This window comes from Solanum dulcamara, chromosome 7, assembly GCF_947179165.1.
Source record: "Solanum dulcamara chromosome 7, daSolDulc1.2, whole genome shotgun sequence".
Lineage (NCBI taxonomy): Eukaryota > Viridiplantae > Streptophyta > Magnoliopsida > Solanales > Solanaceae > Solanum > Solanum dulcamara.
Window position 1 is genome coordinate 34614031 of NC_077243.1, and position 72089 is coordinate 34686119.

Here is a 72089-nt window from a genome sequence, read left to right on the forward strand (position 1 = left end):
ATGGTGAGACACTCAGACTAATGAATCCCTTATCTAGCAAGTCCTTCAACTGCTCCTTCAACTCTTTCAACTCGGCTGGAGCCATTCTATATAGAGAAATTGAGATAGGCTGGGTATCAGGAAGAACATCAATCCCGAAGTCGATCTCCCTATCAAGAGGGACTTCAGGCAGATCTTCAGGAAAGACATCCGGAAACTCATTGACGATCGGAACCGACTCGAGGGATGGAGACTCAGTATTGCCATCTTTCACTCGGATAATGTGATAGATACACCCTTTTGAGATTAGATTCCTGGTCCTAAGGTAAGAAATAAACTTACCCTTAGGCATAATAGGACTACCCCTCCAATCTATGATAGCTTCGTTCGGGAATTTGAACTTGACAATCTGAGTTCTACAATCAATAGAGGCATAATAGACATAAAGCCAGTCCATGCCAAGGATCACATCAAAATCAACCATTTCCAACTCAACTAAGTCGGCCAAGGTATCCCTGTGATGAATTGACATAGTGCAATCTCTATAGACTCTCTCAGCTAAGATAGAATCACCGACAGGAGTAGCTACACTGAAAGGCTCAAGAAGACATTTAGGAATTTTATTGAATTTACTAGCCACGTAAGGAGTCACAAAAGATAAGGTGGAACCCGGATCCATCAAAACATAACAATCAAGAGAAGAGACTCGTATCATACCCGTCATGATGTTTGGAGAGTCCTCTTGAACTTGACGACTACCCATGGCATATAGGCGATTTATACCTCTACCCGTACCTGAAGTAGTGCCCCTCTGATTACCCCTAGCCAGTGGTATGGTGGCAGAATGCTGGACTCTATTTCCCCTGTTGGGCACTCCCTCTGAAAATGGTCCATTTGGTCACATTTATAATAACCAACTCTTCCCGCTCTGCATTCTCCCAAGTAGAGCCTACCACACTTGTCGTATGGTGGCTTCCCCCTCGAACCTTGACTTACACTGGCCTGGGATTGAGAACCCTGGAGTCTGAAATTCTGGCGACTCTGTACTTGTCGGTCATACCTGTTCTACGGCATAGGTGCACTTGCGGTAGATGAGGCATAATTGGGAGGCCTCTTCTGGTCATACCTGTTGCCCTTGTTTTGCCTCTGTTCATTCTCATGGCCCGCTGATTTTGCCTTCTTGCTCAGATGCTCCTTTCGGTATTTTCTCTTCTCATCCTCCACCTGTTGAGCATACACCATTAGTCTCGAAATATCCATGTCTGAGATCAACAATGCTGCTTTGCACTCCTTCTTCACATGCCTCCCTAATCCGGAGACGAACTTCCTCATCTTTGACCTTATATATGGGATCATTTCTGGAGCATACCTGGACAGCTGGATGAATTTCAGGCCATACTCCTTAACCGTCATACCCTTCTATTTTAGATTCACAAATTCCTCCACTTTCGCTTCTCTCAACTCTCGGGGAAAGAAGTGGTCAAAAAAGGCTCTCTCAAATTTATCCCACACAGAAGGTTCAGCATCCTCACCTCTACCTTGCTCCCATTGGTTATACCAAATGTTTGCCACATCCTTGAGTTGATAAGACACCAACTCCACCCCCTCAATTTCTATAGCATGCATAGCTTTCAGAATTTTCCACATCTCGTCAATAAAGTTTTGAGGGTCTTCATCAAACTTAGAACCCGTGAATGCCGACGGATCCATTCTCAGAAAGTCTCGAATTCTGGCGGCAGCAGATGGCTCTTGGGAACTAGATCTAAGAGTCAGCGAACTCTGGTTACCATTTCGGGCAGCCATTAATTGAGTGAGCATTGCAATTGCCCCTCTAAATTCTGCTTCTGACGTGGGTGCAGGCGGAGTAGCAGGCACTTGGGGCGCCTCTACATACCTCGTAGGTCGGCTTTTAGCCCTTGCCGAGCGTACCTCAGACTGGGGCATCTCTGCATTATCGGCATTCCTCTGGCTAGCAGTATATTTTGGTGGCATTATCTGTAACATATAAACGCACGAATTAGAAGGGAAGTTTCATAGAGTTTAACTCCATCGCATGAATTCAGAGTATGAAAGAGAGGAAATAATTCCTAATGTCCTATAGCCTCGTGCTTATAAGTATGGTGCACAACACACCCATAAGCAAGACTCAACTAGACACGGCTTCATACTCCTCCCATGACTCCATGCTCATAAGACTCCCTCCAATCATCTTAAACAAGACCTCACGGCTAGTTTCATGTGGGACATTGTTAACTCATCAACTCTATCCTCATTTTAACTCAATTAAGTCATAATGGCAAGTTCTATTTAGGACCTTGTCCACTCATCAATTCTATCCTCCAATTAACTCAATTAGGCCTCATTTAGGTAAGCATTTATGACATCTCCTCAAGACTCATCACAACTCTTTGACTTTAGCTCAACAATCCAAGTAGAATGACACATTCAAGGAAAATGACTTAAGCAACATAATCACATGGTTAAAGAGACCAACAAAACATAATAATAAGTCATCTCCATCAACTCACACTTACATGAAGGTTTTAGGAACTTCTTAGCTCAACAACATCAACACATATAGCATTAAATAAATAGGGGATAAAACTCATTCAAACATAAACCCTACCAAGAAACTCCATTTTCATGGACATCTAGCCTCAAAGTAAGAGTAGGGCACATGGGTGGACTCAACCCATGTAGCCTTACATACCTTAGTGAAGACTTGAATAAAACCTTGATGTTTGGTCTTTAATGGAGAACTCAAATCTTGAAGCTCTTGGAACTCTTCTTGTTGGAAATGGGGAAGAAGAAGAAGAGAGAGAGAGAGAAGCTCCTAGGGCTTTTAGAGAGAGAGTGAGGCTGTAAAATGTGTTCCCAAAAGACCAAGGGTAATACATATATAATTTGGGTAAGTTCCCAAATTGCCCCTCCTCAAAAGTTCTGAAAATAGGCTAAAATGCTCCTGGCGCGATAGTGGCGCATTGCGCCATTGCAGCGCCAGGCTGATTTTGCCTAAAATCCTACACACCTCGTAGTGGCGCACCGTGCCAGAGCCCAAACTACTGAGGCATGTTTCTGGCGCGATAGTGGCGCATAAAAAACCATAAAAATCGGTTTTATCAACCAAAAAAATAACGAAGTCCAGAACCATAAAAAACATTATCTAGAGTTATTCGAACACCATTACGATTAAAAAAAATCAAAACCAACATCTAAAAGTACAGAAACAGATACTAAGTTTTGTCGAATCTCTAGAGCATATAGGACATCATGAAACATTAAAGATCGGCCACCACCCAAGTCCACTTTGCAATTGCCTATCCATTTAACTTATAGTCTAGCATTATTTCCTGTAGAGATCCATCTTGATCCAGGTGAAAATCGACGAAACTCCACAAACGCTTTCCGATCTCGACTCCCGTGATCGGTGGATCCTGAGTCTACAATCTACATAAGATTCAGTTAGTAAAGAAGTGCTAGAAACATATGTAGCACTCAGAGATGCATTTAGAGATTCTACATTTATTGGCTTGGTACAATCACGAGCAAAATGACTTAGAACTTGGCAATTCTAGCACTTCATTTTGCTTTTGTCTCTCTTCTTGAAAAAACATTTTTCCTTTTTGAAATTTGGCTTCTTTCTTTTGCTAGAGGGTCCTTCTCCAGTCTCTTTATTCTTTCCATTTTTCTTTCAATTTTTCTTGCGCTTGAAGCCTGAAGACTTTGTACCACTTGACTCTGCCATAAAGGCATTAGAAGTAGTTTTAGCAGCACCAAGCTGCTCATCTTCAAGTTCAACATGGCGAGCAACATCAAAGAAGGTTTTGGTACATTCACGAGCAAAATGACTTAGAACTTGACAATTCTAGCACTTCATTTTGCTCTTGTCTCTCTTCTTGAAAAAATGTTTTCCCTTTTTGAAATTTGGCTTATTTCTTTTACTAGAGGGTCCTTCTCCAGTCTCTTTATTCTTTCCATTTTTCTTTCAATTTTTCTTGCGCTTGAAGCCTGAAGACTTTGTACCACTTGACTCTGCCATAAAGGCATTAGAAGCAGTTTTAGCAGCACCAAGCTGCTCATATTCAAGTTCAACATGGCGGGCAACATCAAAGAAGGTTTTAATACTATCATTATGGGTCAAGTTAACCTTCACATGTTCCTATTTATTAGGAAGAGACTGGATCACTCTTGAACATGTTTCTCATCTAAAAGAACATGACCAGCACTTTTGAGTTGGGCTATCATGTTTGACATCACCCTAAGGTTTTGTTTGACATTTTGATCATGACGCTTCTTGTAAGTGTCAAATTTGATAATCAGCTGTCAGAGGTGGGTCATAGATGTACCCCCATATGTTTTTCACAGATGTGCCCACATAGCATAAGCAGTTGGGAATTCTCCACATTCATGTATGAGGTCATCAACAACAGAACTAACTATTATTTCACGTGTAGTGAAATTAGTCTTTTTTCAAGCTTTATAAGCTTCAAGGTCTTTTCTGTGTTGTGCAGTGTTGCCTTCTTCTAGTTGATTCAAAACATGGTTTATACCTTTGAGAGAATTTTTCTCTTCTAATAGATACCATATTTTACGACTCCAAATGTCATAATTATCACCATTCAGATTTTTATTTTTTTTTCAAGTCAGCAATTATACTTTTTGATGCCATGTATGTAATTAAGATACAATCACGCAAGTATTTTTAATCAATTTTGCATGTGACATACACATTTAAGCAAATCAATTCTCATGAAGGTTTCATATTTAGTGTAGAATTGAAAGGACGCTTAAGAATCTGATCATTATCTACGAACTAAACATTTGACCAAAATTAGAAATTAATTTCTTAATGTGTATTAGAATGATAGCTTTAAATTAAATCGTTGTAAACTCAAATAAATGAATAAAATTCATATAAAAGGAGAGAAACAACTTCATATATATAAAGTTAATAAACATCTTCAAATTACAAGTCAATTTAAAGATGAAAAACATTCCACAAATATTCAAGACGACTTATGTACACCCAAAAGGCTCGCTAGGCCAAATCTCGTGGTAAACATTAATTAATCTCTCACCCCAAAGATCACAGAGAGAATTTTCTAAAATAGCTAAAGCTTTTCAATCCGAGATTTTTAAATAGTTTTCTTGTTCTACACATTTTAATTCAAACAAATGAATAAAATTTGCAACAGTAGTACTTGGGGACATCTTAAAAGACTTGAACTCTATTAGTTTCTTTTGTCTTTCCCTTTGTATATCCCTTTCATTTCATAACATACTTTGTATCGCCCTGGTGACACCATTTCGTATGATCTCACGACCTCGAAAACATGCCCTTCGACGACGTGCTGTTCCACTTTGTTTCTTTGCTCGACATCCAGAACTTCCACTTTGAGTGATTCGAGTTTGTTCCCGTTCAGCCATTTCTGAAATAGGAACCAAGAAACAATAAGAATGGTTTAACACTCAATGTGACATTTTATGTCACAATTTATTGTAGAAGGCAAAATCCATTATAAAATATTTAGGGACTTATTAAGACAAAAAAATATCAAGTTATAATTATTCGATTATGAAATTTATAAACATGTCACAAAATTGGTCGAATTTATTTTAAAACAAAGACTTTTCTGTATATATTTATACAAAAAATATGATTTTAATTAATACACATTTTAGATATTAAAATATCTAAAATAATAGCAAAAGACATAATCATACTTACGTACCATAGATTTTTTGAAAGAAACAAAAGTACTAGATAATTGAAAAAAATTTACATCAAACATTTTTTTTAAAGTGTGTAGTACAATATTTAATAATGTAGCACAAATACTACTTTACACATTTTTCACTGTCCTCTTCAAGAAAAGCTTTCATTAAACTTCTTCTTTTCAAAAACAAATCTCTGTTTATTTCCTCCATTAGAATAGGAACAAAGAAATAACAACTTTATTCATTCAGTCTTATATGTTCCATACAAAAAAAATATACGGAGTATTAGGAACAATTATCTCATTTAGTATTTTCTTCTTCATATTTTTTATTTAAACGCAGATACAAATCTGACTAAATTTATTTTATTTTCAGCAAATTGAAATCAATAGCAAGATCTATAATAAAATTCACAGCATAATGTGTTCACCATTTCGATTACATTCGGTTATGTCCATTTTCTATCAGGTAATTACGTACACCATATTTCAAGAATTTTTCACACTTAAACTCGAGATATCACATGAAAATATAGGGCAATGAACCTCGGCTCTGATACCATTGTAATGAACTATTGAGCAAAAATCAGTATGTACCTTGATACGTTACAACTGGAGGTGTTGATTTTGCTATCGAAAGAATTGCCCCAAGTCCACTTCATCTCTCTTGAAAACAGAGTATTATTTCATAAACTAAATATCTCTTTTCGGTGTTTATATCTTGAAATGTGTTTTAATACTCAAGAGATTCTTTTTTTTTTTTTTTCATCTCTTATCTGAAGAAGAAGAAGTAATATGTATAGGAGAATTTGGGCAGATAAACAGTTATTGAGTAACTGTTCCCCCCTCTTTTTTCAAATTTGTAGGTTACATTCTTCTTATCTTTTTTCAGATAATCAAAAAGAAAAACTGAATCGGGTTGGGTCGGTCTACATGGATGACACATGACCTGTAATCCAACATAATATTTATGAAAAATGTCGGTTTAACAAATATTTATAAATAATAAAAATTTAGAAAGTGTTTGTGAATGCTGAAATTCTATTCAATGATTATAAAAATCCTTATAATAAAAAATAAGAAAAAGAAAGTGTGATTGCACTTAAGTATATAATCCTATGTGTTATAAAACAAACTAAACTTTGCAAATTAATAAGAAGGAGAGACAGTAAAAGAAAGAGAGAGCTATGTATTATTTATTCTTCGGTGTCTTCATTCTCTAATTTCCAAGTCTATTTATAGCCAAGAAAATGAGAGGATAAGTAATAGAGAAATGACAATATGTCATTTAGTGGGTTCCACTAATTAAAGTGGAACATCTACTGTATTTTATTCTTTCATAACACTCCCCCTTAGATGTCCACGTGTAATGTGTCTCATTAAAAATTTTATCAGGAAAAATCTAGTGGAAAAAAGCCTAATGAATAAAAAAGAGTACACACATCTAGTAATACGCCTTGAGTGTTGCCTCATTAAAAATCTTACTAGGAAAATCCAGTGAGACAAAACCTTGATTAAGGGAAAAAGAGTACATCGCGTATTTTACTCTCCCTGATGAAAACTTCATTTGATATTTTGGAGATGATGCATTCCAATCTTATACCTTAGCTTCTCAAAAGTTGATGTTGGTAATGTCTTTGTGAATAAATTTGCAAGATTATCACTCAAACGAACTTGTTGTACATCAATATCTCCATTCTTCTGGAGATCGTGTGTGAAGAATAATTTTGGTCAAATATGTTTCATTTTTTCTCCTTTTATGAATTCACCTTTCAATTGAGCTATGCACGTAGCATTGTCTTTGAATATAACTGTGGGTACTTTGACATTATTTTTCAGGCCGCACCTTTCTTTAATGAATTGTATCATCGATCTCAACCACACACATTCTCTACTTGCTTCATTAATTGCTATTATTTTAGCATGATTTGAAGAAGTAGAAATAATAGACTGCTTTGTAAATCTCCATGATATAGCAGTTCCTCCGTATATAAATAGATAGCCTGTCTGATATCGAGCTTTATATGGGTCTAATAAATAACCTACATCTGCATAACCAATAAGGTCTGCACAACCTTTGTTAGTATAAAACAAACTCATATCAATGATATCCTTTAGGTATCGCAAAATATTTTTAATACCGTTCTAATATCTTTGTGTTGGGGATAAATTATACCTTTCCAGCAAATTAATAAAAAAATACTATATCAGGACTAGTTGTGTTAGCAAGATACATAAGTGCACCAATAGCACTGAGATATGGTACTTCAGGACCAAGAATTATTTATTCTCTTTTGGAGGTCGAAATAAATTTTTATCCACTTCTAGTGATCAAACAACCATTGGAATAGTTAATAGATGTGTTTTGTCCATGTAAAATCAATGTAAGATTTTCTCAGTATAGGCAGATTGGTGGACAAAAACTCCGTCTGATAAAAGTTCAATTTGCAGACCCAGATAAAGTTTTGTATTTCCAAGATATTTCATCTCAAATTCTTTCTTTAGATATTCAATTGCCTTTTGGACCTCTTCAGGGGTTCCAATGAGATTTATGTCGTCAACATAAATGGTGAATATAACAAACTCTGATTCTATTTTTTTAATAAAAACACATGGACAAATGACATCATTTATATAACCTTCTTTTATCAAGTACTCACTAAGGAGATTATACCACATATGCCATGATTATTTCAGACCATGTAATGATATTTGCAATTTGATTGAGTACACTTTCCGAGACTTAGTACATGCTTCAGGCAAGTTTAATCCTTCTAGGATTTTTATGTAAATTTCATTATCAAGTGAACCATAAAAGTAAGCTTTAACTACATTCACTAGATGTATTTCAAGATTTTTATGTACAACTAAACTGAAGAGATATCGAAAAATTATTTCATCCATAACAGGTGAATATGTTTCTTCATAGTTGACCCCGGGTCTTTGAGAGAATCCTTGTGCAACAAGGCGTGCCTTGTATCTTACAATTTTATTTCTCTCATTTCGTTTTCGCACAAAAACCCATTTATAGCCAACTGGCTTTACACCTTTAGAGGTTTGGACTATAGGTCCAAAAACTTCACGTTTAGCAAGTGATCTAATTCTGATTGAATTTCCTTTTCACATTCTGGTCAATCATAACTACGTCGACATTCTTCGACAGATTTAGGCTCAAGACTTTCACTATCTTGCATGAGGTTAAGTGCAACATTATATGCAAAAATATTATCTATCATGATTTTCGATCGATCTAAATTTATCTCATCATCAGTAGAACTTATTTGAAAGTTCTTCATTCACTTGGGTCTCGAGTTCACTGATTTCTTCAGGAATATCAAGATTACTCAAATCTTGACCTTCTTCATGAGGTTCTTTTGTAGTATCATCTTTATTATTTCTCACACTTCTCTTTCTAGGACTTTTATCCTTTGAACCCAATGGTCTACCATGCTTCAGGCATGTTTGGAATTCCTAAACTATGATACTAGTAGATGGTCTTTTGGGGACATCAATCTACATAGGCAAATTCACTACAGGGATATGTGACTTAGTTATCCATTTCAAATCAATAAATACATCTGGCATTTGATTTGCTATTTTCTATAATTGGATGATCTTTTGAAACTCTTGCTCACATGTGTCGGTACGTGGATCAAAATGAGATAGTGATGAAACTTTCCACGCAATTTCTCTTTCGAGTTCCTTTTTTTCTCCCCCTAATTGCGGGAAAGTTATTTTATCAGACCGACAATCTGCAAATCGAGCAGTAAATAAGTCTCCTATCATTGGTTTAAGGTAGCGAATTATAGAGAATGAGTCAAACCCAACATATATGTCCAACCTTCGTTGAGGGCCCATCTTTGTACGTTGTGGTGGTGCTACAGGCATGTACACCGCACAACCAAAAATTCATAGATGAACTATATTTGGCTTATGACCAAATACTAATTGGGACAGAGAGTATTTATTATAGTTTGTCGGTTTGAGACGTACAAGTGCTACTGCATGTAAGATAGCATGACCCCAAACAGTAATCGACAATTGTGTTTTCATTAGTAGAGGTCTTGCTATCAATTGTAGACGCTTAATAAATGACTTTGCAAGGCCATTTTGAGTATTAACATGAGCAACAAGATGTTCAATTTTTATCCCAATTGATAAGCAATAATCATCAAAAGCTTGGAATGTAAATTCTTCAACATTATCAAGGCAACTAGCTTTAATTAGATAAATGAATTGTGCCCTTAATCTTATTATTTGTGCTAATAACTTCGCAAACGTCATGTTGCGAGATGATAAGAGGCACACATGAGACCATTTAGATGATGCATCTATTAGGACCATAAAATATCTAAACAATCCACTAGGTGGATGAATAGGTCCACATATATCCACATGTATACGCTCTAAAAAGCTAGGAGATTTGATGCCAACCTTCAAGGTTGATGGTCTGACAATTAATTTACTTTGATAACAAGCAGCACATGAAAATTCATCATTCGTAAGAATCTTGAGGTTTTTTAACGGATGTCCAGTTGAATTTTTAAGAATTCGTGTCATCATTATTTATCCAAGATGACCTATTTGATCATGCCATAACACAAATGTACTTAGATCAGTAAACTTCTGGTTTACGATCAAATGTGCTTTAATTGTACTAATTTTTGCATAATATAGGCTAGACGACAAAGTTGGAAATTTTTTCAAAATATATTTCTGGCCTGAGACACTCTTGGTTATACCAATATATTCAGTATTTATTTCATTTAGTGTCTCAACATGATATCTATTTCTGTGGATATCTTTAAAACTTAACAAGTTTCTTGGAGATTTAGAATATAATAGTGCATCTTCTATAACAATCTTTGTCCCTTTAGGCAGAAACATAGTAGCTCTTCCAGAGCCTTCAATAATTTTTGAATTATCAGAAATTGTAGTAACATTTGTTTTTCTTCTAAGCAAGTAGGAAAAATATTTCTCGTCTTTAAAAACGACATGAGTCGTTCCACTATCAATTACACAAATATCCCCGTGATTAATAATTGATTCAAACAAAATTTGAGGCATATTCATAATTTTCTTCAAAAAGAAATAAAGTAAACATTATAATTAAAACATGGCTCATTATACAAATTTTATTTATTTACATGAATTAAAAAAATATAAACATATTATTTAGTACAGACAAATAAAAAGAAAATTATTTAAATATTATCAGGCTTATCAATATTCATATTTTCTTTCAGAAAATTGAAGAAATCAGCTATATCCAGAAGCATAGGCTCAATATTATCTTCAAAAATAAAGTTTGTCTTTGAATTATTTTATGCTTTCTTCAAAGATGCCTGATATAGCCGAATCAGAAGTTTTGATAATTGGTAGGTCCGTGACTAGTGTCCCGTACCTCCACGTATTGAGAATTATGTCAAAATACACCAAGACTTGGGCCCAAGTTCTCTTTCTTCAAGAAAGGGTAGGTTTAAACAAAACAACCTGGTTCCAAACACACCAAACAAGCAAGCGACTGACATATACTTTCTGATTTTTTTTTGATATATCTTATTGCTTTTCACTCTTCTTTTTATATTACTGATTATTTCTTGGTGCCAACCGAGCATCATGATTATAATTTCTTCTTCGATCACGATTGGGGGCCATGACCTTTTTCTCGTTGGTTATAGTTTGTTTAATTCACTTCAGGGAGTGGCAAAAAACCAACTGGCCGACTATCATGATTTTTCATTAACAGTTCGTTGTGGCGTTCAGTAATAAGAAGGTGAGAAAGTAATTCAGAATATTTTTTTAAAACCCTTTTTCGCTATATTGCTGCTGCAAGAGCATATTCGCGGGTGGAAATGTGAAATATTTTTTTCAAGTTTGTCTTGCTCTTTGATTTCTTCTTCGCATAAATTTAACTGTGCTATAATTCTAAACAAGGCAGAATTATATTTAGTTATATTTTTAAAATTCATTAATCTCAGATTGAGTCAATCATAACGTGTCTGTGGAAAGATGACCAACTTCAAGTGGTCATATCTTTCTTTTAGATTCTTCCACAGTTTAAGGGAATCTTTTAATGTGAGGTACTGTAATTTTAACCCATCGTCAAGATGATGGCGAAGAAATATCATGGCTTTAGCACGGTCTTCACTAAGTTCCATATTGTCATCTTTGATAGTGTCTGCCAGATCCATCAATTTTAGGTGTATTTCGACATCTAGTATCCATGATGAATAGCCTTTTCCAGACATATCAAGAGCAACAAATTCAAGTTTAGAGATATTCGACATTTCTTACTCTTTTATAACCTTTTTAAAATAGCTCAAAGTGATGAAGACTCGTGCTGATAACGTGTTATAAAACAAACTAAACTTTGCAAATTAATAAAAAGGAGAGACAATAAAAGAAAGAGAGAATTATGTATTATTTCTTCTTCGGTGTCTTCACTCTCTGATTTCCAAAGCTATCTATAGCCAAAAAAACAAGAGGATAAGTAAGAGAGAAATGACAATATGTTGTTTAGTGAGTCCGACTAATGAAAGTGGAACATGCACTATATTTTCTTCTTTCATAACACTATGGACTTTAAAATACTACTCTAGTTGTTTGGCCAACAAGGCAGAGTACACGTCAACCTCATGATTACCCTGTGATTAGAAGCAAAGCCAATCACCATTCTCTATATTGCCAACTCATATATTTAACACATATTTTTAAGTAAATGAGAAAATAATTTTAATTTATTTGACCTATTTTAATTTTAATTTTAATTCGTTTAAAAGAAAAATATTTTTTTTCCTTTTTATTATATAATTTTTCATATAAAATATTTAAGATCATAAAATTAAAAAAACATATTAAGATATTTGATACATCTTTAATTTAAAATGATAAAATATAAAAATATTTTTTAAATATTATGTTAAATGGAATAAATTTTAATTTTGTGTGTATATATGGCCATCCATCAGAATTAGCTTTTTTCTACTCCACCGATTGATGTTGTAACACCCACCCACCCACACAAACAAACTCCCTAAAGACCCTCCGATCCCCCTTCCCTTCCCTTCCCTTCCCTTCCCTTGTTGTTTGTTTGGGTCTCTCTGACTTGAGTCCACTCCTTGTTCAATTCAGTCTTTGGATTTTCTCGATCTACAATTCTATAAGGTGAATTTCTTATCCATCTCAATTTCCATCTCTCTTTTGGATAATGTCGTTGCAATTTGATGTGTCGGTTTCTTCATTAATTGTATGGAAATTGACTAACTTTAATTGGATCTGATGTTTATATCCCATTTCTGAGGAAAACAAAGTGACCGACCAATATAGTCGTATTGATGGATCAGCTTTATCTGGCAAATTTTTTGTCATATGAATTTCTTTTGGTTGAAGATGCTTGTATAAAACTTTGGTCAATGGTGTTTCTCTTTTAATCCATAGCACAAGTTGTGTACTATTTGGCTTGGAGAGCATCTTTCTTCTCTAATATCTTAATTATGAGCAGGAACTTTGATATCTCAACATGAAGGCACTTATCCTTGTTGGAGGGTTCGGTACTCGGCTCAGGCCACTAACCCTCAGCGTCCCAAAGCCACTCGTAGAATTTGCCAACAAACCAATGATTCTGCATCAGGTAGCTAGCCTTGTTCAGCCTACATATTCATGAATGCTTTGATATACAAGCTTGTTTCTATGTCAATCGTACTCTACCAAATATTTTACTAATCATGTGTTTTTTTGCGAAATATAACTGGTTGTTGGATTGTGATTACTTCCAACTCGTTATTCTGGTTTGCACTTGGTATCAGTTAAGATAAATTGGTGTTGTAGATATCATCAACAGTTTCAAATTTCCAGTGTTAAACATCTCATTCTATATATCCTGTCATTGCTAGAAAATCCTCAAATGTGTGTTATGTTCTGAATTTCTTGTATTCAGGCTCCCCCTACTCCTATGCTTATCATCATCCAAATATAGGCGGATGAATTAAAAAAACAAGCAAAGCATATCGACTTGTGCTATTTATTTATTTATTGTACTCGTTCTTTTCTCAAATATTTTGTGGTTAAACATTCGTGTTAAGTAAAGCTTTGTCTTCAGATTGAGGCTCTCAAGGCTGTCGGAGTAACCGAAGTGGTACTGGCTATTAACTACCAACCTGAGGTCAATTTCTTACCCATTACAGAATTTGCAACTATTGGAGATTCTAGTACAGCTAGTTACTTGTAAATTAACATAACACAAGCGTCTTTTGGTACAGGTGATGCTGAACTTCTTGAAAGAATTTGAGGCAAGCCTTGGAATCAAGATCACCTGTTCTCAAGAAACTGAACCACTTGGCACTGCAGGTCCCCTTGCTTTGGCTAGAGACAAGCTGATAGATGACTCCAATGAACCATTTTTTGTTCTTAACAGTGATGTTATCAGTGAATATCCATTTAAGGAGATGATTCAATTCCACAAATCCCATGGTGGTGAAGCTTCTTTGATGGTTACCAAGGTAAATTCCTAGCTATTATTCTGTTGGAATTGAACTTCTTTTGGGATATTTCAACATTTCTGAGGCAATATTGAATACCAAAGGTAAATATTCACTGGTTGATGTAGGTGGATGAGCCTTCTAAATATGGTGTTGTCGTCATGGAAGAATCCACAGGGCAAGTAGAGAGATTTGTAGAGAAGCCAAAGTTATTTGTTGGCAACAAGATCAATGCTGGATTTTACCTGCTGAACCCTTCTGTCCTAGACAGAATTCAATTACGGCCAACATCAATTGAGAAAGAGGTTTTTCCAAAAATTGCAGCAGAGAAGAAACTGTATGCTATGGTGCTACCTGGATTTTGGATGGACGTTGGCCAGCCAAGAGATTACATTACTGGCCTCAGACTCTATCTGGATTCTTTAAAGAAACACTCTTCACCTAAATTGGCTTCAGGATCACACATTGTCGGAAATGTCATTGTGGATGAATCTGCCAAGATTGGAGAGGGTTGTTTGATAGGACCAGATGTTGCAATTGGTTCTGGTTGTGTGATTGAGTCTGGAGTTAGACTCTCCCGTTGCACTGTGATGCGAGGAGTCCGCATTAAGAAACATGCATGCATCTCAGGTAGCATCATTGGCTGGCACTCTACTGTTGGACAATGGGCTCGTGTCGAGAACATGACCATTCTCGGAGAAGATGTCCATGTTTGTGATGAAATTTACAGCAATGGAGGTGTAGTTTTGCCCCACAAGGAGATCAAATCCAGCATATTGAAACCTGAAATCGTGATGTGAGGAATATGTTTGTTAGCAGTAGGAAAAATATAAGTTAATGTATTCAGTTTTTTTATGATGTCTTTTTCCTTACCTATTCCTGTTTTGGTTGGTTTCCAGTTCTCCTCTTCTTCAAGTGTTAAAAGTCAGTCGTGAGAATTTGAGTGATGTAAACTTTTCTGCTGAATTGTTGTTATGTTGTGAAAGGTATGAAATATTGTAGAGACTGGGAAATGTGTAGTTTTTGTTATGTAAAGATAAATAAAAGTTCTCCTAATGGTTTTCCTTATTTGTTTGGACAAATCATGTAATGATTATATTATTTCCAGTTCTTTTATTCTTCTCTATTTCTAGGTCTCCAAGTCACAAATCAAAGGGGAACTAGAAGGGAAAGGCGCAGAAGAGGAGCCCATTCCATAAATCTGATGGGCAGGAGATGCTATTTTCTTCTTTTTCCAGTTGGTGGAACAGCAAAGTCGATCTGTCAATAGGGCCCTCCTTCATTTACTTTTATCTTACCTACACCTTATCTTGTCCTAATTCAGAGATCACCGACACATGCTACATTAGATACGAACCTGACTAATTACATCACCACCAACAACATATCAAATGAATACCATAAATGGGGTCTAGAGAGGGTAAAGTGTATACAGATATTATCACTATTTCATGAAGATATCGAGGCTGATGCTGAAACACCTTCGGCTTAAAAGTACCTGTCCCAAAAAAGAGAGAGCAACAATATATATATATATATATATATATCATATTGGCTAAAACAAGAAGCGCTACAAATTCGACAAGACAAGAACAAATGATCAATACTAATACCTGACTAATTACATCATTTGAGATTAATAAAGTCAGTCTAATTTGCTTGAAATTAAGAAGTTGTTATTATTATATACTCCTATTGGCTATTGCCTTCGAGTAGAGGATGGAATACAGCACACCTTAATAATTGATAGATGGCTCAGATTATCTTCTTCCGAACACATCCCTGCGGAGCAAAAAATCAGTACTTAAAAGTATTGAAAGAGGCTCAAATATATCATTGAATTTTGATAAAAAATTTATTAATGTCATTTATTAATACTTTGGCTTATTTATGCCATTTTCATTTGAGAAAAGACTTATTCATGTCATTATTTGTTAACTGAAACAATTCCGATTTTGCAAAATTACTTTTTACACGTAGTCAATTATGATTCGACCACATCATTAATTTAATTATATTTTTAAATGAAAAAAGGCTCAAATATGTCATTAAATTTTGAGAAAAAGTTCATCTATGTCATCCGTTAAAAGTTTGGCTTATCTATGCCATTCAGTTAACAAATGAGCTTTTTCTCAAACACAAATGACATAAATGAGCCAAGCTTTTAACGAATGACATAAATGAGCCTTTTCTCAAAGTTCAATGACATATTTGAACATTTTCCCGAAAAATATTATAAAATCAAAGTAAATTAAACAAGAATACTAAGGGCTAACACCCTCTTCAAGTTGGTGCCTGAAGATCCTGAATTCCTAACTTATGCATGAGGTGATCATATTGTGATTTTCCTACTGCCTGCCTAAGAATATTTGCCACATGCTATCTGTATGTTGTTTGTTGGTTGTATCCTGAAATCCATTGAATCTTTCTCCCCACATTCAATTTGACATACAAATCGTATAACTTCATGCCGCCTATACTTCGTATGTTAAGACCTTTATTTTCTTCCTTTTTATATACAGTGGACATATGAACTATATGTTACAAATGCAGCCCGTAAGTGGCCTTCAGTATCCCTTTTCAATAGCTCAAATTCTGAATACACTTTGAACTCCAACATACCGTACAACATGTGGATCGTAAGTCACTAATATGGTCCTTATGTGGGTTTTGCATCTACGCAACTGAAACACCAAATCTCACCCTTAAACAGTGACATTTACTATACGACTGACTTGACTTGTATCGGAGAATATATCAAGACATTGTATCTCATAATTGTTTCACATTACCTTTATATCTTGCTCCTTTGGGCCACCGGAAAAGAAACAAGTAGTATACATGTGAACTCATGAAATGGAAAGCCAATGAAAAGGAAAAAAAATGGAAACACTTCAGATAGAGGAGATAAGAAATCATACATGAAGATAAGAATGTCCTCTAGTCACAAAATACCATAATATATATAGAAGTCATGTATCATGTTCACTATGCATATCATATCATCTTGCTCCAAGCATACATAGAAGTCATAAATTAGTTAGACAATTGGTCTCCGACTTTTATCCATAACATGACACAAATATCCACATAAGTTCTTGTTATCTCACTTATACGGGTCTGATTATCCATTCACACAATCAAACAACATAGTAACACTTTGAAAAGAGACAAAGAAAGTCTCAACTTGCCTTAATCGAGGTCCAATAAGTTATATTATGAGTTTGCCCTTCCTTAAAGTCTTTGAATGATGCCAATTTATTCAAATACACAATTAAGATGAGTAAATGAGTTCGTATACATCTATATTGATATAAAAGGATAGGCTCGAATATCAAGTCAAAAAGTCAATCCGGAACCCCCACTGTCGAATCGTGAACTTTTTTCAAAATCGAATTACTCGCAACTTGAAGAACTCATACGACGAAAATCAGCTAAATTGAGCTGCTAATTGACCCCTAAATCAAAGAAACCCTTTCTCCAAGACTTCAGGCAAAAAGCTCCATTCCCTACTCAGTCACTAATTTAAAGATAAATTATAGAGGAAAACATAAATTCCAAGATTAAAAACTTACCCCACAAAAAAATATCAAAACCCTTTTGAGTTTTGCTCAACCCGTTCTCCCAAGATTCCAAAATCATGATTTAAAATAAAAAAATCAAGAAAGAAAGAAAACAATGACTTGTTACGGCATTTTCGCAAAAGCATAAAAATGGTCGAAACCACGATGCCGCAGGAGCTGAAAAATATCACAACCACAAAATCCATTTAACACGCAGAACTCTGCCGAAGCGGACCTTGCCATGCAGGTGCTGTTAGTAAACTGTATTGAAAACAAATAATGAAACAACAACAATAAATTCTGAAATAAAAGACAGAACTATAAAAGAAAATAAGAACAGTGTTTGAAAAAATTATGTAAGAACAATAAACCGAGCCCACTGAATGCACAGTGTGTCCTTAAAGAAATTATTCCCTTCAATGTACCCAAGGTTTTGGAATGTTTCCTCCCAGGATAGAACAATTTACTCACCAGAATAGCGGTACAGCAAATTATGGTGACTTCAAACCACTCGAAAGTAGTATATCACACGAGTTTTTAAGAAGTGCAAAAAAGAAGAAGAAGAAGATGTCTATCAAAAAAATTTCGTAAGGAACAATTCTGAGGATTAACCGATATATATAGCATGTTTGCATCTTTTTTGAAAAGATATCTGTTGGAAAAAGGTTTGCAATTTTTCAGACAAGGTTGCAATTTTTCAGAAAAAATTCGTTGAAAAAACGAAGGGAAATATTTTAAATTAATTCGGAAAAGAAAGAAATGGGTCGGGTCACGGTTCAGAATTTTTAATTAATTAATTAAATAAATAAATAATATTAATTAATTAAAAAATTAAAAGGAATTTGGTCCAAAAAGATTATCAATCAATCCGTAGCAGTAGTCATAGCCGTAGTCGAAGCCGAGCCGAGTGACAACGACGACGGCGCGAGGGGATACCCTCTTCTTGACCTTTTAGCAACATGAAGGAGTGCTTCTACTTTTAAGTAGGAGACTTTTTCTTTCCACCACCTATGTGGGACAAATGCTTATTTCACCAAGCAAGAGAGAACAAATCATTTTTCCCTCCACTTTTTTTCCCTCCATTTCTCATTCAACCTATTAATTGAACCCAATAATCCCCCACATGAATGGAAAATGGCTATAAGATAAAGGAATGTACAGATAAGTGTGTGATATACAAGCGAAGATTAATTACATCTGGATAAGTAGATTTTCCTTTGAACTTTCCATAGTGAACTTATATAGGATATACTCGATCAATCGGTAGATGCAATATTTTTGAACCGTTGAACTTTGTTGTATAACTAGACAACATAAGTCACACAATTAACCATCAACCATCTATGGTTCTCACGGTTGTGTTCGTTTCAGTCATGAACACCGCCTGGTTTCGTGAATGCATAGAGAATGGGCCTTTATCGTTATTTCCCTTGAAGTGGCTTATACTTCACATTCACATAGGTGATTTCTAAAATTGTAGTCCTATAGATACACTATCTAGTCATTTTCTGCCAGACTTAGATATTCATTAAAAAACTTTAATGCTTTATTAACTCATTAAAAAGCCTTAAGATTTTATCCTTGTTTCTGAACATTGTCATCATCATAAGAATTGATTGGGTTATTTGACAATGTTGAACCGCCATTCGTAACTTTGTTTGATCTCTTTGAACCTAGTTCTTGGGATCTCCAGTCTACTAGGTAGAGTTATGTACCGCCATGATGACTTTTCCTTAGCCTTAACCCTATTCCCTTCGATGATCTTTCAACTGCCTCTCTAGATAGGTCTTTTGTTAGTGGATCCGATATGTTATCTCTTGACTTTACGTAGTCAATAGTGATAACCCCAGTAGAGAGTAATTGTCTAATAGTATTGTATCGCTATCGAATGTGATGCAATTTTCCTTTATACATAACGCTCCCTCCCTTATCTATTGTCGCTTGGCTATCACAATGTATACATATAGGTGCCAAAGGTTTGGGCCAAAATGGAATATCTTTCAAGAAATTTCGGAGTCATTCAGCTTCTTCACTGGCCTTGTCTAAAGCTATAAATTCAGATTCCATTGTAGAGCTGGCGATGCATGTCTGTTTTGATGATTTCCAAGACTCTACTCCTCCACCAACGGTGAAAATATATCCACTCATGAATTTAACTTCAGATGATCCGGTGATCCAGTTTGCACCACTATATCCCTCAATTACTGCGGGGTATTTATTATAATGAAAAGCATAGTTTTGGGTGTATTTTAAATACCCCAAGACTCGTTTCATTGCCATCCAATGAGCTTGATTGGAATTACTCGTGAATCGACTCAGTTTGCTAATAGCACATACTATATCTTATCGTGTATAATTCATAATATATATCAAACTTTTCAAAACTCATGCATAGTCCAATTGTGAGTAACTTTCACCTTCATTCTTTTGAAGTGCAAAGCTTACATCAATTGGAGTTTTTTTAACATTAAAATTTAAATACTTGAACTTATCAAGTATCTTTTCAATATAATGTGACTGTGATAATGCTAGATCTTGTGGAGTTTAATGGATCCTAATTTCTAAGATCAAATCAACAACCCCTAAATCTTTTATGTCAAATTTGCTAGCAAGCATACACTTCGTAGCATTCACAATGGCAATATCTCTACTCATTATCAACATGTCATCAACATATAAACAAACAATGACTTTATGATTTGGAGTATTTTTAATGTAAACACATTTGTCACACTCATTAATCTTAAATCCATTTGTCAGTATTGTTTGGTCAAATTTCGCATGTCATTGTTTAGGTACTTTTTTAAGTCCATAAAGTGACTTAACAATTTTGCACACTTTCCTTTCTTTACCAGGAACTACGAAACCCTCAGGTTGTTCTATGTAAATTTCTTCCTCTAGTTCTCCATTTAAAAAAGCAGTCTTGACATCTATTTGATGGATTTCAAGACCATATATGGCTGCTAGTGCCACTAACACCCGAATAGATGTTATTCTTGTTATTGGAGAATATGTGTCAAAGTAATCAAGACCTTCTTTCTGTCTATATCCTTTGACCACAAGTCTTGCCTTATATTTGTCAATAGTGTCATCATCTTTCATTTTCCTTTTAAAAATCTATTTTGATCCTAAATGTTTATTTCCAGGAGGAAGATCTACCAATTCCCATGTATGGTTATTCAAAATTGATTGAATCTCACTATCGACTGCCTCTTTCCAAAATGCTGAATCAGAAGAAGACATTGCTGATTTAAATATTTGAGGCTCATTTTCAAGCAGGAATGTCACAAAATCTGGTCCAAAGGAAGTAGATATCCTTCGACGTTTGTTATGCCTTGGATCCTCTTCGATAGGTTTACTTTTCTTTGGTTCATCTCGCGGTCGTTTAGATCTTTCACTTGAGGACTCACATTCTATTTTATACGGATAAATGTTTTCAAAGAATTCAGCATTATCTGATTCAATTACCATATTAATATAAATTTCGGAATTGTCTGATTTGTGAATCAAAAACCGACAAGCTTTGCTATTTGTAGTATAGACAATAAAAACACAATCTACGGTCTTTGTTCTGATTTTTATCCTTTTTGACAAAGGAACTTGAACTTTTGCTAAACATTCCCACACTTTAAAATATTTCAAGTTGGGTTTTCCTCCTTTTCATAGTTCATATGGAATAGATTGTGTTTTGTTGTAGGGCATCCTGTTGAGTATTCGATTAGCTGTAAGGATAGCTTCCCCCCACAAATTCTATGGTAAATCAGAACTTATTAATAAAGCATTCATCATTTCTTTTAATGTTTGGTTTTTCCTTTCTGTAATTCCATTTGATTGTGGTGTGTAAGGGGCAATAGTTTGATGAATAATTCCATATTCTAAACATATCTCTGCAAAAGGAGATTCATATTCACCACCCATATCACTTCTATTCATTTTTATCTTTTTGTTCAATTGATTTTCCACTTCATTCTTGTATTGCTTAAATGCATCAAATGCTTCATCCTTACTATTAAGCAAATACACATAACAATATCGAGTGCAATCGTCAATAAAAGTTATAAAATACTTTTTTCTACCACGAGTTGGTGTTGACTTCATATCACAAATATATGTGTGAATCAATTCTAAGGGACTGGAATTTCTTTCAATAGATTTATAAGGATGCTTAATATGCTTATATTCAACACATACTTGACATTTTGATTTATTGCACTCAAAGTTAGGCAATACATTTAAGTTAATCAGTTTTTGCAAGATTTTATGATTGACATGTCCTAAACGTGAATGCCATAAATTATTTGACTCAAGTAAGTAAGAAGAAGCTTGAACTTTATTATCATCAACAACCATTATATTTAGTTTGAAAAATCCTAAGTGAGGTAGCTTTTTTCTAAATACATTTCATTCTTACTGACAACTACTTTGTCTGAAACTAGAACACACTTGAATCCATTCTTGATAAGAAGACCAGCAGAAACCAAGTTCTTTTGCATTTTTGAAACATGATAAACTTTGTTCAGCGTCACCACCTTGCCGGATGTCATTTTTAAAAATACTCTACCATATCCTTCAACCTTAGCCGTTGCAGAATTTCCCATATAGATAGTCGCATTAGTTGCAGCAGGGGAATAAGTAGCAAAGACTTCACGGACTGCACAAACATGCGATGTAGCTCCTGAATCAAGCCACCATTTTGGGATTTCCTACCAGGTTGCATTCCGATAGCATTGCACACAGATCATCCATACCTTCTTTATTCTCCACCATATTGGCTTGTTCCTTTCCCTTGTTCTTTTTCGGGAGAGACGACAATCTGGGGCTTTGTGGCCAGCTTTCCCACAATTGTAACAATTGCCCTTGAATTATTTCTTGTTCTGCTCCTTATTCTTTCCAAAAGGTTTCTTCCTTTTCTTATTCTTTGGAGAAGCATCTTCAATGATGTTCTCTCCCATAATCATTGAATTTCCACGCGACTTTTTTTTGACAGTTTTGTTATCTTCCTCAATCTTGAGACGAATCACAAGATCTTCCAACTTCATTTCCTTGCATTTGTGCTTTAAATAATTTTTGAAATCTCTCCACGAAGGAGATAACTTTTTTATCATTGCAGCCACTTGAAATGCTTCATTAACCACCATGTCTTCAGTAATAAGGTCATGAAAAATAAGTTGAAGTTCTTGAACTTGGGTTCCAACGGTTCTGCTATCTATCATTTTATAGTCTAAAAACTTGGCAATCATAATTTTTTTCAAGCATGCGTCTTCAGTCTTATACTTCTTCTCAAGTGCATCCCACATTTATTTAGAAGTTTTTATAGCACTGTAGACATTGTACAAATCATCATCTAAAGCACTTAGGATGTAGCCCTTACATAGAAAATCTGTCTGTGTCCATGCCTTAGTAATCATAATTTTTTCATTGGCTGACATATCAGTAGCAGGCACAAGAGGGTCTTCATTGGTGAACTTTTGCATACCAAGAGTGGTAAGCCAAAAGAACACTCTTTACTGCCATCCTTTGAAATTGGCTCCAGAAAATTTTCGTGGTTTTTTCGTTGGTGGCACAGCAATCCGGCTTGTTTCAGCAACAATCGCAGAAGTAATAGCAGTTTCACTTGCCATTTCTTTTCACTGTCAAAATAGATAAACTGTCTTAATATTTCAGAATATCAGACCTTTTACAACAACAACGATGAAGGTTTTATACTCTTCAAATCATTATACAAGTATGAACTTTAATATTCCAATGAAGTTTTTATACTCTTCAAGTCAGAATATTTATTTCATACGGATTAGAAAACCACATAAGTTTTAATCTCCAAAACAGAATACAGTTTAATTTTAAAAAATGACAATAATTTCCTTAAGATTGTTAGTAAATTGTATTGAAAACAAATAATGAAACACCAACAATAAATTCTGAAATAAAAGACAGAACTATAACAGAAAATAAGAACAGTGTTTGAAAAAATTATGTAAGAACAATAAACCGAGCCCACTGAATGCACAATGTGTCCTTAAGGAAATTATTCCCCTTAATGTACCCAAGGTTTTGGAATGTTTCCTCCCAGGATAGAACGATTTACTCACCAGAATAGCGGTACAGCAAATTATGGTGACTTCAAACCACTCGAAGGTAGTATATCACACGAATTTTTAAGAAGTGCAGAAAAGAAGAAGAAGAAGATGTCTATCAAAAAAATTTCGTAAGAAACAATTCTGAGAATTAACCGATATATATAGCATGTTTGCATCATTTTTAAAAAGATATCTGTTGGGAAAAGGTTTGCCAAAGGTTTGCAAACAAGGTTGCAACCTTTCAGAAAAATTCTATTGGAAAAATGGAGAGAAATATTTTAAACTAATCCAGGAAAGAAAGAAACGAGCTTCTTGACCCTTTAGCAACATGAAGGAGTGCTTCTACTTTTAAGTAGGAGACTTTTTCTTTCCACCACTTATGTGGACAAATGCTTATTTCATAAATCAAGAGAGAACAAATTATTTTTCCCTTCATTTTCCATTCAACCTATTAATTAAACCCAACAGGTGCAAGGGAAACCCGCAAGTGTGGCTAGCCCGTGCCGATGAATCTTGCCAAAATGGCCAAGCCCAACATCTGCCTTTTTTGCTTAAATGGGATTTCTTTGCCGCTGCACCTTTGCAAGCGCGATCCCTCGATCGCAAGTTCGATTCTGCAAATATGGACAGGTGTAGTTGCACATATATTGGAAACCATCAACAACACAAAAAATCAGTTCACACTCTGAAATCAATCCTAAAAAATAATTCAAAACCCAACTAAAAGAAATTGAACATGTAGCTTGACTAAAAATAATAATATGTAAATGCTGAAATTATCAAAATATTGATTCTGAATTGTCTTGATCGAATGTTGTATGAAGTCAACTCTAAACTTCTTAAACCTCAAGCCTTTAACCAACCGCCCGAATCACCATGAAAGTCTTGGGACCCGAACCAATTGCCCAACTAACCCCAAAAACAATCTTTTGAATTTAATGAAACTTTCAGAATTTCATTTCAAACTCATTTATTCAAAATATTGAGCGAAATTAAACTTCTCAATTTCAAAATTGAAAATTTATCTAATACCCATTCAAAACACCTTGAAAATCATTCCACCCATCCTCGCAAGCCATAACTATCATGCAGAAGCTATGAAGAAAGGTAAAATGGAAATAATATGCAAAAATTACAAAATGACTTTGAGGTAATTTTAATAAGTATTACACAAATTATGCTGGAGACATATTTGTGTTTAATATCAACACAAACAAACAAATATGTTTTACAATCCTGCATTATTTACAAATCCACAAAACAACAACTAAAAAATAGAATATCAAATCTAGAAATTTGAGAATCAACTCAAGAAATATCAAATACAACAACAAAAAAAATACTAAAAATACTATATACCATCTACCTAAAAGATCAACTAGTTGAAACGGACTCAAAAATAAATAATGTATCACATACTCAAAAGATACCTAAATTCCACAACAACAAATTAAAAAAGAAGTAAAATAATAGGTAATTGAGATTCAAACAAACTCAAAATTGGAGTAAGAAGAATTGAGTAACTAGCAAAGACAGAATCAGAGGTGTCAGTGGCAAAAACAAAATAAATTCGATAAAGTTAAAAGGTTAATATAAATAAGGTATATTTTGATAATAAAATATTATTACATGAGCCCCATGTATGTGTAATTCGGGCATTTTAATTTGAAGGGTAAATCACGCAAACTTTTGAAACATAATAGAGAAAACGATTAAAATGGTTCTTGATGTACAGGGATTGAACTATTTGGGTCCTTCATATATACCATCTTATTGAAATAGTTCTTGATATATATAAAAATATGAACATTTTGATCCTTAACGCTAAAACTAACAATAAAAGTAAAAAATATTGTTATATTTAGTTATGGATCCCTCGATAATAATACTTGATAGACCCTTCTCCCTCAATCTTCTTTCTTCAGCTAATTCTTCTTCATTGAAGAAAAGAAGGCGGCGATCCTTATTTCTATTACTAAAATCCTCTTTTTCTCACAAATTAAAATCTCTTCAAATTTCAAGAGAATATTTTTAAAATTGTATTTTTTCAACTTAGTCTCGTTCTATTTTTACCCTTATATCTGAACAATGAAATTAAAAAGATTCATGGAAAGCCTATTAATTTTGAAAAGAAAAAAAGAAGCTAAATTATCCTCATATAGAGCTTCAACAAGAGAGAATTTGGTTAAAGCTTGAAAATAGTTGATTTATGACAATAATAGTTGATTTATGACAATCTCCTAAGAGGAATGAAGTGTTTTATTTGATTTACGTAATTTATGAAATAAAAAAGTTAAAAAAGATGGCTTGGGTTGGCAGAAAACGTGTTTGATTGGTAGAAAAACAATGAAAGAAAGGTCAAAAAGAAAAAGTGCAGCAACCACTTTTGAAAATCAAAATGTGTATGTAGCAACTTTTTGAAAAGCAAAAAATTGACAGAAAAGAAAAAAACAACACCTAGAAAATTAACGTGTAATTTTCTCCTATAAATAGAGGGCCTCTTGCCCTCATTTAAATCATCCACAATCCCAGAAAGAGAGAGTAAGAATACAAAGAGAGTTATACACCAAGATAAATATTTTAGTCTTGAGTGTCCTCTTTAGTAGTTGTTCCTTTTACAGAGAGAAGTGTTAAGTTGTTTTCTCCTTGTATTTGAGAGCAGTGTACTCCATATTTTAATAGTGAGATCCTTCTACCCCGTGGTTTTTCTCCTCTATCTGTTTGAGGAATTTCCACGTAAAATTCTCGTGTCCAATTTATTTTCATATTTATTGTCATATCAAACTTTAGTTGTGGTGCTTCCTCCCCCAAAAGTGGTATCAAAACCCTCAGTTATTCTGTCTATTTTATGCAAAGGTACTATCTATGAATAGTAACTTTTCGTGAATAGTAAAATTCAGTGAAAATTACTGTTCATGTGAATAGTAAATTTCGATGATGGTATATTTTGTCACGATTATTCGCAAAAATATTCAGAAACGATATAAAAAGGTGTGAAGCAAATAACAATGTCGAGTATAATAAAGTTTGACGTTGAGAAATTCAATGGGACTAATTTCTCATTGTGGAAAATGAAAATAAAAGCGATATTGAGAAAAGACAATTGCTTAGCTGCAATTGAAGGCAGGCTCACAGACTTTGCTGATGACAGCAAGTGGAACAACACAGACAGCAATGCAGTTGCTGATCTACAGTTGGTACTAGTTGATCAAGTATTGTCTAGTGTGGCTGAAAAGTGAACGGTGAAGGAAATATAGGATACTCTTATGGGATTGTATGAGGCTGTCATGACCCAAAAATCGAGGTCATGATGGCACACATCTCAAAACTCAATCTGATGTGTAACCCTAAAAATAAAACTCATACAAGACTCCCAAAGGAGAAAGTGATGCCATAATTTAAATAAAAAGAAAAAAAATAACAAAAATTATCCCAAAACCTGGTGTCATAAGTATTAAGAGCATCTAATACAAGGTTCGAATCTGAAGATACAACATAAGTCTCTGAATGATACAAAAGATTGAAAAATAAAGATAGACTAGTGACGATCCGAATTCTGGGACCTTGTCACTAATTTGAGAATACACAATCTGCTAGAATATCAATTGTCGCGTGAGGTACCCCAACTAGTAGCTGCATCAAAAAGGAATACAGAAGTAGGGGTGAGTACAATTCACATGTACTCAGTAGGTTTTAGCTGACTAAGTATAAGGAATAAATCAAACCTATGAAATAAACTAAGGAACGCTTCCACCTGCATACAGAAAAGTCCCACTTCGGCATCGGTGCCGCCAGTTTATATATATATATAGTGGCGCGAGTAAAGTAAACCCATAATAACAGCTCATAATCATAATTAATCAGATAATTCAAACAGCACAGATATCAATGCAATGCAATGCAATATGATGATGCAATGATGTAGTGTTACGGTGGAATTAAGACTATCGCACAGCCTGTCGTATACACCTGCCGAGCTGTGCTACCAAGCAGGACCCTTGGGGGTCTCACAGACCAAATACCCCAATCACAATATCTCATTATCCTTGTCATCTCCTCGTGGTCAAGGGATCACAATGCATCCACTACCCTGCCGGAAAACTGCTTCGATCAGGGACTCAAGATACAAAGGTTGGGATCACAATGTATCTACTACCCTGCCGAAAAACTGTCTCGATCAGGGATTCAAGATACAAAAGTTTAAAGGTGTTTCATTTTCTTTCTCAAAAAGAATTTCCATATTTCTCAACTTCCCATGTTTCATGATATGATGAATGAGGATGAATGCATCAAAACACACATGGCATGGAAGTAATATTCAACTCATATGTGGTACAAGGTTCAAAGTTCTCAAAACTTAACATACACATGATATTCACCCTCAATAAATAGTAATGGGAAGGAAATACTTTCATTTAAATATTCACCCATTTCTTAATGATATTTCAATACTCAAGCATGCTCAAAACCCCCAACTCAACCCCTCAGACGGGAATCACAAGTCAAATAATATACTCAAGCCTCTCTCTTAGTCAAATCATGAATCACATGCTCTCAAAACAAATAAGATAACAAATAAGGCCCCCACACGGGCTATGTAATATAAATAAATCCCCACACAGCAACATATTAATAAATAATCCCTCACATGGCATCATAATATATATATAACATTCTCAACTCATATTAAAACCCCATCTCAAAGTCTATAACATATGAATGACTAATTACCCTATCTCAGTCTCAAAGAAGGATAGTCAAACCTACCACAATTGCCGAAACCGCACTCAAACACTCCACCGAATAAGCAACTCTCGAATTCAATGCCCAGATTAATAATCCACGATCAACAATAAAACATAAACATCACAAGGAGTCCAATGACACCCATATTGATAGATTTCAGAACCGGGGGTAAAATGGTCTAAAAATTAATTATTTCCAAAAAAGGTCAAATCTGGATATTTATTGGACAATCACATTCTACTTGTAATAATAAACTCATGGTTGAAAAACCCATAAAAATAGAGCTCAAAACGAGTTGGAAATCACAATTTTTCTTAAATTCAAATTAGGGAATAAATAAAGATTTTTGGGGTTTGAAACAAAAATTTAAGAGTTAAAATCATCAAATACTTAATGAAAAAGGAAGTTTTTAGGTCAAAAATCACTTACCCAATACTTTGCCTCAAAATTTTCTTCTCAAATCGCCTCAAAGAGCTTAAGAACTCAAACAAATGGTGAACAAAATATTGAAATGGGAAGACAGGGGCATTTTCTGCCCAAAACATTACTATTCACGCGTGTTGACCACGATCAACTTACACCACCACCCTTCAAAACATGTTTTTGACCCTCAAAACTCATTTGAAACTGTATAAGTATGAACCAATAGTGCAAATTGATCAAATAACACTTGGGGGCACTAAAAAATAGAGGTAAAATAATAATTTCACATAAATTTTTAAAAATGACCCTCAAGGTCATTACAGAGGCCAAGTCTTTGCATAATAAAATCTTCTTAAAAAGAAGATTGTATACTCTTCGAATGGCAGAGTCTATGTCAGTTACTAAACACATCAATACTTTGAATACTCTATTTTCGCTACTTACAACAATGGGTTACAAAATAGAAGGGACTGAACGTGCAGAGCTTCTACTTTAAAGTCTGTCTGACTCGTATGATCAACTCATCATCAACCTGACGAACAATACATACAGTCTAGTTTTCGATGAAATTGCAGCCGCTGTCTTGGAAGAAGAAAATTGGAGCAAAAATAAAGAAGACAGACAAGCAAGTTCACAGCAAGCTGAAACTTTGATGATGGTGAAAGGAAGACCAGCGCAACGTGGCCCCAGTGGGAGTCACAATCATGGAAGATCTCAATCAAGAAGTAAGAAAAATATCAAGTGCTACAACTGTGGCAAGAAAGGGCACTTTAAGAAAGATTATCGGTTCAAAAAGAAGAGTGAACACCCTAAGCCATCAAATGCTCAAGGGAATGTTGCATGTACCTCGGATGATGATGATATTTTATGTAGTGAGGAAATATCAAATAATGAGGGCAGAAAATATTTCGCTGATGTCTGGATCATGGACACAGGAGCAACATGGCACATGATTTCTTAGAGAGAATGGTTCCATCAATATAATCCTATCTCAGGAGGGTCTGTGTTCATGGAAAATGATCATGCTTTGGATGTTATTGGTATTGGATCCATCAAAATAAAGATGTATGATAGGACTGTACGCACCATCCAAGAGGTACGACATGTAAAAGACTTGAAGAATTTATTGTCTTTAGGACAACTAGATGATAATGGATGTTCATATAAGACTCATGGTGGAGTCATGAAAATATCCAAAGGAGCGCTTGTAGTAATGAAAGCGGAAAAACTTGCTACAAATTTATATGTGCTTAAAGGTGAAACATATCAAGAAGGAGAAGAATCAACCGCATCAGCAACTTCATTTGAAGAATCAACGATGATGTGGCATCGTAAACTTGGCCATATGTCGAAACGGGGTTTGAAGATTCTTGCTGAGCAAAAGCTTCTTCCAGTACTCAAAAAGGTTACACTATTCTTTTGTGAGCATTGTGTTACCAGTAAGCAAATAAGACTAAAGTTTAGCAATTCCTCTGCTAAAAGCAAGGAAATACTAAATCTGGTCCACTCTGATGTTTGACAAGCACCGATAAAGTCTCTAGGAGGAGCAAAATATTTTATGTCATTTATCGACAATTACTCTAGGAGAAGTTGGGTATATCCAATCAAGAGGAAGACAGATAGTTTTTTAGTTTTTAAACAGTTCAAAAGCACAGGTGGAACTTGAATCTGAGAAAAAGATCAAGTATTTGAGGACAGATAATGGAGGAGAATACACTGGTGATGAATTTAATAACTTTTGTAAACAAAAAGGTATTAAATGGCAGTTCATGGTGGCATATACTCCACAACAAAATGGAGTAGCAGAGCGGATGAACAGAACCTTGTTAGAATGGACAAGAGTTATGTTGGCAACTGCAGGGTTGGAAAAACTATTTTAGGCAGAAGTAGTCAAAACCACCTGTTATGTGATCAATCGGTCACCATTAACCGCAATTGATCTGAAAACGCCAATTGAGATGTGGATAGGAAAACCAATTGATTATTCTCGCTTACAAATATTCGGAAGTCCTGCTTATGTTATGTACAACACCCAAGAAAAATTAAAGTTGGATCCAAAATTCAGGGAATGCATTTTCTTAGGATATGTTGATGGAGTCAAGGGGTATCCCTTGTGGGATTCCACAGCCCGCAAAGTGGTAATCAGCAGGGATATTGTATTTATTGAAAATAAGATACAAACAAAAGAAGGTAGAACTTCAAAAGAAAAATCAGAGACTACTACAGTTGAAGTTGAAGAAATAGAAGTTTCATTTTCTTCTGAAGCAGCACCAAAGCACGAATAACAAGAGAAGGCTGAGATCGAAACTCCAGAAGTTCGACGGTCAACTAGGGAGAGAAGCAAACCAGCTTGACACTCAAATTATTCTATGGAGAGTAATATTGCATACTGTCTACTAATAGAAGATGGAGAGCCTTCAACTTTTCACGAGGCTATGAAAGGCCAAGAATCATTTCTGTGGGTGACAACAATGCAAGAAGAAATTGAAGTTCTTCATAAAAATAAAACATGGAATCTTGTTCAATTACCACAAGAAAGAAAGGCCATTGGAAATAAATAGGTCTACAAGATCAAACGCAATGGTAATGATCAAGTGGAGAAATATCATGCAAGATTGGTGGTGAAAGGATTCGCTTAGAAAAAAGGTATAGACTTCAATGAGATATTTTCTCCGGTGGTTCGACTCACAATAATTTGAGTGGTCCTGGCGATGTGTGCTATATTTGACTTGTACTTGGAGCAGTTAGATGTCAAAACTGCATTTCTTCATGGAGAACTTGAAGAAGAAATTTACATGCTCCAACCTAAAGGTTTTGAAGAACAGGGAAAAGAGAACTTGGTTTGCAAGTTGAACAAATCTCTATATGGTCTCAAACAGGCGCCGAGGTGTTGGTATAAGAGACTTGATTCCTTCATTATAAGCCTTGAATACAACAGACATAGTTCAGATTCTTGTGTTTATTACAAAAGATTTGGTGATGACGATTTTGTTATTTTGCTGTTGTATGTTGATGACATGTCGGTAGCAGGCCCCAACAAAGATCGTTTCACAAATTTAAAGGCACAGTTATCTAGGGAGTTTGAAATGAAGGACTTGGGACCAGCAAATAAGATTCTAGGGATGCAAATTTACCGAGACAGAAATAATAGAAAGATTTGGCTTACTCAAAAGAACTACTTGAAGAAAATCTTAAGACGCTTCAAGATGCAAGACTGTAGGTCAATTTCTACCCCACTTTCTATTAATTTCAAGTTATCCTCAAGTATGTGTCCTAGAAATGAAGCAGAAAGGATGAAGATGTCTCGAGTATCATATGCATCAGTAGTGGAAAGTTTAATGTTCGACATGGTATGTACAAGACCTGACATTGCACAAGTAGTGGGAGTGGTTAGTCGATACATAGCTAATCTTGGTAGAGAGCATTGGAATACTGTTAAGAGGATCCTGAGATACATCAAGGGTACCTCAGATATTGCAATGTGTTATGGAGGATCAGTCTTTAGTGTTAAAGGTTATGTTGATTCAGATTCTGCAGGTGATCTTGATAAAAGTAAATCCACCACAGGCTATATGTTTACTCTTGCTGGAGGAGCTGTAAGCTGGGTTTTAAAACTGCAATCTATCATGGCTACATCTATGATGGAAGTAGAATATGTAGCAGCTACATAAGCTAGCAAAGAGGAAATATGGATGCAGATGTTACTGGAGGAGCTTGGGCACAAACAAAAGAAGATTGCTCTATTTTGTGACAGTCAGAGCGCTTTGTATCTTGCAAAAAATCCGGCATTTCATTCAAGGACAAAGCACATATGAGTTTAGTATCACTTTATCTGTGAGAAGGTGGAAGAAGGCAGTGTGGATATTCAGAAAATTCACACCAATGACAACCTGACAGATATATTTACAAAGTCAATTCACAGTAATAAGTTTATATGGTGTCGATCTTCTATTGGCCTAGCAAAAATATAATATTGCAGTAATTGGGTAGAAAGGATGGTGTGAAGATTTAATTGATTCTCAATTAAATCTTCAAGTGGGAGAATGAAATAAAAAAGTCAAAATTGGTGGCTTGGGTTGGCAGAAAACGTGTTTGGTTGGTAGAAAAACAATGAAAGAAAGGTCAAAAAGAAAAAGTGCAGCAACCACTTTTGAAAATCAAAACGTGTATGCAGTAACTTTTTGAAAAGAAAAAAGTTGACAGAAAAGAAAAAAAACAACGCGTAGAAAATTAACGCGTAATTTTCTTACGCGTTTTCTTTTTCCTATAAATAGAGGGCCTCTTGTCCTTATTTAAATCATCCCCAATACCAGGAAAAGAGAGTAAGAATACAAAGAGAGTTATACACCAAGATAAATATTTTAGTCTTGAGTGTCCTCTTTAGTAGTTGTTCCTTTTAGAGAGAGAAGTGTTAATTGTTATTTTCTCCTTGTATTTGAGAGCAGTGTACTCCATATTTTAATAGTGAGATCCTTCTACCCCGTGGTTTTTCCCCTCTATCTGTTTGAGAGGTTTTCACATAAAATTCTCGTATCTAATATATTTTCATATTTATTGTCATATCAAACTTTAGTTATGGTGCTTCCTCCCCCAAACAGTTTACATGTATTGAGATTTATTTATATGTATATACATGCTGAGTCAGCATAATTAGTTAAAAGTAGAATTAGTTAGTGTTAGTGTTAGTCTGTACACTTGTCTGTTACACAGTTAGTTAAGTAGATAGTGGATTAGATTAGTGATAGCTAATTGACAGCTGTATTGGGAACTAGTAATGTGTATATATTCAATTACATTCTCTAAAAAGTGAAGTTGAGCATTATCATCTTCTCCAAAGTATCTCTATGATTAAGTTGCTCTTATGAAGCCATTTGTGCGATATTGTTTCTTAGCTACATCTACAGCAACCAGCTTAGTTTTTGATATAGCCATCATCTTCTATTTATTTTCTTCTCGAATATTCATTGTCGAAGTCTGTGATTAATCCATAGTTGTAGGTTTTGAACCAGAGTTTTCTTAGATCAAGTAAATTTGATTGTTTCGATCAATCCACATGGCGATTGAGCAAGGTGGAGTGTCTGTAGGTAGTGGAAATGGTAATGGACAAGCTGATTCAAGTAATCCATTGTACATGCATCCCTGCAATAGTCCTGGTACAGTGATAGTTTCAATTTCTTTTGATGGGATGGGATATTGACCCAGAGAAGAAGTATTCTTCGCGCCCTCTCCATCAAGAATGAATTAGATTTTATTAATGGAGAATGTAAGAAATCAGAGCTCAATTCCCCTTAGTTCCGAGAGTGGAAGAGATGCGACAACATGGTGACTTTAAAGATTTTGAACTCTCCATCTAAATAGATCTCCAACCGTGTAGATATGTCAATTATTTCATGGAATTATGGAGAGAGCTCGAGGATATAGATTAGACTAATAGGGCAAGGATTTACCTGATTCAGAAGGAAATCAATTATTTGACTTAAGGTAATCTCGACATTACTGCATATTATTCGAAATGAAAAAATTATGGGAGGAATTAAGCAACTTAAGCAACAGAAACCCTTGTACATGCACTTGTGTGTGGAGCAAAGGAAAGTTCACACAAGAAAAAATAGGATCATAGATTAATTAAATTTCTTAGGGGATGAATGAACTCTTCACCGCAGTGAGAAGGAGCATTCTAATGATGACTCACTTGTCTTCTATGGCATAAGTTTTCTCAATTTTGATTCAAGAGGAGAAACAAAGAGAGTTTTCACCTAACAACATGATGAACATGGACTCTACAACACTCAATGCTAGCTCCTTGGGGACAAGAAACTTCAGGATAGCATACTGTTTCAATCATAGTCCAAGTTACCTCTCTAATGGTAATACTAAAAACTTCTCCAAGGATAATTATGTGGATAAGTCTTAAGTTGTTTTGTGATTACTATAAAAGGACAAGTCACACAAGGAAAAATTACTATGAGCTAATAACCTATGCCAAATCCCCCATCAGATCACCATAATTAAAACTTCAATGCCACTCAGAATTTCAATTATAATCCAACTCAGCAGTATAATCCACATCATAAATACAATAAAGGAAAATGTATTGTAGCAAATATACATGGAATGCTAATTGATATGTTGCTTGTAAAAAGGGAGGAAGCTAAGGGAAAAAAGGACAATCAACCCATTAACCTGTCCAAGGAATAATATCGCAATGTTATAACTATGTTGTGTTACTTCTAGATAAACAATTCAGAAGAAGACACAAACACCCTCTACTTGGAAAATGGTTCAGTGAACTTTCTAGGTATTGTGGTCTTACTTTCTCAATTAATTTTGACAAACCTTCATGTAGACATTTTGAATCAAAATCTGACTTATTATAATATTCCTCAAAATGCTCACAAGTGTCTTAAGAATGCCTTAGAAATAGGCCGCTCATGTAATACATTATCCTTAATCTTTCTGAAAAATCCGAGTTCGAAATATCAATCAGGGGATCAAAACCTATAGAAAAATAGTTTTGATCGATTTTTAGGACCCATAAATCGAAAGATAGATTTCTCAAGGAACTGTGCAAACCAGTAAGGTGCGCGACAAGTTCGCATCGCGGACTTGCTTGCCTCCGCATCGCGGACGTAGCGATGATTTTTGGCCGAATTTAGTTTTTTAACAAGGGCACTTTAGACTTTTTCCTAAGTTTTAGCTAATGAACCTAGATGTTTTTAGGACCTAATTCAACTCTATAAATTAACCTAAAACCTCTAATTCTATTCATTCTTCTATAATTCACCTCCTCAAATATTTCTCTCTCTACAAAAGATTCTCAAGGACTCCATTGAAGACTTCAAGAAAATTCACTCAAGCTCTCCATCAAAACTCTCAAGTTCCTCCAAATTATTTGGTGTTCTCACTTAAGGTATGTGGGTATTAATTCATGGATCCTTTCATCCATGAAGCCCAATCAATTTCTCAAGATTTTCTATCAAATTAAAGTATGGTATTTTATGGGTTTTATGATCTCTATTCCTATTGCATGAATTATGATTCAAGTATTATCATGAGTCTATTTTGATATAAATTAATGGTTATTGCATTAAATTGAACAGTTTTCCCATGAATTCTCCTATTTTGATTTCTAGGGTTCATGATATTAATTATGGGTATTTTTAATTTTACTTCCAAATGATATTATCTTTATTAATTATGTATGAGCTGATATAAAGTTTATGATCATGCATGTTTTCAAGTCAATTTCATGAATTTCAAGTCAATTGATCATGCATTCATGTCTTACCCTAATTTCAAGTACAAGATATGGTCATGAATTTTTAGAGTGTGAATTATGACTATGTATTTCAACTATGATATGAACTATTATGTATGACTTGTAATGTGGAAGGACAATGCCCGCATTGGACTTATGTTTATGCAAATATGATTATAATGATGAAAGGACAATTCTCACATTACAAGTATGTTAAGAAAATGAGCTACTCCATGATTTCAAACCTATGATAATGACTATGATATATGAAATTATGATTTCTATGCTATGTATATATTCTGTGGGATTTGACTTAGCACTAAATGTGGACTTGAGGTGGGAGCTCAAAATACGGGGTCCTTATATAAAGTCTCTTATCTCATAACTACGTGCCACCGTAGGATTGCATTCATGGCCTAGCTAGGGGATCTACATATAGAATATGCATGACCCGCTTAGCGGGGTAGAGTCTACTTTGACAAGTAGATTCCCTTTTTTTGTTGTTGTATGGGGAGACAACGGAATTCCATGTTATAGCTCGCATGGTCTTATTGTCGGTTATGGTTCATATTCCACATATGTATGGTCTCTTAGGTATGCTATGACTTTAGATTATACTTTTTAAATGCTTTGGTCAATATGATTTTCTTATGTCTTTACTTACCTCATCTTACTATGTGATTTGCTTGACCATTGCATTCCATGATTCATGTTGCATGTCATGCCCACATACTTATTACATTCTAATGTACTAATACATATTTTTGCCTACATTGTCTCATAATGTAGGGGTTGAGGTTGAAGATCACACTCATCTACGTGGCTAGTTAAGCTTTTCTATCCTGCGGTTGTGGTGAGTCCTCATTTATCGGGAACTAGTTATCGAGTTAGTTATTATTTTCAAAAACTTTTGCTATATTTCATATTGAGGGTGAGCTAGAGACATATCTTATCCCCCGCCCATATTCATGAGTAGAGGCATCTAGTTGGAAAAATATTTTGATTTTATGTTGTCATGTGTCATTCTTAAATTTTTATTCATGATTTAACTCTCTTATGATGTTTACGCTTTTGCTTTACCTTATGAATGCTTATGATATGTACAAGAGGCTTGGTTGGAGCCCTTCAGAGTTTCAATCTTCGTGTTACAACTAGGCCCTAGATCGGATCGTGACACTTATGGATAGGGGTGCTCACGGTTCGGTTTGGATCGGTTTTTATTTAAAAAATAACCAAACCAATTGAGTCGGTTTTTCAAATTGTCAAATCAAATCAAACCAAACTATATCGGTTTTTGTCGGTTTTTATCGGTTTTGTCGGTTTTTGTCGGTTTTTAAAATACCTTGTAGTCACTATTTGAATAAACAAAAAATAAATTTCAAAAGTATTTTCTTATTATAAATTTCATTGTAGCTAGTAGCTACTAGCCAAGATTGACGCATACATGTTTAATAATAGAGAATGACTCACCTAAAGTTTTACTATTTGTAATTGTGAGTAGCTTTTCTGCGTATGAAGTCTATATTTTATTTATTTTTACTTTATTTAGTATAATTCAAAAGAATGGCCCAAGATCAAAAATATAAAAACTCAATATAAATTGTATTTTTTTCATAAAAAAATTTAAACACACACATATATATACAAATTTAATTTTTAAAATATGTATATATAAAGTCGGTTTGGTTCGGTTTTTTCGGTTTTTTTTAGACTTGAAACCAAAACCAAACCAAATATAGTCGGTTTTTAAATTTAAAAACCAAACCAAATCAAACCAAATAAATGTCGATTTTTTTTTTCCGATTTGGTTTGGTTCGGTTTTTTGATTTTTCGTGTTCAGCCCTACTTATGGATATTAGACTCAGGGTCTTCGAATCATATGACTTTTAACAAACTTTCTATGACCAATATTAAGGCCTTCTTATATTCTATTTTGTTATGACTACCTAATGGATATATAGTGAAAGTGATTCAATTAGGAGATGTGATAGTTAAATCTAAAATCATCTTGCATAATGTGTTATATGTGTCATCTTTCAAATTTAACTTGATTTTCATCCATTTCTTCACAGCAAGCTTTAAAGGCATTGCCTTTTTTACTGATAATATTTGTCTGTTGCAGGCCCCTTCAATAGAGAGGCCTCAGGTTATTGGTAAGTGCAGGGATGGCCTCTACTTCTTGTGTTTAAGTTGCTTGGAAAATGGTAGTGCTACTTCCACTATTGATGCTTCTATCAATGTTGTTGTTCCGTGTCTGTAGAAAATAAGCAAGCAACTTATTTTCATTCTCTTCATTCATGTCATTCACTTTTAGATGTAAATAACTCTATCTCAAGCAATAAGAATGAATATTCTTCTTTGACTCCTTCTCTCACAGAAATGATATAAATTTGTTGTGACATAATAGGCTTGGTCAAGTTCCTTTTGCAAAAATGAAACCATAACCTCTATACATGTCAATTTTTCATCCAAACAACCTTTCTTATGTTCAGTTTGCCCTATGACAAGGCAAACTAGATTGCCCTTTCTCCAAATAACCACTGAATCCACCAAAGTATTTAAGTTGTTACGTGTGGGTGTGGGGGGGCCTTACCATATGCCTACTCATGATAACTATAAATATTTCATCACCATGGTGGATGACTATAGAAGATCCATATGGACACAATTGTTAATCCATAAGAGAAATGCTCTACAAGTTATCAAGACTTTTCTTTCCTAAATTGAAAATCAGTTTAGCACCACCTTGAAAATCACTATATCAAACAATGACCTTGAATTTGAAAACAATGAACCCACTTTTTTTTTTGTAAAAAGAATTATCCATCAATAGTCTTGTCTCTACACACCACAACAAATGGTATGATTGAAAGAAAACATAAATACTTGCTTGAGACAGACAGAGTCCTAATGTTCCAATCATCTTTTCCCCAAATATATTAGGGGGAGTGCATTTTGATAGCAACTCATATCATAAATAGACTTCCTATTACCCATCTGAAAGATAAAATGTCACTTTGAAGTTCTCTGTGGGAGAAAATCTTTTTTTTCCTCCTTGAGAAATTTTGGATGCCTTTGCTATCCAACAATACCAAAAGTCTATAGAGATAAATTTGAATTTAGGACAACACCTTACATTTTTATTGGTTACCCATTTGGAACAAAAGGATACAAGGTACTGAGCATAGCTAATAAAAGGATACACATTTCAAGAGATGTGATGTTTTATGAGAATGTTTTTTCCCTTTGCATCTGCTCCCTAATGAGCTTCATTTAATTTGATTTCTAAGTCCGTGAGTTTAAGTCCTGTTCATCATTCAAATCCTTCTCCCCATCCTACTGTTTATGATGATGTGTTTATGCTTACACCTCATTCAAATGATAAAAAAGTGTAAGTATCACAGACACTAGCTCTTCACATAACAACTTCGTATATTCATATGACACTGTGGTACATTCTACTATGGACACTCTGGACCACATTCCAAACCCCATTGATGAAACTCATATCCTAAGAAACTCTAGTAGAATTTATAGAACTCCTACTTATCTTCAATACTATCATTGCCCTACCAAAACTACCAACCTACACACCACTTCCCTCTTCTTAAGTGCTTTGTTTTCACAAAATCAGAACCTCAACCTTGATATCTTAACATCTGATAGTCAAGTTTTGTTACAATATATGTGTGATAGTGAACTTTCTTCTTATAAGAAAGAAACCCTTAATCCTATTTAGCAAACAACCATGACTCAGGAGTTTGAATCCTTGTATGCAAATCACACTTGGGACTTAGTGCCTCTACCAGTAGGCAAGAAAATCATTGGCTGCAGGTGGGTCTACAAAGTGAAACACAAAGAAAATGGAACCATTGAGAGGTTTAAGGCTAGATTAGTAGTAAAGAAAATACACCCAGCAAGCAAGGATACACTACATAAAAAAAAAATCCCCAGTTGTAAAGATGACAACTGTCAGGTCTTTGATTGCCACTGTGAAAAATGGTTGGGAAATCTCCTAACTTGATGTAAATAATGCTTTTCTCATGAGGATGTACATGAAGAAATATATATGGAAGATCCTCCTAGCCTAGTAATTGACACACCAGGCATGGTATGCATGTTAAATAAATCCTTATATGGTTTAAAGTAGGCTAGTAGATAATGGTATACAAAATCACAATAGATACTGCAACAGATATGTTCACTAAGTCAATGACTATTCTCTCTTTCACAAGAAGTCCAAGACCTTTACTGTTTTTATAGCCATTTATGTAAATGATGTTATACATACAGGAACTGATTCTCAAGAGATCATAGCTCTAAAAGAGTTCTTACATAATTAGTTCAAAATTAAAGATTTGGGCAGACTTTATTACTTTTGGTATTAGAGGTGTTGTATACAGCTGATGGGGTCATCATTTCCCATAGAAAATTTGCTTTAGATTTTTTATAAGAATTTGATTGTAGTGATTGTCCCAGTTTCTATTCTCCTCTTGATCCCAATATGAAATTAAGGATTAAGGAAGGTCAGCCTATCTCAAATTCGACTTACTATAGGAAAATAGTGGGGAAGCTAAATTTCCTCACAAATACCAGGTTATACATAGCTTATGGTGTACAACATTTGAGCCAATTCAGGAAACATCCCAGAGAACATCACTTGCAAGCAGTTTTTCACTTGTTGAGTACATCAAGAAGGATCCCACTCTTGGAATCTTCCTTTCAAATAGTTCAGATTACACTATCAGGGCCTATTATGACTCTGACTGGGCAGCTTGTCCAAATTCCAGAAGATCTGGTTCAGATTATATTATCTTGATTGGTAATATATTTGTTAGCTGAAAACCCAAGAAACAGAAAATTGTTTTCTTATCTTCAACTGAGGTAGAATACAGGTCCTTGAGGAAGCTTGAAGGTGAGTTGGTTTGGTTGAGTAGAGTTTTTGAAGAACGGTCTGTGCCATCTCCTAAACCATATATAGCATTTTGTAACAACCATATTGCTCTTCATATTGCCAGGAATCTTGTGTTTCATGAGAGGACTAAGCACATAAAAGTGGAATATCATTTTGTGCACGATAAGCTTCAAGAGGGTCTTGAGTCCTTGCATCATGTGGCCACAACTGATCAACTAGCTGATGTTCTTACTTAAGCCTTATTAAGCCTCAGACATTCAACTGTGCTTGGCAAATTGGATGTGAAGAGCACACCTCCACTTGAGGGAGGGGGTATTGAGATTTACTTATCTGTATATACATGCTGATTCAACATAATTAATTATAGCTAGAATTAGTTAGTGCTAGTGTTAGTCTGTTCTACTTGTCTGTTACATGATAAGTTAAATAGTTAGTGGGTTAGATTAGTGACAACTAATTAACAGTTGTATAGGAAATTAGTAATGTGTATGTATTCAAGTACATTCTCTCAGAAATGAAATTGAACACTATCATCTTCTCCTAAATATCTATCTATCTAAGGTGCTCCTATGGAGCCATTTGTGCACTGTTGTTTCTTAACTACATCTGCAACAACTTCAGCTTAGTTTTTGATAACATTTATATTAGTGGTCTCATCTTTTTTATTTTATTTTGTTTTTTGTATGCATGAAAGTGCAAGCTGCTGGAATTGTTATGTAGAGGTAGAGAAAAGTAAGAAATAAGTGTAGTGTGTGTTATTTTTCTTACAAGGATATGGCAAGTGGTGGATTTAAGACGGAGAATGGCCTCTAATAGTAAAAGAAAGAAGATTGAGGGAGAAGAGGTCTGCTAGGTGTCAATTTCAGGGACCTACAATTAAATATAATAAAATTTAATATAAATTTTATTTTTACTATTAGTTTTAGGGCAAAGGATATCTTTAGGGATAATTACATCACATGACCATTCGACAAAAATAATTATCAAACGAGTGGTCATTCTCTATATAAGCATGTATAGTCAGTGTATATTTCATGTATAATCAAGTTATATTCAGTTATTGAGTGTATCATAATGTATATTCAGTGTATAACTCATGTATAAGTAATCTATATTATATAGTCAATATATACTTTGTATAACTTTTGACAAGCTATATTGTATAGTCACTATATATTTTCTATGATTTTGATTTTTTTTATGTAAATAAAACATGACTATATTTGTTATAAACTAATTAGTTTATTGTATATATTTAAAATTGTCCCCTTTTATATACATAGAGCTATCAAAATGGGTTTGGCTCGTGAGATCGGCCCAACCCAACCTTGAATTGAGTAGGGTTGGGCTAAATTATTTTAGCCTATTTAGGAACGCAAATTTTTAGCCCAGCCTCATGGTCTCAACTCGCGAGCCTTAGAGGCCGGCTCATGGGTCATGAAGTTTAAAAATATTTATTATATATATTTTAAGTAGTATTTTTTTTTTGCCAAATCTTCAGCAACTAGGCAATTGAAGTTATTACAACTATGAATCTTTGACTTTTTTTACTTTTGTGTTTACGCATAATTTCACGTTTCTCCTTTGTTGTCTAGTTTATGAAAAAATGATTATATAATGTATGTTGTTATAATTAATCTTATGATTGTTGACTATTGTATCTTGCATGTTCTATTGTTTTGTAAGTATTCCACTAAAGTATATAGAACTCATGGACATGTGAATTTTTGACGTATTAGTGTTGTGTTAATCAATGTTCGATAGTTTTTTTAAGAGACCAATATTGTTCATCTTTTGATTGAAAGGTTAACCAGTCTCAATCCGCAGCTCGCTTAAGTCTGGGTTAGACTATTATTTTATAGGCCCTTTAGTTAAAATGATCAGTTCATTCTAACTCATTTAACTCGTTAGTCCTTAAGTATTGTGTTTGATTGGGTTGGGCCTAGGGCTGGGCATAAAATACCGAAAACCGAATTACCGAACCGAACCGGCTATTTCGGTATTTCGGTATTCGGTAATTCGATATTTCGGTTCGGTATTCGGTACCGAAATTGATATTTCGGTATTTCGGTTTCGGTATTCGGGATTTCCCGAAAACCGAACTTTTTAAATTTTTTTATTTTTTTTTTTACAAAAAAACTGGAAAAAAAATTACCAAAAAATAAGAGTATAGTAAGAGAAAACTATCTCATTTTTTCATTTCCCTTACCATTTTCATTTCAACTTTCCCACGTTTACCGTATATTATATCATTATATGCACACTTACACGTACATTATGGATAACTGCTAAAATTTAATTCATGTACATGTAAAAATTATAAATTCTAATTTCAAATTTATGCAATTGATTAAGAATTCTAATTTCACTTTGCATGATTTCCACGTTAGTTATCTACATAAATTGTTTGATAGTTACATTGAAAACGAAAGATTCCAACTCTTTCATATCTTTGCAGGAACTAATTAATAATTAGTGCAGTGATGTAGAGTTTTTGGATAATTCAAAGAAAAACATATGTATAAAAATTATGTATGATATATTATAGATTTTTGTTTTCACTCTTTTTCATTATTTTTATTACATGGTAATATTTTTTTTATTCTGTATCGATTCATAAATTATTTTCTCTTTGTTTACGATGTATCATTTCTCCTCCGTAGAATGTGGCTTACAAGCAATTTCGATTTCGATATTCGGCAAGTTAAAATGCATATATTACTTAATTATGGTGTAGTAATAAAAATGTAAGTTAAGATATGTATTCTTTAGGTTAATGTAAATATTAAATGCGGATAAATTTTTATTGTATATTAACTATTAAAAAAATATGGTATTACCGAATACCGTACCGAACCGAAGTTTTATTTACTGATTACCGAATTACCGAACCGAAGTTTGAAAGTTCAGTATTTGGTATATACTTTGAATTACCGATTACCGAATTATCGAACCCGAACTTTGAAAATACCGAACCGAATACCGAACGTCCACCCCTAGTTGGGCCAATCCATTTTGACAGCTGTATATATAAATCAAGAACTATTTAAATAAGGTAATTTATACAAAGGACCAAATAGTTCTAACTCAAGGACCATTTTGGTCATTTTGTTTATAATATTGAACAGCAAAATAACAGAAAAGAGAACCCCGACCGACTTGATGCTCTAAGTTTCCGAAAAAGTCCAGAACCCCTCCCCTATTAATAACATCTCATGTAGCGTAAACCCTAAACCCAAGCCTCCTATTCTCCTTAAACCCTAAACTCTGCGAAAATGGCTGTCACTAACATCATCCGAAGGACTGCTTCTCAAGTTGTACCCTTGGCTGCTCGGGTATTCGGTAGAACTCAGAGCTACCATCATCGATCCTCTGCTCTCTTCTCCACCGTAGTTAACCGTAGTGCTGCTTCTAGAAACTTCTTTCGGAGCTCAGTACCGTCGACCCTTCATTTCTATTCTACCAAGAGGCCCAGTTCTGATGAGTCACTCCTAAAAGTCATTCAGTCTGAAATCCAATGTGTCGAGGAATCCGACGAAAAAGACGAGGTTTGATTTCCTCAAATTCTCTCCCCCCCCCCCCCCCCCTCTTTTGTTCTTTATATGTGCGACCAATTTCATGTGGCAAATGAATATTTATACAAATTAAATGAGAAAAAGGAATGTTCTTTGTATTGGCTTAATCCTGTAATTCTGTTTCTGTTTTTAGTGGATCTTGTTATAGAGAAAATTTATGGTGTTTTTCATTTTACCAAAAAATAAAATGCTATTGTTATCATTATTTGTCATTGTTTTTGTAGGTTGAGGAGGCTCCTGAGGGTTTCCCCTTCAAGATTGAAGATCATCCAGGACAACAAACTATAACATTGACAAGAGAGTATCAAGGTGAATCTATTGATGTCGAAGTTCACATGCCTGATCTTGTTACTGGCGATGAAGATGAGAATGAAAACACTGCTGAGGATGATAATGAAGGGGCCAATCAGTCCCAAATTCCTCTAGTTGTTAGGGTGTCTAAGAAGAATGGACCATCTTTGGAGTTTGGTATCACCGCTTTTGCTGATGAGATTGTTATTGACACTTTGTCAATCAAAGATCCTAATGTTGCTGAGGATCAGATTGCTTATGAAGGACCTGATTTCTCGTGAGTCTTCAAGTTTAATGCTTAATTTCTTTTCTGTTTTCATTATACTAATAGAACTCCATCATCAGGGATTTGGATGAGAACCTCCAAAAGGCTTTCCACAAGTATCTGGAGATCAGGGGTATCAAGCCCAGCACAACCAACTTCTTGCATGAGTACATGATCAACAAGGATGGTAGAGAATACAAGATATGGCTTAAGAATCTGAAGAAATTCATTGAGGCTTAGGTTCTACTTGTTGCATAAGTTTTGATGTTTTAATTTTAATGTCTGCCAATGATCAATACCATGATTGTGAAGTCTTTTAGTTATTTCATTGATAAAGTTAATGTACCATGAAAAGAAATCCTAGTCTTTGGCAAGTTAAAAACCAAATGTTGGTGAATTTAAGGGAGTTGTTCATTATGCTTTTTATCAGCAGCTACTTCTTCTCATTGCTGCATGTTGTTGCTTGCTAATGAGATTGCGTTTCCAATTTTTTCATGTTTGCTAATTGTCAAGGCAAATCACTTTGCTTTCCCTTTAGTCCCTAAACAAGGATTTCTCCAACTTGTACTGGCTTGCATTTTCATTTGCCTTGGTGAATCCTCGATCATGGTGTATTGCTTTGAACTTGTACTGGCTTGCATTTTCATTTGAATCATCGATCGTCGTGTAGTGCTTTGAACTTGTACTGGCTTGCATTAACATTTAGCAACCTTAATTTCCCATGGTTTTCAGTATAATTTACCACAAGTATTAAGAAAAATATATCAGATTTGAGATATTGCTAATGCTTAATTGTACAATGAAGTAATAAATAAAGGAAGGAGAAAATCTAGTTTTAAGCACCATGGCTGCTACTTCACTGGTACCCTCCATGCTCCACCTAATAAAAGAAACTATGATATTATTTAAAGAGATAAACTAGATGAAAAACATGAAAAGTGTGCTTATAAATCTAAATATTTTTTTCTGAACAAAAATGAGTTAAATAAAAAAAAAGTAGGAAGTTCTAATATTATTTCTTGATGGTGAAGACCAAACTCATGAGCTTATAATTCTAGATTGGAACAAGTTGATAGGAACCCTTAGCTGCTCATTTTTACTAACATCAATTGAATATTTTCTAAAACCAAGTAGTACTGCGTAATAATTATCACGCTATCATGTTTTACTTTAAAACTAAAGACATTTTAAGACTTAACAGTTTGAATTATCTAATATTGAGAAGTAGCCCATGAAAATCACAACATATGAATAAACAAAGATGAGGCATGATCTGACTTGGAAGGATGTATTTTAATCAAAGTGAATCAGATGATCTGTAGTTCTGTACATTAAATTTCTAAAATTGGCCTAGCCAACTTTCTGTACACAACCATAACAGCACTCTTAACTGTCAAGTATTGATCAGCCTTCACACACTCATTTACTATATTAGGGTAAAATAAATCCCCAAATTTTCCCACATTTAGATAAACACACAATAACACTTCCGCACTTGCTAGTCACTACACAACTGTCAGTACAAATCTCCTAAAATAACATTGGGTACATGGCTAAAACTAAAGGAATACGTAGTGACAAGACCTCTAGCTACTCTGGTCATAATAACTGCCGAAGCTGCTGTGTTTCCCTTCGAAGTAATTGAACCTCTTTCATCAGCTCTGCTTGATTTTCCAATATCAATTTCATAGCACTAGAAGTTTCCATCTGCGTAATGTTTGCAAAATCTAAGAGATACTATACAATTGAAGAACTAGGAAAGTGCAAAGTTAAGAAATGTACCTCCTGCATATGAAATTGTCTTAAAATATCTAAGTGAAGATTCCTCATATCCTCATGAATGGATTTTTGAAGGGAAGAAAGAGTTTCTTCTTGTGTACGTTGAAACAGCTGGAGTGTGAAGGAACTTCCCTGCTGCAATTCAGGCAGTGTGGACTTTTGTGACTGCTTAATTTGACCCTGAAAAAATTCATAGGTCGAATGAAAACTTTATATTAAAAAGATAAGTCTGCCATTTGGAATGATTCATCATTAAGGATCTTTCCACCAGCTCATGCTTCCGAGATTCTCTTTGAAAATGCAAAAGGTGAAAACATCCATGATGATGATTCATAACAAATGATGCCTAAGATAAAGAGAGGAACAGACAGGTTTTCTTGATTCATACATTCATTGCTTGGAAAGCACCAGCTGCTGTAGCAGATGACGTGTCCGACCTAGATAACAAGCTATTCAGAAGCTCCTCCCTTGTTTCAGCTCCAGTTTTCTTAGTTTTTGGAGAACCAACAGAAAGGGTTCCATCACTAAAGGATGGTGTGGTGCTTATTCTCTCAGCATAACTGGAAAATCTTCGTGGGAGGGACATAGTTGAACCAAGAGAATCAAGAGTTCCCTGCCCCATGATGCCTTTTGTTCCAACTGAAAAGGATGTGGAACTCACATGTTCTGAAGATCCTAGAATAGTTTCTTCATTTAGATTTTCTTTTATGCGCAAATTACCCAAACTTAGACTAGAACTAGTCAAAGAGCTTATACTCTGAGTTGCTGGAAAATTATCCTGTAATCCAGATAACATAGTTCCTGGTGCAAGAGGACCAGATGTCGAGATTGCAAAACGAGAAGGCATGTTTCCTGACTGCCGAAGGTGAGATAATCTATCAGATAATTTCTCACCACCCCAAGCTTCAGGAGGAGTAATGGAGGAAGAGTCATCACCACGAGAAGATATAGGAGTAGAAGAAAACTGTGCAAAAGAAGCATCCTCCTGCAGGAATGTCAAAGGTATGAAATACTTGTCAAGGAAAGAAAACAACTCATGCATTTTAATGTTAAACCCAGTCATTGATTTCAGCTTCAGAATACTGACACCACTTTTTGGACTGACTTCACAAATTATTTAGCACCCAAGAATGAAGGAGTTAAGAAATCAGTTACGTCAACTGGATATCAAAAGCACCATTTTGCATCCAACAATATAGGAAATTTCGACAAACAAATCAATATTTTTGTACATAGAAGAGCAACTCGCAATTTCACCAAATGTCCTGCAACCAAGGAAATAACTTGTTTTCCAAAAGAAAATAAATCTAGGCAGATCAACCAGACAAGATCCAAACCTGTTTGGGCAAGGAACTTGATTTCCAATCAAATATGGGGCGGTTCTCATTGCCACCCTCAACTGGAAGGGGAAACCTTAGAGAAGAAGGAAATAGCAAAGAAGATTTCTTATCAAAATCCTTTTTAAAACCTTCCTGATCATCCCACAACTTATCAAGTGAAGGTGTAATTGGCTGAACTTCAACGAGAGGAGAAAAAACTTCCATATCATCCTTGAAGTTACGAGGAGCATGTAATCTTGCCAAAGATCCACCTTTCCACAAACTACTTCGTATGGGTGTTTCCTCGGATGGAGATAAACCTAGTGTCCCAGATGTAGATCCTGTAATGCCTGCTGGAAAAGAAAACGAGTCCATAGAACCTGAACGAACAGCGGTTCTGGAACCTGATGTTGTCAGAGAAGTTGCTAGGCTTGATGATATCATAGCAGGAAGTGGGTCAGGCATTAAAATTGAATCCTCCACAGCACTTCCCAGGAGAGCCATTTCTGTTGTGCAATTGTTTTCATTGACTATTACAGGTTTTGCTCTTTGCCAGCATAGACTTGTCACAGCCTGTAAATTCATCACACTTTGCTAGTAAGAGGAAGTAAATCATAGAGTAGTAAGAAGGTTACTGTCAATACTGAGGAACAAAACTGAAGTTAACAAGCTGATAAACAAAATATATAAAGGACAGCCTGTACATGCTAAAAGATGCAGAATATTGGCATGGATTCAATTGGTCAGTTTATACTGATATGCAAATAGATACAGAAACACCATGCAGTTTAATTTTGCCGAGCGAGCGGGAGTGAGAGAGAGAGTGAGTAAGAGGAAGAGCTTCTCAGACCAGCCCCCTCGCCCAATGCCAAAAGCCAACATTGCATACCATCTTCCAACTCATCAATCAGATTATGCACATTGGTCTACTCTTGATACATAATGCTACAAAGAAGCATTTAGCCAAGGAAGAAACAAGGATATCTCAACAATGTATTTGATTTCAGGAAATTGAGAAATGCATTCAATTCTTATCCACATTTGACCAACCAGAAATTTGGTTGTCATGACTGACTAAGTGATGTGCCGCTTTTGAACCCTATTGCTGCACCCTAACCATATCATAGATGGTCAACAGCTTGTGGGACTACCCCCCCTTCCCCAAAGCAAATGCTGGCTATCTTTAACCTCTCAAATCTACATGCCATATTGGAAGAACCATGCACATACTTGTCCGCCTAATCTCCTCCTCCCCTTCTTGCACTATTACCATTTTCATGCATATCCACCTCTATCATCACGGAAGAAATAATTTAAAGACAATAAGTGGACTCAAGTATTTATGCATACCAACTCCATGTGGGCTTATTATATGGTCTGCATATCTCCATCCTTTGGCAATAAGAGCTGAATCTTTTCTCTCCTTTTCTTTTCCTTTCTCATGTTTTGCCAACCAAGGTAATAAAATGATATAATAGAAGTACACAGTCAAGGACAAACTGATACTTGACACAAAACACTTTATTAAGAAAGGAAGAATTAAGACCTCAGAATTTCCATAAGCACGTAAAACAGTCAAAGGTTGTGGTTTTCCACGAACGTCGTAGAATACCACCCGGCCACTACTTGTTCCAGCTGCCAGAGTGAAGCCATCATCAGTAAATGCCAGTGAAGAAAAAGGTGCCTCGTAAGGAATGCAAAATGATGGCCTTCTTGACCCTGAGTCAAAAGTGTACAACTTCTTATCCATACCAACACTAGCAACAATCTGCAATCATAACAGTAAAACCACACCTAAGTAAATGCTTCCCATCATTTGGCAAGAGGATGGATTTACAGTTATTCCAGTAGAACAGGTCCACAATACGTCCACCAGTTGATGAGTATAATAGAGAAAAAACCTTGTCATTTGATGGTGAGAAACTAATGCCAGAAGTTGGTGCAGAATGCTGCTTTAGCCAAGAAACCTGTCAGAGGTAAAAATAATTATCAGTTATCCAACAAAACAATGCACAGCAGGCAAGAAAGGTACAAGTGAGAGACATCAACCCAGAGAGGTCAACCACTATATTAAGTAATAAAGATTAACACGAAATGCAAAGCAAGATAACACTGCACTTGGCGAATTTAACCATTATGGCTATCAAAGCATGCCTGAGGATGGGAAGTGGAAGGAATTGGGGAGAGGGAGGACGGAAGGATATCCACGTCTCATGTTTCAAAGAAATAAAGGGAAGGAAGAGTAGGAAAAGGAAGAGCATCGGGGAAGGATCAGAGGAAGGACCATGATATGTTTTCTTTTATCACGTAAAAGGACCATGACATGTTCTGAATGTCGGCAGGTAGGGAGGCAAAATATGTACCGAGACAGGTACTGGGAGGTTTCGAAATAATTATCTCTATGAAAACTTCATAAAATTCATAACCATTATTCAGTGTTTTATATGTCACATGCAAGCTTGCACTCCAACTTTGAAGTCCACAAGCTATAACATCTAGCGCTTCAAACAGACCAGCACATATTGCAGTAATAATTTCTCTTTTCATGAGTTTTGACTACCAAACCCCCAAAGAGCAGTGATAAATTTCTCTTTTTATGACTAAAAGACTGTCAAGCTCTGAAAAGCAACAGTTTGTAAGTTGCAAATGGATAGCTGATTCTTCTTTCAGAAAACACTCTGCCAGAAATGTTCTATGTCATAGCCAATGTCTAGCCTATACCAAATTAGCAGATCAGATTGCAAGGAGAAAGAAATGGAATTCTCTAGTGATCTCCAGTTATAAACCTTTTACCCAAGACAGATCTAGGCACTAACACAACATGTAATGAAATCAAATTTTCTCATCTCAGAACATCAGAATGTCAACAAACCTTGGGGCTGCGACCAGTTGTATCCCACAGGTGGATAGATCCATCATCACCAGCTATCACCAATAAGTGCCTGCTAATCTTAGAATAATCAAGCACTCTCAAAACCTGATCTTGTGATAATCAGACAAAGAACAATGGCATCAGAAAACAAAGCATAACTCCAAACACCAATAGCAAATTGCAGCTATAAGAGGCTTTACAGCAAAGTGGGATGTGGAAAGAATGAATTAACCTGCCCATTTGGATCCTTGAGTTCAGCAGCCTTTGCACCAGAAGCCAGGTTGTGAAGTATAAGATTCCCATTAAGACTGATAGAAGCTAAGTGCTCATCTTTGCAATTGTACATTACACCGCTAATGGTATCAGTATGACCTTTCAACCATTTGATGCAACGCTTCCGCTGCAAATCCCATATTCGTACAACTTGGCCACTGCCTCCAGAACAAATGTATCTGGATGCTTTGCTGCTAAAGTTAATAGTTGAAATAGACTCCTGCAAGTGATATAGATGAGCTACTTGTAGATAATTAATTGATTGAAAGCCCACTAAACAAGGTGGGCTTCAAAAAAATGTTGACAGCTTATACCGAAGACCCATGTTAGGTAATAAGGGATGGGATGGGATAGGAAGTTAAATTTATTTCAATCAATCTTCTCATCACCACCTTTTTCCACAGGATAGCAATAGAGCACACATTTATGCAGCATCCTTCTTTCATAAACACGTATGACAATCAGGATCCATTTCTGTACCCTACCAAAACCCTATCTGTCTCCCATTCAAACCCAGAGGAAACACTAAAATCTCCAACAAGTGCATTCAACATACAAAGATGTAAAGTACGGTACTCTTTTCTGATCAGTAAATATAGAAAATTATGGAATTGTTATAAGCCAACAACAAACAGGCGCTTTTCTAATTTAGAAAAAATGACATCGTTTTGGCTTCCTCTTAACAAAATTATTATGGTTCAAACAATGTCATGTTGATGTCTTTCTTTTGTGAACTTGAAACTGTGACTTTTCAGTTGGTGTTGTAACACTGTTAGCAGTAGTCGAAAAACTTACCGTTCAACACCTGAAAATAGGGAAACCCCTATAGAAAAGTAATTATTGGAGAATATCTGAGTGCAACATCGACCAATCAAAGTGACACTATCAGTGTATCAGACGATAACATGGTTATCAAAAAGTGTATTAGATGATACATGTGTAATTTATCATAATCAGTATATGTTTGATTCCCCAAGGGTCTGTGGCGAATAGTTCAAAACTCGGTAGATAATGGGCCCACCATCTAGCCTTCTCCACTTGAACACCAGGTTTCTATCTGTGACTAGGTTCGAACCCATGACGTGCACCTAAACCACACATCATGTGTTGAGGTTTTACCACTAGATCAAAGCCCCAGGACAATTTAACATAATCACTTGAAATTACTTTTAGGGAAAAATCAATATTTGAAGCTTAACTATACAAAACAGCTCCAATCTTTTTTCCCCTTTAGCCTACTTTTTCTTGGTATTATGAGCACAACCAGAAGTATCCTTGTTGCATAAAATGTATATGGCAAAAGCAGCCTAGACATGTGTAGAATAGTTTCAATGTCTCTTTTTGAAATGTGCTAGTCAGTATGCTATCATTGAGACCTGTCCTGTGCATTCTAAAAGAAAACTTATCATATGAAAGCACCAATTTTCCTGTAAATTTCAGCAGCAAATAGAGGTAAAAATGAAGTTGGTCCAATCTACAGCATATCTTTAACCTCTCAAAGTTCACTATTTTCAAAGAAAGCTGTGCCAAAATCCATTGAAAGAATTGGCAATAAAGGAAATATTACATTCTGATAACAGGCTAAAATAAAGGTTTAAATTTGGCAGTTGCTGGTGATAACAAATAATCAAAAAATTTCAACTAAATTTGCAGCGAAAAAGTGAAAAGGTAAACAAAAGTACCTCGATATTGTCAGCACCATCAGTGCCGGTCAGTGGTACAGTCCCCAAACACTGTCCATTTTTCCTCCACAAAGATATCTTCTTGTCATCTCCGGCGCTTGCAACCACCAAATCTGCAACACCCAAAGTTAAATCCATTTTGCAACAAGAGTAAATATTTGAAATTAATGATAGAAAGGAGGAACTAACTAGTGTGGTTCCACTTGACGGAATTGACTTGGAATCCAGGGGAAGGAGTATAGCTAAGAATGCAGGGATCACGGGGCTCCAAAGAGAGGTCAAAAAGCTTAACAGTGTCACCGCCAGTAGCAGCCAAAATGGTCTTTATCGAATCTGTAGAATTCATCTGAATGGTGAAATGTACAATTTTTATGAGAATGACAGATTTGAATTCCTTTCAGAAGATGGGAAATTGGGAAAGAGAGAGGAGTGAAGTGGGTGTAATTGAGTATCTTCTAATTTAGGTGTTTGATTTGAAACCCTACCGGAGAGAGAAAAGGGGATTGGAAATTCAAAAAAAGTGCTGGCCCAAAAAGTGGGCGCCCTCTCTCAAGTGCAACCAGGCTTGAGATTGAACCTTTTTTTTTTTTCATTAACCAACAATTTTTGGATGGGAGTCAAACTAATTTGATGTGTATCAGAGTTTGAATTTGAGACCTATGATTAAGAGAGAAGTAGCTTGTAATGCCTTAGAAATTCTTTAGTCCAGATCAGGTCATGGGAAGCTCAAAAAGATTTTAAGTCTGCAGGAAATTGATTTTTACGGGCGCTATCTACGGACCGTAGATGGAATTTGTGGATGAGACTTCTAAGATTTGAATGATGGTCTAAGTTTATGGGTCGTGGATGCTTCTATGGGTCGTCCTATTGGATCATACATCAAAGTCCTGAAACTTGATATTTGGCTTGATTTTTACGAACCCCGTTTACGGAACGTAGATAGAATGACGAATTGTAATTTGTCTCATTGATTGAACTTCTGAGAGTTGGATTTACCCTAAGTTCTACAAACCCATTTACGAGTTGCAATCCCATATATGGGTTGTCCTAGCAACTCGTAGATTAAATTTCAGAAAACCCCCAAGTTAGGATTAAGTTTCACGAGCGAGATCTATGGTTCGTAAACTAAACTTCAAACCATAAATGACCCTCATAAAAGCTTTCGATTAACTTTTAAGTCAGATTTCTTTTGGTCTTTTCCCACTCTTTCTAACCCTAAGCTACAACGTTTCAACATTCTAATAAGGGGTTATTACGTTCAAAATTTAGTTTTCTTCATAGTTCCTACGCTCTTAACTTCTTCAAACTCATAAACTATCACAAACAAGACAAAAGCTAGGGTTCCAAGGCACCAAAGCAAGTTCTTCCTCCTAAGTCTCGTGATCTCAGGTATGTAAGGCTTCAATGAGAATATTCTTTCACTCTCATGCCTAAAGTATTTTAATTTCAAGGATTTCGCAAAAAAACTGTTAGAAACCATGTTAGGGTTTTATGTGAATTATAATTTCCCTCATAAATTTATGCTTTCTTTAACTTATCTCAGCCTTTAAAATCTTATTGTACTGATTTAGCATGATTTCTATGGTCATTTAAACCCTTATAGATTTTAAGCATGAAAACTTTCATGATATGAATTTCAACCTGAAATACAAGCTATTTTAGATATGAATTTTGAGCTTAATCTCACACATGATTCAGATAGTTAGATAATTTTCATACTTATTGGCACTAGTATGTATGCATTTTATTTTGGGAGGAATATTTAGCACCGAGAGGATACGAGTTTAGACAATCCAAGTCTCATAACTATGTTCCACCGTAGGACTTGAGTACATCACTAGTCGGTCAACTCCTTTTGAGTCTTAGATAGTGGATCCACATATATAGATAGGTTCTATACTTAGGCAAAGTATAGGGCAATTGTCACACCCGCTAAAACATTGTATGTGGTGTTTCAATTCTCGACGAAAATGATATTGATTCTTATTTTGGGCATAAATTTTCATAAAATAGTCCAAATTAGGTGATTCAAATCTTTGAATAACCCGAACGGCATTACCTATAACTTTCATGAGACCATATCTTAAGATTCGGAGGATACGTAGGTCAAATAAATTAATTTTTGCAAGACATGGTGTTGTGATGAAATGGAGTATTTATAGAAGCAAAATCATATCTCACTGTAGGATGCTCCAAATCAGTTGATTCTTGAACGACATAAAAGTATACTTCTAGATCTATAATTCATATGAGATACTAAATCCTAATTAGAAAGTTATCTTATTCAAACGCAGCTTCAAAAAAGGGTATTCTGTTAAAAGAAGGTTCATCTCACCAACTATGGAAAAATCTAGATCTATTTGACATCACCCATGACATCAATAATCCTCCATTTGACATTATCTATGAGATCACAATCCTCCATTGAATTTTCAAGATCATCCTTTGTAATTATTTTTATTTATTGTTAGGTCTCTCCTCCACACCTATAAATACCCACCTTATTCTTCATTTTATTCATCAAGCTTTCTCAAGAAACTCTTATCTCTATGCATTTCTTTACTCATTCTCAAATATAGTTTTAGTTTTTAGTAGTGTAGAAATACTATTCCGGTGATTCTTATACTCCGAGTAGTACACGAAATGCTCCGGAGAGGAGAAAATGATAGGGGTTCAAGAGTGGTCATTGAGTTCTTCAATTCGGAGTAAAGCTTTGAATTCTAGGTATGCAAGGCTATTCATAGCATTGAATTGAGTTTATTCATGCGCCCAATATTTAAATTCATCGTAATTGAGTTATAGTTGAGTTTTACCCAAATCTTGAATTCTAAATGAATTAATTCTTCTTCTATTGAGTTAGTTATATTTATGCATTAATATTATTATTATTGTTATCTCTCATATTATTGGAATTATTGTTCATCGCTACTTTCCCATGAATCCTAATTGATTTGATGTTCAAAAATATTTTTATACATATTTTGAGTAAAGATGTTGGCTTTTTAATATTTTCATTGACAAAAAGAGAGTGATATGAATTAATACTATATATGTATTTTATTGAGTTTTGAAAGAGCAAAATAGTTGAGTTTAAATGAATTTGAGTAAATGATGTTTTGAGCAAGATGTTTTGATGAGATGTAAATAATGTTTTGAAGTGTAATGATTGATGAAGAGGTAATAAGATGAGTTTGATATTTTTCCAATAATACTATATGATGATGTTAATATGAGCACATATTTTGGGAGTAGTATTGAACACCGAGTTGGATAAGAGTTTAATTGACTCAAACCCCAGAACTACGTAGCCAGCATAGGATAGAGGTTGTACCTCTTAAGTCTCAAAAAGAGGACTTTGATGATTGGATCCAAGATGGTGATGTCCTTTACCCTGGCAAGGTATTGGATGGATGTGGCAACGACATCGCTTCATTGTATCATCACTAGCTCATAAGTGGTGGTTGTCGATTAGAGAAACCCCCAACTGAGTAAGCATTGCTTATTATTATTATTATTTTAAAACTTGCATTACATATTGATGTTGAGATGATGTTGAGTTCTGAGCCTAGTCTTCCTGAGAGGAGTTTCTTAATATTTGTCCTTACTTTCCTGCCATTTTACATAGTCATTCGACCTACATTATTTTATGATGCAGATATAGGTGTTAGAGATCCTCAATAGGCGCATCATTAAAGATCATTACTTTCCAGCTATTTGGTGAGTCCTTCTTGTATTCGGAGGAACTCTTTATCCTTTTATTATTATTGAGTATTATGTTTCTTTTGAGGTAGCCAAGGACATGTCATTGGCACTGTCTGATAGTGTTCGAGGCTTCATATACAGAGTTTGATGATGTAATTGGAGTATTTCTCCTTTGAAACTATTTCTTCTAAGGATTATTTCTTTCATTTGATGTTGATGATGGCGAGCCCACATAAGTATTCTTATTTTCACTTAAGTCTTCCGTTAATGAACGAATGAGTGATGAGACCAAGTGGTTCTCTCGGAGGCCAAAGATGGTTTCTGAATGCCGACCACGCCTAGGGTACCCTCTCGCGGCGTGAAAGCAACTCTTTCAACTGGAATTATAAGTTGAACATCATGAGCTCACATGGTGTATGTAGGTAATATGAAACTCTCCAGTATATGCATCTTTTTATGTTATGTTCTTAATATTCATGGTACATCTTCCGATATGTCATCTTATAAATATCTATTTCTTATTGACTATCAAATTGGCTCATCTTTACATCTTTTGAAAATAATTTCTCAAATGATATTTATGTATATTCATAATGCCTTTTTGTTCTCACTATGAACAATTTATGATACCATGTTTCACTCACTATGAACAATGTTCCTTGTTACATCTATGTTTAGCGTACCTTGCATACTCAGTAAATTTTATGTACTGACCTCATACTTTTCTTTGTGCTACATTCTTTTTATGATGTAGATTCCAGCGCTCGTCCTCAGATTCTTGGCTAGTAAGGTTGCAACACTTCTAGTCAACAGTCCTCCTCATTTGGGGACTCTACATATTTAGTTTATCAGACTCTCATTGTTTTTGTCTTTGGATTTTGTGGCAGCTGGGGGCGATGTCCCGACAGATTTATTTCTTTCATTCTAGATTATAGAGGCTTATTTCAGACATTAGTAGTTAATTCATGGATTGTCTTTTATATCACGATTTAGATTTATGTCAAGTTAGTATTTCATTTAATTACATTTTTAGCTTCCGTTTCAGTTTTCATATAATATGCTTTGATATGTTATGCCAAGGGTCAACTTGAGATCACTCGTGATACCAACTACCGTGTCTCAACTAGAGGTATAGACTCAGATCATAACAAACTTAGTATCAGAACATTAAGTTCAAGTATCCTAGGATGCTTGAAAATCCACATCTAGTAGAGCCCTTTTTATGGATGTGAAACACGCCACACTTATAAGGAGAAGGCTACAGGATGTTTAGGAAATAATTCCTTTCTTTCATAATCTTTTTCGTGTGGTAGAGTTTAACTCTATTTATCTCCTCCATTTCGTGCTTGTGTGTATTTTAGATCATAGCTACGAGAAGAGTTTTTTGTCGCCCGATGTAAACTAAAAATAGAGGACGTCTCAGTAGGCTGAACAAAATCCCTCAAGAACCATTAACTCCCATCGGACCAAGGGACAACCCCCTCAAGCTGATATTACCAATGCAGAGTTTCACAACGCCATCCAGATGTTGGCTCAAGCTATGAAAGATCAGGTTGACCGTCAAGGAGCAGGCCTTGCAAGCCAACAGGGTGTTCAAACACTTTAAGGATTTATAAATTTCTTAGAATGAATCCACCTGAGTTCACTGGGTTGAAACTTAATGAGGATCTGAAAAGCTTTGTGGATGACGTTCAAAAGATATTTCAGGTGATGCATATTAGTGACGCAGAGAGTGTTCATTTAGCCTCTTATCAACTTAAGGGTGTTGCAAGGATATGGTATGACCACTGGAAAAAGACTAGGGGTGAAGTTGTTAGTCACATCCCCAAAACAAACCCTAGATGTAACTGGCACCCGCTAACACCACCTGTCGAGAGAATCAAATTTTCATACACTTACCCAAATTATTTAAGCACTGAGATATAGTATGTTCAACTCTGAAGCTCATCAATACTCATTAAAGCAAAACAATTATCCAATCAAAATCGTATATTAATTTATGAAGAGAAACATTCACTTAAATGATATATGTAGCCCAAATCCCACAGCAAGACTATGAAACATCTAATAGAATTATATGAGTTCAACTATCAGACATGCAAACCCCAAGAAAATAAATTATAAGCTATGAAAAAGATAAAGTTGAAACAGTAGCCTCCACGAACTATGTGAAGGCACACCTTAGCAACAAAATTCACGTGAACAAACTCGTCAGCCACTAGTTTATCCTTTGCAACAGTATTTGCATAGACATGCGGGTAATGAGTAAGCTATATATGAATATAAATTAGTAAAATCCTCGACCCTCTACTTTAATTGTAAGATATCAAAAGTTGGAAAACATAATTCAAAATAAGTTTCCCAAAAAAATCTCAACTTTTTCACACCAGGTGGACTTCACGGAGCCCTTCACGAGCCGTGAAGAGAACTATGGCTTTGGAGAGCCCACATGGTCCAACTCTGGAAATAGGAACTTAGGTTTGGAGGACCACAAGAGGGTTCACGAACTGTGGAAAGCACCACGAGCCATGGTGTGTTCCTGTGGTCCAACCCCCTTAAGGGTCCTGGAAAGTCCTCACCACATTGGGTGTTCACGACCCGTAATGGCCACCACGGCTCGTGGTGGTTTCCATGGAGAAGCCCCCTGCTAACCCAACTCACCAAAGTTCAAATCCCTCACCACGGCCACCACCAGGGGTCATAGTGAGCTTCACAACCATGGTGGGCCCTCCATGCAGGTGTCTTTTCAGTTAAGTTTAAGGTTTTTTTTTATTGTATAACCCGTATGGTTAAGTTTTTTTTCCCAAGCCTTATTATAGATAAAAGAAAAAGAAAGTTTAAGGGTGTTTTGGTCTTTTTCCTATGACCTCATTAATGAATGTGAATGGTTTTTAGGGGTTCGTTCTATTGTATTAACTACCCTAAGCCCTCTTAATCCTCTCATTCTCACCCAAACACTCAAAACCCAAAATCTTCTCTCTAAGGTTCTTTTTCAAGAGTATTCTTCTTCCTCAAGCTAATTTCAAGGAAAATCAAGTCAAGTATTCAATCAAGAGAAAAATTAGGGCTCCTAATATCAAAGGTTTCATCCATGGGTCCTCCCATGGAGTTCCAAGGTTCTCTTCTAATTCTTTTATGAATTCTTCTTCTGAAATTAATTTCATGAATTTGCATTAGGTCTTCTTCATTATGATATATTTTATTGTTATTAGTCTAATTATACATAATTCACATCATATTGCATGATTTCAAGATGAATTTCAATGACCCATGCTATATGCTAGTTACAAGTATGTTTTCAATGAACTATGATTATGAATTTCAAGTGATTTCAATGAAAGCTTTATGAATGATTACCAAGATTTATGAATGACTCATGAAAGATTTTGAATAATATTTCAATGATGATTTAAGCAAGAAGTTATGGTGTGATAAGATAGTTCTCACACAATCATGTTAAAGAGGTGACATTCTCACCAACTCATGAATTCTTATGAATCAATCATGTTAATGAACTACTCTTATGATTTTACTATAATGAGGATTGATATATTTTATTGTCTTTCCTAATGATGTTAATGACTATGTTTTTATGAAGTTCTGTTGGGATAATGACTAAGCACCAAGAGGACTTTAAGGTGGGTTTTGGTCCGGCAGCTATTGTATTTACCCAAGAGAGTTCTAGTAGCAACCTATAATCTCTAACTACTTTGCCTGCATAGGTTTAAAGTGCCAATATGGCGTAGCTAGTTAATCCACATATAGCACAAAGTTAGAGAAAGTACCATCACAGAGTCTACCTTGATAAAGTATTCTCCTCCTTCTTGATGTGGGAGTACATCAAATTTCATATTATAGCTCACATGGTCTTATATGCTGGTTAAAGGTCCTATCTTACATCAAGGTAAAAGAAAAGGTATAGAGTTCTTATGATGATGTTTTGATGCATTGACCACACATGATGATATGTTTTAAGGTTTTCAAGGTTTTACTCATGTTTTAAGATATTGGTCGTGCATCTCATGGTTCATATTGATTATGTCCTATATTCATTTTTTGTGTATACTTCTCACATACTTAGTGCATTTCATGTATTAACGCATACGTTTGCTTAGTTTTTATCATAATGTAGGTTTAGACGATCATCGCTCACCCCCTATTCGTGAGCAAATTGAGCTTGTTACTTTCACTTATGGTAAGTCCTCATGCTTCGAGGCTAACACTATCATCTTATATCATTTTATGACTTTCTTATGCTTTCATGGGTGAGCTAGGAGCTTGTATTTCCCCCATCTATTTAGTAAAGGCATGTTGGATGTCATAGAGTCTATGTTGTCTTTCATTTGAAGTTTAAGACTTTTCAAGTTGAGATTTGATTTCTGCATCTACATCTTTGCTTTAATACTTTACTTACTTTATGTATGCTCATAAATGATATGCTAGGAGGCTTGGTTGGGTTCCCTCGATATTCTAATCGCCGTGTCACACTAGAGTCTAGCTTAGGTCATGACAAATTTGGTATCAGAGCACAAGGTTTAAAGTGTCCTAGGGAGTCTAACATACCACGTCGAGTAGAGTCTTGTTCATCGGTGTGAAGCGCACCACATCTATGAATAGAAATCTATGAGGCATCGTAGAAACAACATCACTTCTTTCATGATCTCATCGTGCGATAGAGTTGAACTCTAAGGATTTTTCCTCTAATACTTTTCCTTTGCAATTTCAGATATATGCCTCCACGAAGGAACCCTGTCAGAAGGAACATTGATGAAGAGCAACAAACTCCAAATGACCCTTTGAATGAATAAGTGTCCCATTCGTAGTTCCGAGCCACTTTCTAAGTTCTTGCTGAAGTTATGACAGCTCAAGTGAATCGAGAGGTGGTAGCTCCCATGAACCCAAATGTGGGTACGACGGCTAATAAGGTGGATGAGGATCCGTAAGAGTTTATGGAGGATATTGGTAAGATTGTTGATATTGTGGGTATTATCCCGGTGGAAATAGCGGACTTGGCGGCGTATCAACTCAAAGGGGTTGCTCAAGTTTGGCATGACCAATGAAATGATGAGAGAGGTAAAGATGATGGTCCTATTGATTGGGAGGAATTAAAGGGTGCTATCCTTGACCAATTCTTTTCTTTGGAGTTGAGGGAGGCTAAGGTGCAAGAGTTCATCAATTTGCGCCAAGATAATATGAGTGTGAGTTCACTAAGTTGTCAAAGTATGCTCCTTTCATGGTCGCAGATCCAAGGGCTTAGGTGAGCAAGTTTGTTTCGGGTGTGTCCGATTTGGTGGTCAAAGAATATAGAACCACCATGCTTATCAAAGAGATGGATATCTCAAGGCTTATGACACATCCGAGCAAATTGAGGAGGAAAAGTTGAAGGAGAGATCTAGAAGGGAGTCCAAGAGGGCTCAAACCGATGGTGGTAGTTTCTCACATGTTAAGTCTGAAAATGGTGGCCATCCTCAGTTTCATCAAAAGTATATCGGCCAAAAATCTTCAAATACTCCAGCTCTAAAATTTGATAAAGACAAGGTGTCTAATCCTAAGGCACAAGGAGGAACTCTGAGTGGTCAAGTCATCCCTCCATACAAGAATGTGGGAGAAATCACAAGGGTGAATGCTTAGTGGGATCGGATGTATGTTATAGGAGTGGAAAGTCGTGTCATCAAACGAAGGAGTGTAGGAGTGGTGCTACATCCCAAACTTAGACTCAGGCTACGGGTTGTCCGGATCAGCGTGGTACTACTTTGGGTGGCGTTCAGCATCAAAACAAATTTTATGCCTTTCAGTCTCGTCAGGAGTTAGAGGATTCTCCCAATGTGGTGATTGGTATGTTGAAAGTCTTGGACTTTGATGTTTATGATAGAAATTATGCGAGTAGGAGACTTTAATAAGTACGATATCCCTCATATCAAAAAATCAATATTAGAAAAGGAAGGACAACTTTCTATTCATCTGAAATGTGAATCTGAACTGGTGCAAGAAGTGCTAAACTATTTAGGTTAATTCTAGTTTCTAAATTAATCGCCGATGTGATTTGTTTTGATCGAGAATGTTTCTCAGTATTATAATTATGTTAGCTGATCATTTGTGTCTGAATACTATAATTTTAAGTTTATTTTTCAGCTTTCTAATCATACCAAAAACTTAACCTTGCTTACGGATGTGCGAAATTTGCATGAATATTTTACATGAAAATAGTGAAAAAGGAACCAAAATTTACTTACATCGATTTCTTTTCTCGAAAGTATGAAAATAATACTTAAAATTATGTTCTTCACAAGCATAAACTTACAAGAGAACAAGAATATATTTCAATACGAACAACATCGTTCGTGAAGCTTTTTCTTTTTCTATCACGATCATATAAGAAAATAATTTTTTTAATAATATTTTTAGCATAGTCCTAAAAATTTGTTGTAATTCTTCATCCTCAAATGCATCTCCTTTATCTGAAAATTTGTTCAAATCAAATTAATAATCCACGACGTTCAAATCAAAATCGCATTGAACTTTTTTGTGTGTCTTCAATTTTCTCTATTTGATCTTCATGAAATATCTCTAATAAGTCTTCAACTTTTATTGAGAATTTTCAACTTTTTTAGCGGCCACTTCAACTAGTTTTTTTTGAATCTTTAAATTTTGGATAATTAGTTTTTACTCTTCGCTGCCTTGTTTTGTTTGATGTTCTCGATCAAATGAAGTTCTCACTTTATAAGTTGTTTTTGGTTCTTCATGTGTATAGTATTTTTTTTTTTTTGGTAAAGATGGTAACTATATATTATATATTAGATTAGCATCATTGCATCAGAAGTGGCCATATTACTGCTAGCTTGGACCGTAGTAGTAGGAATTACAGATGGAAATACAGATGGTAGGTTAGTTTCTATAATGCAAGCTGGTGGGTTGTTAGGCTTTTCCAAGATATCGGGTTTGTCAATAGTAACAGCTTGAAAAACAAAATTTGGCGTTGTATGCCATTCTTCGAAAAGTGGTTTCTTTTCCAATCTTCTTCCTCTCCTTGCTAGCAAGTCAGCCACCCTGTTTTGTTCTCTAACTTTCATGCTGGATTTTCGTTGGCCCTATTTGCCGGAGCAACTCCCTGCATTCAGATAAGATATTAGAGGTAGAATTAGAACTTATTTCGAGAAGTTTTATTATTTCAGTTGAGTCGGTCCCAATGGTGAGGTGGATAATATTTAATTTCTTGGCTAATTGCAGCCCATGAATGAGAGCCATTAGCTCTGCGTCGAGAGCTAAATTGGCGTTTATCCTTGTGCTTTGACCAATTATCCAGTCCCCTTCTGAATTGCGAATTACACAGTCTGTTCCTCCTTTGTTGGTAGAGAGGTCAAATGATCCATCGATATTAAGCTTAAAACCTTTGGCGGGGTGGGGGGTGGGGGGGTGGGGTGGGGGAGTCCATTTTAGGTGATCTCTGGAGATTTTCTTCTTGTGACAAAGGTGACTTTGAGGTCCAAGATAAAGGAATTCGTTAATGATGAAGGTGACATTATTATTATTAATATCCTCCTTCCTGTTGTTATGGAAGTTGTTATTTCTATGGAGCCAAATATTCCACATAATGAAAGGGAAAGCTTTAGACCAGTTAATATAGTTGAAGAGGAAGTTTATATTTCTGATTTCTTTTAGCCAGTTGGGGTTGTTCCAGTCTTGAATGGAAGACATAATATTACTCATACCTAAGCTTGACCAGTATTTCTTGATTATGGGACAATCAAAGAAAATATGAATGATAGTTTGGGGTTTTTGGCAGTAGTAGCAGTTGGGATTAACGTCTATACCTTTATTGTGTAGGCAATAGGACGTTTTAAGCTTTCCATGGTTACAAATCCAGAGGAGTTTAATGCATTGCAATTTCCAAATCCAAAGAAAGTCGGTGGATATGGGGGGGGGGGGGGGCGGCGGTTAAAAATGTGTATAGTACTTGTTCTTAAACAATTCTTACAAGTACTTCAAAGTGGATGGGAATATGAATATAAAGTATTGTAATTAATGAACTTTTGGAAAAAAAATTCTTGTAACTTCTAAATTTGTTTAGGTTTTAGGATAAATTGAGAAAAATTTAATTACTTTTATTTTGATTTACTATATAATAAGCAATTTGAAATATGTATTATTATTTTTTAAATAAGATCAACTAATATGGAACGAAAATACTAATATGAAATAAATTCATTATGAGAAAAGAACATCCTTTTCCGTGGCATCCAACTTCTGAAAAGTCTCATAGGAAGACATTCTTGAATGTTGAGAATTTCATATATGAGTTGTGTGAGGCTTCAGACACACTCCAATGGTGAGCCGAAACTGCCAGTTTGTCTTTGCCTTTCTCCTTCCCTTTCCATCACGATCAGATTCCCCCATTTCTCTTCTCCCACTTTTTCCCCAATCCCCATCCTTTATTTTTTTTTCTCCCAAGCCAAGAATCTCTTTCCCTTTCAAAGATTCTCTGCTTTCTCTTATAACTTACCCTTTTTCAATGATGCCATTCTTCTTCTCTCTGTTCCATTGCATTACCATTCTCTTTCTCTCTCTTTATACGCTCAGTTTGTTCCCACCATTTTGCCATGTCTCCTTCAAGTGTCAATCAGTTTTCTCAGCCTTGCATATATGGTAATGTTTCACAAGTTCCAAGATTTGAGTTTTTTCCCCATCTTTTTGCTATTTAACGTGTACTCTTTTGAGTATTTCCATTGAATCTTGTTTTTACTTGCGTAAAAAGATTGGCCTTTTTTTTTTGTTCATAATATTATTGTGGGGTTTAAAGCAGGTTACTTTGTTTCTTCATACACAGAGAGGAAGTCAAGGTTTATGAAATGGCTGACTAAGATTTTCAAGGGTAATAGGGGATCGCCACGTGGACAGTTTCTAGGAGATGAGAATATGGTTTGGCGCGCTCCAGTCACAACATTGGTAATTTTTTTTACTTTTCATTAATTTTTGATTCAGAGCTTGTGTTAGCATTTCTGGATAAAAGACCTGCAATGTGAAATAATGTGGATAGAAAGATAACATTTTCATCTGCTGCTTTGATCTTTGAGATTCAAGTCTATAACCAACATAATTTGGAGGTTCTGGGGCCTGGCACATGCTACCATTACTGGGTATATTTGTGTCTTCCATGTACCATTCTAGCACATTGAAGTTTTTCATTGCAAAAATAGATATGACCTGCAAAGCTGATAATTTTTAAATTATTTTCCTGCGTTTACCATGAAAGATTGGTTTACTAAGATAAGGTAAGCAGTAAGGGATTAAGTTTCGCAAAAGCTGTTGCACATCTTTCTTTCAAAATATCTCTTTTATCACCAAGAAATGATCCAATATTTGATCTTGGCCTATTAAAAAGAAAGCCACTTCTATGTTTCAGCTGAACTACTTGTTCCAAAGGAAGGAATTTCGTCTGCTTCAGAAGTTAATGGTTAAATTCATCCATTCATGATCCAAATTAGAGTTTTGCTTTGTCCTTTTCCTACCATATATTACACATAACTGTTATTATAATTACTTAAACTAAACTTTGTATTATCTTTTTAAATTGAATTTGATGTCTCGTCTGATTACATGTTTCTTAACACAATTTTAAAGTTTATCAGGATGATCGCTCTAAGGCTAGTAACGAGAAAGAGGAACTAGACCGTGCAACTTCAGTCTCTTTGTCCGAAGATTTGAAAAGACCAGGTGGCGATTTAAAGTTTTCTTTTGTATATTTTCAAGTCTATGAAATTTATATTTCTTGTTGCTGTCCTCCAGAGATCTATATACCTTGTTCAGTTCTCTATTGACTTACTATACCACTGTATTACCGATTCCACTCTTTTGAGATTGAGACTGAAAGTTCTGTGCTTCACAGGATACAAATGCAGGACCGACAATGATGAAGATCTCGAAAGATCACTTAACCATGACCTTAGTTTGCCTTCATATCCTCCATATCCTCCTCCACATCCTCCTCCATATGCTCCTTCATATGCCCCTTGGGAATATAATCCCAGAAGTTATAGGTAATTGGATTTTGTTGAAATATCCTCTTGTGCTTCGTGTCATTTGAAATTTAGCCTAATTATCTTCTACTGCATTGCAATTAATCTTGTCTTGCAAAGCTCAAGTAACTTTCTATCCGGTGATAATTGTTAAGGGGTAAAAAGAGAGAAGTCCTGCATGGATCCTGTTTCTTTTGTCATTTTACTTGATGGAAATTGAAAAGGGATCAAAGAAAAGAAGAAAAATTGCTTCTTCGTAGTATTTATGGATTTTTATTTCACAGAAGGCTGCCTCTAGAGTGGTAAATTCTTGGGACATCAAATTAAAGTCGTTTTACTGAGAAAATTTTCTGTGATTGTTCACTGAAAATGGAAACTGTATTATGCAAATTCCTATTATAGACGAAACCTTGAAACCATTCCTTTAACCTTTTGTGGAAAACTGGAGAATAAACAAATTCAAATTTAAGACCTGAATTGATGTCCATGTATATGCACATCCAAACAAATTTTGTGTATTCTAGCAGATATTTCTTAGTTTTAAAATATTGAAGGAACATCTATTACATTTTGGTAGAAACTGCTAGCTTGTTCACACTTGTCTCGGGATTAACATATACCATCACGGAGCATCGGTATTTCTTGAGTACAAGAAATCTTATATGTACATGTATAATTTGCAGAATATGTAATGGCTGCCATGGGGATATTGGCTCTGGCAATTACTTGGGGTGCATGAGAACTTTCTTTCATCCAGAGTGCTTTCTTTGTTGTGCCTGTGGTTACCCAATTACTGAACATGAGGTACATTCTTTTCCTTGATCTACAACTATCTTGTGCCGTAACTCCATCTCTCTCCCCAAAAAAAGAAAATTAAACTTGTAATCTCAATTCTTGTACAGACTGAATGGTTTTGAATCTTTCCTCATGTTTAGCTCATTGGTTTCTTTGTTGAATCAAGTTTTCCTTGTCAGGGAACAATACATATCACAAATCATGCTTCAGGGAAATGACTCACCCCAAATGTGAAGTTTGCTACCAATTTGTAAGGACATGGTACTTCTTCATGTAGTTGGCTACTGGAAATTGCTCATTGCTAATCCAACTTTTGGTTCATGGTGTTAATCTTGACTGCGTCTTCATATATAGGCTTCTCCTACATCTTCAGTTAGGCAACCGTTGGTTCTTTCGCTCTCTTCAGTTGAAAATGCAAAATCCCTAGAGAGTATTCAAATGCACAGTTGTGCATGTGTGCAAACAGACAAATGCATATACTGGCACATGCACCATGATTGTTGAAGTGCCCACTGATTGTCATCCATCTAAAACATCACTTGCTGTTGCAGTGTCACAGAATGAGATGGCATGACAGATTCATTAGTTCATCCATTGATGTTGTTTTGCCTTTTTTCATCTTTGAGACAATTTTGTGTAGTTCACCAACCTAGAGAGAATGTTTTACAGCATGTTCTTCTGTAGATTATATTCTAAGATATTTTCTCAAATTTCTGTACAATTTTTTTGTTCTGATTAGGTACCAGCTTATAGTACTAACTTTTGTGTAGTCACCATTGCATATTTTGGTGAAGCAGTTTAAGTTTTGTAAATACTTCATGAAATCTGAAATATGCTTGCAGACCCAATGATTATTTCTAACTGTTTAATCCCTCATAGTTAATATTTTGATGCACCATTTCATTTTCAGATCCCAACGAATGCAGCAGGCTTGATTGAGTATAGGTGCCACCCTTTTTGGTCTCAGAAATATTGTCCTTCACATGAGCATGATGTCACCAAACGATGCTGTAGTTGTGAACGTCTTGAGGTATGGTTGTCTTAAAATTAAACATGTTGGATCACCTATCATTTAACTAACATGCTTGATGCTGATATTGTTCTTTTCTTCTTTAAGCCAAGAAGTGCAAGATATGTCTCACTTGGGGACGGTAGGAGCTTATGCCTAGAGTGCATGGAATCTGCCATCATGGATACCGGGGATTGCCAGCCACTTTACCATGCCATCAGAGACTATTATGAAGGCATGAACATGAAAATAGAGCAAGAAGTTCCTATGCTTCTTGTTGAAAGACAAGCCCTTAATGAAGCCATAGAAGGGGAGAAACATGTAAGGATGACTTTGTACCTGTAGTTTTTCTGTTCTTTTGTCTGGAAATTTCTGACGGGAAAATACTTCAGGGTTTTCATCATATGCCCGAAACCAGAGGTCTATGTCTATCAGAAGAGCAAACAGTCACCAGTGTAAGCCGTTCAGTCCCTTGAAATCATTTTTCAGTTTCTTACTAGCTTAAGATGTTTAGTACATAGGTAACCTAGTGAATTGTGCATTACAAACAATGATGTCTTATTGTCCAGATACTCAAGAGGCCGAGAATGGGTGGTCGCGAAGTAGTGGGAATCAGAACACACCCTCAGAAGCTAACTAGAAAATGTGAAGTTACAGCTATTCTAGTATTGTTCGGTCTACCAAGGTAACTTCTTTTTGTCTAATTCCTTTCAGTTTGTTTTATTCCAATATAACTCTTTGGCTACTCTTGGCATGTTCTACTGACAATGATATGGAATAGCATATATGTTACCCTCGTTCACCAGTTAAGATGCTCTCTGGAAAAGATTATGTGTTAGGCCTGATAGACTTGCTATATCATTCTATCTGCAGATTACTTACTGGTGCTATTCTTGCTCATGAACTGATGCATGCATGGTTACGTCTAAAAGGTAAGTTGATCCTATCTTTCTATCTACGTGGGTCTGCAATAGATTTTAGGGATGTATAATCTTCAAGGAAAGAAAGATTAAAAGACAGCTAGATGTTTCATTTTCAAACTCTCATGATGCATGATACCAGTTAATCAGGGGCCAATCTAGGGTGAGTTCTATGAGTTCAACTGAACTCATTGCGCCAAAGACATTTAAATGTATAGTACATAAAATAAGATCACACTCATTCTGACTCGACGAACTCTAGATCCTGGTATTCGCCTCTGCAGCTAATATATGTTTAAATTAATTTACTTTAGAAAAGTTACCTTGTACAAAATTTGCAGGATTCCGTAATCTCAGCCTTGAGGTAGAAGAAGGAATCTGCCAAGTGCTTTCCTACATGTGGCTGGAATCAGAAGTAATGCCAGGATCTAGAGATATGCCATCAACATCAACTGCATCATCCTCATCAATGTCATCAACCAAGAAAGGTGTTAAGTCTGCAGTAGAGAATAAGTTGGGTGAGTTTTTCATGCATCAGATCGCCCATGATACTTCTCCAGCATACGGTGGGGGATTCCGAGCTGCTAATGAAGCCGTGAATAAGTATGGTTTAAGATGTACATTGGATCACATTCGCTTGACTGGAAGTTTTCCTTTATGATACCATCATTGTTACATCACTGGCCGTGTCAGTCAATGGTCACTTGTGCTGCCTGGCAATCCAGAAGTCATTGAATTGAATGCTCCCCTGAGAAAATGAGTTGATCTTGCAAAGCTGGATTAGCTCCTCTTATTTTTTATGGGTTCCGGTTGTGGATACTCAGTCCCAAAGAGAAGATTTATGCCACAATGAGAAAGAAGAAAATGTAACATGTAGTTGGACTGCATCATTTTAACTGCAATAAAAATTGAATTTGAATGCTCCAAAAGTGTCTCCCCACTTCCTGCAAATATTGTTCTAAAATGAAATCCTACTTTGCAACAAGCCAGGCGATAGATTTGTAAGAATAACATTTTAATTGTCTGCTCTGCATGATGCTAATAAGATGTGGTAATGTATTGTTTTACCTTTGAGTGAATAGAGTGGAACAGTAACCACGTTGAAATTTGAAACACAGAAAACAATCGATTAGCTTCAGCCATATTCGGGTAACATCAGTAAACGTTATGTGATTCAAAAACTGATTGCTTGTCTACCAGAATGTCAGAAAGCTATACCTGGAAACAAATCTTTCATTCTCCAAATAAATCAGAATGTTAAAAAGAATACCTGTGTTTAATTTTACAAGTTTTAAGCAGCATAAGATTCCTACTTGTCATTCCTCAATTGAAAACTTACCCACATAACTCAACACATATAAATCTACTCTTTCATATTACAAGAAGAAAAAAAGTAGGCCACCATTTTTTAGTTGGAACAACATGGTCTACTATTGGTATTGCCTGAACTTTCTCCAACCTTAATAACAGTTCCTTGACCAGGAGTAGCACCTGCTTCTTGAGCTGCTAAAGCTTTTCTGCTGATTATCTGATAAATATCCAACAAAATCGTTTGAAACGCCTTCTCAACGTTTAAAGCTTCCAATGCAGAGGTTTCAAGAAATGATAACCCTTCTTTCTCAGCCAAGAGTCTTGCATCTTGATCTGGAATTGCTCGAAGATGGTTCAGATCGGACTTGTTTCCAGCCATCATGATGACAATGTTGGAGTCAGCATGGTCCCTGAGCTCGCGGAGCCATCGGTGCACATTTTCAAAAGTTTGTCTCTTGGTTATGTCATAAACCAAGAGTGCTCCCACTGCTCCTCTGTAATAAGCACTCGTTATGGCTCTGTACCTTTCTTGCCCTGCTGTGTCCCATATTTGTGCCTTTACTGTCTTTCCTTCTACCTGCACCACATCAATTCACGTCTATTACTAATTTTGAGACAGAAAAATTTAGTCAACACATTTCCATAATTTCTAAAATTCATGCCACGTTTCGTAAAATGTTATGTTCACATAACCAAATACTTAACCCATGAAATATATGGTTGAGTACAAGACTCAGAAATGCATGGAATTTGGAGAAACCATAAACAAACCTGAAGGGTCCTAGTTGCAAATTCGACGCCAATGGTGGATTTAGACTCCAAACAGAATTCATTACGCGTAAATCTGGAGAGAATATTAGATTTTCCGACACCTGAATCTCCAATCAAAACAATCTTGAATAAATAATCATACTCATGATCCACCTTGTAAGCCATTTCTACTTCCCTCTAGCTAGCCAACACATTCACCTAGGAAAGAAAATACTCATCACCCTCTCAAGAAATCGAATTTTCAATAATAATAAACCAATTCCTTGCAGTTCTAAGGCCATGAAGAAGGTTAGAAAAAAGGATTTCAAACGAAAGAGGAGAAAGAAATTAACTCACCATTAGCGGAAGGTGGTG

At 35.4% G+C, this 72089-nt stretch overlaps 5 protein-coding genes across 6 annotated transcripts in view; 3 read left to right on the forward strand and 2 right to left on the reverse strand.

Annotated features, from left to right (window-relative positions):
• Positions 1-12676: 12676 nt before the first annotated feature.
• Positions 12677-15244, forward strand: LOC129895296 (mannose-1-phosphate guanylyltransferase 1). The gene is made up of 5 exons (XM_055970990.1): positions 12677-12863; positions 13201-13329; positions 13798-13860; positions 13958-14197; positions 14305-15244. The coding sequence occupies exons 2-5, from the start codon at positions 13219-13221 to the stop codon at positions 14974-14976; spliced, it is 1086 nt and encodes a 361-aa protein (XP_055826965.1). The 5' UTR covers positions 12677-12863; positions 13201-13218; the 3' UTR covers positions 14977-15244.
• Positions 15245-44329: 29085 nt separating this feature from the next.
• On the forward strand, positions 44330-45866 carry LOC129896536 (uncharacterized protein At2g39795, mitochondrial-like). Its single transcript, XM_055972462.1, has 3 exons — positions 44330-44706; positions 44958-45301; positions 45370-45866. The coding sequence occupies exons 1-3, from the start codon at positions 44434-44436 to the stop codon at positions 45527-45529; spliced, it is 777 nt and encodes a 258-aa protein (XP_055828437.1). The 5' UTR covers positions 44330-44433; the 3' UTR covers positions 45530-45866.
• Positions 45867-46563: 697 nt separating this feature from the next.
• LOC129895271 (protein NEDD1) lies at positions 46564-53777 on the reverse strand. The gene is made up of 10 exons (XM_055970957.1): positions 53404-53777; positions 53215-53327; positions 51492-51752; positions 51260-51364; positions 50289-50354; positions 49934-50155; positions 48406-48960; positions 47457-48053; positions 47072-47248; positions 46564-46996 (listed from the first exon to the last, which is right to left on the reverse strand). Exons 1-10 carry the CDS (start codon positions 53558-53560, stop codon positions 46889-46891), a joined length of 2361 nt encoding a protein of 786 aa, XP_055826932.1. The 5' UTR covers positions 53561-53777; the 3' UTR covers positions 46564-46888.
• Positions 53778-65158: 11381 nt separating this feature from the next.
• Positions 65159-70314, forward strand: LOC129896316 (protein DA1-related 2-like). Of its 2 annotated transcripts, none has more exons than XM_055972176.1 (12): positions 65159-65559; positions 65717-65859; positions 66543-66627; positions 66800-66950; positions 67613-67733; positions 67891-67974; positions 68635-68754; positions 68842-69054; positions 69126-69188; positions 69303-69418; positions 69607-69665; positions 69995-70314. In XM_055972176.1, the coding sequence occupies exons 1-12, from the start codon at positions 65514-65516 to the stop codon at positions 70312-70314; spliced, it is 1521 nt and encodes a 506-aa protein (XP_055828151.1). In that variant the 5' UTR covers positions 65159-65513. The 2 variants fall into 2 exon arrangements, with proteins under 2 accessions (XP_055828151.1, XP_055828152.1); XM_055972177.1 differs by having other exon boundaries at positions 65741-65859.
• Positions 70315-71054: 740 nt separating this feature from the next.
• LOC129896317 (ras-related protein RABA2b-like) overlaps positions 71055-72089 on the reverse strand; it is a 1245-nt gene continuing 210 nt past the window's right edge. Inside the window, exons 1-3 of the mRNA XM_055972178.1 lie at positions 72072-72089; positions 71736-71933; positions 71055-71541 (exon numbers count right to left, since the gene is read on the reverse strand). The exon at positions 72072-72089 is cut by the window's right edge and continues 210 nt beyond it. Of these exons, the coding sequence (XP_055828153.1) occupies positions 71062-71541; positions 71736-71900 (645 nt within the window). The 5' untranslated portion in view covers positions 71901-71933; positions 72072-72089 and the 3' untranslated portion in view covers positions 71055-71061. The remainder of the gene's footprint in view (positions 71542-71735; positions 71934-72071) is intronic.

Bases quoted from the DNA above. Each gene is read 5' to 3' on its own strand.
- LOC129896316 (XM_055972176.1), top strand. From the start codon at position 65,514: ATGTCTCCTTCAAGTGTCAATCAGTTTTCTCAGCCTTGCATATATG. The intron at 67,734-67,890 runs GTACATTCTTTT...TGTTGAATCAAG, and splicing joins ACCCAATTACTGAACATGAG to TTTTCCTTGTCAGGGAACAA. The intron at 69,055-69,125 runs GTAAGGATGACT...AAAATACTTCAG, and splicing joins CCATAGAAGGGGAGAAACAT to GGTTTTCATCATATGCCCGA.
- LOC129895271 (XM_055970957.1), bottom strand. From the start codon at position 53,560: ATGAATTCTACAGATTCGATAAAGACCATTTTGGCTGCTACTGGCGGT. The intron at 53,328-53,403 runs GTTAGTTCCTCC...TGGGTGTTGCAG, and splicing joins CGTCAAGTGGAACCACACTA to ATTTGGTGGTTGCAAGCGCC. The intron at 48,054-48,405 runs GTTTGGATCTTG...ACATTCCTGCAG, and splicing joins CAAGTTCCTTGCCCAAACAG to GAGGATGCTTCTTTTGCACA.
- LOC129895296 (XM_055970990.1), top strand. From the start codon at position 13,219: ATGAAGGCACTTATCCTTGTTGGAGGGTTCGGTACTCGGCTCAGGCCA. The intron at 13,330-13,797 runs GTAGCTAGCCTT...CTTTGTCTTCAG, and splicing joins AACCAATGATTCTGCATCAG to ATTGAGGCTCTCAAGGCTGT. The intron at 14,198-14,304 runs GTAAATTCCTAG...TGGTTGATGTAG, and splicing joins CTTCTTTGATGGTTACCAAG to GTGGATGAGCCTTCTAAATA.
- LOC129896536 (XM_055972462.1), top strand. From the start codon at position 44,434: ATGGCTGTCACTAACATCATCCGAAGGACTGCTTCTCAAGTTGTACCC. The intron at 44,707-44,957 runs GTTTGATTTCCT...TTGTTTTTGTAG, and splicing joins AATCCGACGAAAAAGACGAG to GTTGAGGAGGCTCCTGAGGG. The intron at 45,302-45,369 runs GTGAGTCTTCAA...CTCCATCATCAG, and splicing joins TATGAAGGACCTGATTTCTC to GGATTTGGATGAGAACCTCC.